This window comes from Lolium perenne, chromosome 3, assembly GCF_019359855.2.
Source record: "Lolium perenne isolate Kyuss_39 chromosome 3, Kyuss_2.0, whole genome shotgun sequence".
In the NCBI taxonomy this organism is placed as follows: Eukaryota; Viridiplantae; Streptophyta; class Magnoliopsida; order Poales; family Poaceae; genus Lolium; species Lolium perenne.
Window position 1 is genome coordinate 275154915 of NC_067246.2, and position 71631 is coordinate 275226545.

General features: G+C 45.0%; 3 protein-coding genes and 1 long non-coding RNA gene across 5 annotated transcripts; all 4 read left to right on the top strand.

Moving 5' to 3' along the window:
• Window positions 1-17985: 17985 nt before the first annotated feature.
• Window positions 17986-20243, top strand: LOC127344476 (mitochondrial import inner membrane translocase subunit PAM16 like 2). Its single transcript, XM_051370768.2, has 4 exons — window positions 17986-18260; window positions 18335-18422; window positions 19220-19350; window positions 19848-20243. The coding sequence occupies exons 1-4, from the start codon at window positions 18258-18260 to the stop codon at window positions 19968-19970; spliced, it is 345 nt and encodes a 114-aa protein (XP_051226728.1). The 5' UTR covers window positions 17986-18257; the 3' UTR covers window positions 19971-20243.
• A 2143-nt stretch (window positions 20244-22386) lies between these two features.
• Window positions 22387-24911, top strand: LOC127344475 (uncharacterized). 2 transcript variants are annotated; one of them, XR_007878034.2, is made up of 3 exons: window positions 22387-23070; window positions 23224-24481; window positions 24547-24911. It is a non-coding gene; the product is annotated as an uncharacterized lncRNA (long non-coding RNA). The 2 variants fall into 2 exon arrangements; XR_011756039.1 differs by having other exon boundaries at window positions 22387-24481.
• A 1796-nt stretch (window positions 24912-26707) lies between these two features.
• On the top strand, window positions 26708-28671 carry LOC127344474 (probable protein phosphatase 2C 9). Its single transcript, XM_051370766.2, has 4 exons — window positions 26708-27372; window positions 27492-27836; window positions 27923-28028; window positions 28117-28671. Exons 1-4 carry the CDS (start codon window positions 26944-26946, stop codon window positions 28452-28454), a joined length of 1218 nt encoding a protein of 405 aa, XP_051226726.1. The 5' UTR covers window positions 26708-26943; the 3' UTR covers window positions 28455-28671.
• A 36112-nt stretch (window positions 28672-64783) lies between these two features.
• Window positions 64784-71120, top strand: LOC127344473 (protein HESO1). Its single transcript, XM_051370765.2, has 9 exons — window positions 64784-65016; window positions 66464-66623; window positions 67359-67520; window positions 67929-68107; window positions 68192-68287; window positions 68380-68449; window positions 68529-68659; window positions 69563-69673; window positions 69775-71120. The coding sequence occupies exons 2-9, from the start codon at window positions 66473-66475 to the stop codon at window positions 70834-70836; spliced, it is 1962 nt and encodes a 653-aa protein (XP_051226725.1). The 5' UTR covers window positions 64784-65016; window positions 66464-66472; the 3' UTR covers window positions 70837-71120.
• Window positions 71121-71631: the final 511 nt, after the last annotated feature.

A 71631-nucleotide genomic window follows, 5' to 3' on the forward strand; every position in this document is an offset into this window, starting at 1 on the left:
CGAGGGTTAGTCTCATGATCTTCTCATTGCTCCCATCTTCTAGATTGCATCTTGGCTTGGTTTTCGTTCTCGCGGTAGGAATTTTTTTGTTTTCTGCGCTACGAATCCCATCATGGTGTACTTCAGAATTGTTGAATTTTTTCTTGGAATAATGAGCAATTTTGGAATAGGTTTAATCTCGACTAATACCATGACAAGTGTGCCGCTAAAATTAATTGCATACGAGATGATAGACTTATAAGTTTGTACAGGTAATAAACTAGCATATGCTATGGTGTCGCAAAAATATGGCGGAGCTACATCGAAACAAAACTATGCCACGACCCAGCCAGCTCGAAAGCATTCCAACATTATATAGTACTAAAACCGGAAATAGCTACTGAAACATGGGTGTATGCGCACCCGTTTATTCAAAAACTTGAATACTGATACGTCTCAAACGTATCTATAATTTTTTATGTTCCATGCTACTTTTATGATGATACTCACATGTTTTATACACACTTCATGTCATATTTATGCATTTTCCGGCACTAACCTATTGACGAGATGCCGAAGAGCCAGTTGCTGTTTTCAGCTGTTTTTGGTTTCAGAAATCCTAGTAAGGAAATATTCTCGGAATTGGACGAAATCAACGCCCAGGGTCTTATTTTTCCACGAAGCTTCCAGAAGACCGAGGGAGATACGAAGTGGGGCCACAAGGCGCCGCCACGCCAGGGCCGCGCGGCCAGGGCTTGGGCCGCGCCGCCCTGTTGTGTGGGGCCCTCGTGACGCCCCCTGACCTGCCCTTCCGCCTACTTAAATCCTTCGTCGCGAAAACCCCAGTACCGAGAGCCATGATACGGAAAACCTTCCAGAGACGCCGCCGCCGCTAATCCCATCTCGGGGGATTCAGGAGATCGCCTCCGGCACCCTACCGGAGAGGGGAATCATCTCCCGGAGGACTCTTCATCGCCATGATCGCCTCCGGATTGATGTGTGAGTAGTTCACCCCTGGACTATGGGTCCATAGCAGTAGCTAGATGGTTGTCTTCTCCTCATTGTGCTATCATGTCAGATCTTGTGAGCTGCCTATCATGATCAAGATCATCTATTTGTAATGCTACATGTTGCGTTTGTTGGGATCCGATGAATATGGAATACTATGTTATGTTGGTTATCAATCTATCATCTATGTGTTGTTTATGATCTTGCATGCTCTCTGTTGCTAGTAGAGGCTCTCGCCAAGTTGATACTTGTAACTTCAAGATGGAGTAATTATGCTCGATAGTGGGTTCATGCCTCCATTAAATCTGGGACAGTGACAGAAAGTTCTAAGGTTGTGGATGTGCTGTTGCCACTAGGGATAAAACATCAATGCTTTGTCTAAGGATATTTGTGTTGATTACATTACGCACCATACTTAATGCAATTGTCTGTTGTTTGCAACTTAATACTGGAAGGGGTGCAGATGCTAACCCGAAGGTGGACTTTTTAGGCATAGATGCATGCTGGATAGCGGTCTATGTACTTTGTCGTAATGCCCAATTGAATTTCACACTACTCATCATGATATGTATGTGCATTGTTATGCCCTCTTTATTTGTCAATTGCCCAACTGTAATTTGTTCACCCAACATGCTATTTCTTATCGGAGAGACACCTCTAGTGAACTGTGGACCCCAGTTCATTCTTTTACATCGAATACAATCTACTGCAATACTTGTTCTTACTGTTCTTTGCAAACTTCATCTTCCACGCTATACATCTAATCCTTTGTTTACAACAAGCCGGTGAGATTGACAACCTCACTGTTACGTTGGGACAAAGTATTTTGATTGTGTTGTGCAGGTTCCACGTTGGCGCCGGAATCCCTGGTGTTGCGCCGCACTACACTCCGTCACCAACAACCTTCAACGTGCTTCTTGACTCCTACTGGTTCGATAACCTCGGTTTCTTACTGAGGGAAAACTTGCTGTTGTACGCATCACACCTTCCTCTTGGGGTTCCCAACGGGCGTGTGCTGTACGCGTATCAAGACTGTTTTCTGGAACCGTTGTCGGGGACCTGAAGAAAAGTTACACCACAGAGATCTCTAACTCCCACGTCAACTACACGACAGCAAGCTGTTTTCTGGCGCCGTTGCCGGGGACCTGAAGAAAAGTTACACCACAGAGATCTCTAACTCCCACGTCAACTACACGCCAGCAAGCTGTTTTCTCGCGCCGTTGCCGGGGAGATCAAGACACGCTGTAAGGGGAGTCTCCCACTTCCAATCTCTTTACTTTGTTTTTGTCTTGCTTTACTTTATTTTATTTACTATCTTGTTTGCTTTCTTATATCAAAATACAAAAAAATTAGTTACTTGCTTTACTCTATTTATTATCTTGTTTGCGTTCTCTATATTGAAAACACAAAAAAAAAATTAGTTACTTCCATTTACTTTATTTACCTTTTGTTTATTTCATCATGCTTTCCTCTAAGTTCACTCTGAAAGACATACCGGTAGGACAAGGGTCTATCATTGGAAGAGATAATATAGAAGATTTTTTCACTCATGTTAGTATGGATGAAGATTTTGAAGATATACCATTATTAAAAGTTGATCCTACTTATGAAAATGCTTCTGCATGTTTAGTACACATGTTGGAAACTAGATTCATTAATCTCAATCCTATAATGCAACATATGTTTCTTACACTTTCTGATATGGAGATCGGAGAAAAGAGAGATTTTGTTTTAAAAGTCCTTGTTAGAGAATTTGAAGATATAGCTAAAGAAGCTAGAAAAGTTTTTATTGATCATAAGAAGCTTGGTTTGTTCACTGATTTTAAAAGAAACTTGAAAAGATGGACATGGATAGATTAAAGTACACTAATGATGTCAATGGTGAGGGGGAGATTAAAGCACCGATACCTTGCAAGCTCTTAGGAATGCATGAGGCTCTAGAAAAGAATTTCGATTGGCTTGTTCCTGAAAATTTGTTTGATGAGAATAGCAAGCCTAAAAGTAATGAAAAAGGAGCCTCTGAAACTTACATAGGTAAGATACAATGCATTGTTGAGAAAACTCCAAACCCCGCAGTTGATGCTTCATATCTTGATAATACTTGATTCACACTTTCTGCACCTAGCTGAAAGGCGTTAAAGAAAAGCGCTTATGGGAGACAACCCATTATTTTTACTACAGCACTTTTGTTTTATATTTAAGTCTTGGAAGTTGTTACTACTGTAGCAACCTCTCTTTATCTTTATTTTATTGCATTGTTGTGCCAAGTAAAGTCTTTGATAGTAGAGTTGATACTAGATTTGGATTGCTGCGCAGAAACAGATTTATTGCTGTCACGAATTTGAGTCGCTCCGTATGTAGGTAACTCCGAAAAATATGCCAATTTACGTGCGTGATTCTCAGATATGTACGCAACTTTCATTCAATTTGAGCATTTTCATCTGAGCAAGTTTAGTACCCCAGAAAAATTCATCATTACGTACTGTTCTGTTTTGACAGATTCTGTCTTTTATTTCGCATTGCCTGTTTTGCTATGTTTGATGGATTTCTTTGCTCCATTAACTTTCAGTAGCTTTGTGCAATGTCCAGAAGTGTTAAGAATGATTGTGTCACCTCTGAATATGTGAATTTTTGATTATGCACTAACCATCTAATGAGTTTGTTTTGAGTTTGGTGTGGAGGAAGTTTTCAAGGATCAAGAGAGGAGGATGATACAATATGATCAAGGAGAGTGAAAACTCTAAGCTTGGGGATGCCCCCGTGGTCCATCCCTGCATATTTCAAGAAGACTCAAGCATCTAAGCTTGGGGATGCCCAAGGCATCCCCTTCTTCATCGACAACTTATCAGGTCACCTCTAGTGAAACTATATTTTTATTCGGCCACATCTTATGTGCTTTACTTGGAGCGTCCGTATATTTTTATTTTTGTTTTGTTTGAATAAAATTGTTCCTAGCATTCATTATATGGGAGAGAGACACGCTCCGCTGTTGCATATGAACACATATGTTCTTAGCTTTATTCTTAATGTTGATGGCGAAGGTTGAAACTGCTTCGTTAATTGTTATATGGTTGAAAACAGAAAATGCTACATGTGGTAATTGGTATAATGTCTTGAATAATTTGATACTTGGCAATTGTTGTGCTCATATAGATCATGTTTAAGCTCTTGCATCATGTACTTTGCACCTATTAGTGAAAAAATACTTTAGAGCTTGTTGACATTTGGTTTGCATGATTGGTCTCTCTAGAGTCTAGATATTTTCTGGTGAGGGTTTGAACAATAAGGAAGACAGTGTAGAGTCTTATAATGCTTGCAATATGTTCTTATGTAAGTTTTGCTGTACCGGTTCATACTTGAGTTTGCTTCAAACAACCTTGCTAGCCTAAGCCTTGTATTGAGAGGGAATACTTCTCGTGTATCCAAAATCCTTGAGCAAAAAACTATGCCATTTGTGTCCACCATACCTACCTACTACATGGTATTTCTCTGCCATTCCAAAGTAAATTGCTTGAGTGCTACCTTTAAAATTTCATTCTTTGTCTTTGCAATATATAGCTCATGGGAAAAATAGCTTAAAAACTATTGTGGTATTGAATATGTACTTATGTATCTTATTTCTTAATAAGTTGCTTGTTGAGCGATAACCATGTTCCTGGGGACGCCATCAACTATTTCACCTTTGTTGAATATCATGTGAGTTGTTATGCATGTTCGTCTTGTCTGAAGTAAGGGTGATTTATCATGATCAAATGGTTTGAGTATGCATATTGTTAGAGAAGAACATTGGGCCGCTAACTAAAGCCATGATCCATGGTGGAAGTTTCAGTTTGGACAACAATCCTCAATCTCATATGAGAATTTTATCTATTGTTGAATGCTTATACATTAAAGAGGAGTCCATTATCAGTTGTCTATGTTGTCCCGGTATGGATGTCTAAGTTGAGAATAATCAAAAGCGAGAAATCCAATGCGAACTTTCTCCTTAGACCTTTGTACAGGCGACATAGAGGTACCCCTTTGTGACACTTGGTTAAAACATATGTTATGGTATGATAATCCATGTAAATCCAAGCTAATTAGGACAAGGTGCGGGCACTATTGGTAATCTATGCATGAGGCTTGCAACTTATAGGATATCTTATACATAACGCATATGCTTTATTACTACCGTTGACAAAATTGTTTCTTGTTTTCAAAATAAAAGCTCTAGCACAAATATAGCAATCCATGCTTCCCTCTGCGAAGGGACCTTTCTTTTACTTTTATGTTGAGTCAGTTTACCTACTTCTTTCTATCTTAGAAGCAAACACTTGTGTCAACCGTGTGCATTGATTCTTACATACTTGCTTATTTGCATTCATCATATTACTTTGTGTTGACAATTATCCATGAGATATACATGTTGAAGTTGAAAGCAACTGCTGAAACTTATATCTTCCTTTGTGTTGCTTCAAACTTTCTACTAAGAATCTATTGCTTTATGAGTTAACTTCTATGCAAGACTTATTGATGCTTGTCTTGAAAGTACTATTTATGAAAAGTCTTTGCTATATGATTCAGTTGTTTAATCATTGTCTTTACCATTGCTTCGAATCACTTCATTCATCTCATATGCTTACAATAGTATTGATCAAGATTATGATAGCATGTCACTTCATAAATTATCTTTGTTATCGTTTACCTACTCGAGGACGAGTAGGAACTAAGCTTGGGGATGCTTGATACGTCTCAAACGTATCTATAATTTCTTATGTTCCATGCTACTTTTATGATGATACTCACATGTTTTATACACACTTTATGTCATATTTATGCATTTTCTGGCACTAACCTATTGACGAGATGCCGAAGAGCCAGTTGATGTTTTCTGCTGTTTTTGGTTTCAGAAATCCTAGTAAGGAAATATTCTCGGAATTAGACGAAATCAATGCCCTGGGTCTTATTTTTCCACGAATCTTCCAGAAGACCGAGGGAGATACGAAGTGGGGCCACGAGGCGCCGCCACGCCAGGGCCGCGCGGCCAGGGCTTGGGCCGCGCCGCCCTGTTGTGTGGGGCCCTCGTGACGCCCCCTAACCTGCCCTTCCGCCTACTTAAATCCTTCGTCGGGAAAACCCCAGTACCGAGAGCCACGATACGGAAAACCTTCCAGAGACGCCGCCGCCGCCAATCCCATCTCGGGGGATTCAGGAGATCGCCTCCGGCACCCTGCCGGAGAGGGGAATCATCTCCCGGAGGACTCTTCATCGCCATGATCGCCTCTGGATTGATGTGTGAGTAGTTCACCCCTGGACTATGGGTCCATAGCAGTAGCTAGATGGTTGTCTTCTCCTCATTGTGCTATCATGTCAGATCTTGTGAGCTGCCTATCATGATCAAGATCATCTATTTGTAATGCTACATGTTGCGTTTGTTGGGATCCGATGAATATGGAATACTATGTTATGTTGATTATCAATCTATCATCTATGTGTTGTTTATGATCTTGCATGCTCTCTGTTGCTAGTAGAGGCTCTGGCCAAGTTGATACTTGTAACTCCAAGAGGGAGTAATTATGCTCGATAGTGGGTTCATGCCTCCATTAAATCTAGGACAGTGACAGAAAGTTCTAAGGTTGTGGATGTGTTGTTGCCACTAGGGATAAAACATCAATGCTTTTGTCTAAGGATATTTGTGTTGATTACATTACGCACCATACTTAATGCAATTGTCTGTTGTTTGCAACTTAATACTGGAAGGGGTGCGGATGCTAACCCGAAGGTGGACTTTTTAGGCATAGATGCATGCTGGATAGCGGTCTATGTACTTTGTCGTAATGCCCAATTGAATTTCACACTACTCATCATGATATGTATGTGCATTTTTAAGCCCTCTTTATTTGTCAATTCCCCAACTGTAATTTATTCACCCAACATGCTATTTATTATCGGAGAGACACCTCTAGTGAACTGTGGACCCCGGTCCATTCTTTTACATCGAATATAATCTACTGCAATACTTGTTCTTACTGTTCTTTGCAAACATCATCTTCCACACTATGCATCTAATCATTTGTTTACAGCAAGCCGATGAGATTGACAACCTCACTGTTACGTTGGGACAAAGTATTTTGATTGTGTTGTGCAGGTTCCACGTTGGCGCCGGAATCTCTGGTGTTGCGCCGCACTACACTCCGTCACCAACAACCTTCAACGTGCTTCTTGACTCCTACTGGTTCGATAACCTCGGTTTCTTACTGAGGAAAAACTTGCTGTTGTACGCATCACACCTTCCTCTTGGGGTTTCCAACGGGCGTGTGCTGTACGCGTATCAAGACTATTTTCGGACGCCGTTGCCGGGGACCTGAAGAAAAGTTACACCACAGAGATCTCTAACTCCCACGTCAACTACACGCCAGCAAATACCATTTGAGGTTTAAAAAATTATTAATAATTTTTTGTATGTACATAATATTTTGATACTTACTTGTGCCAATTCTCAAGGAAAAATACATTGTATGTGACTTACATGAAAATGACAAAATATGCAAACAACACTAATGATAGGATTTGTAATGTTCAAAGAAATAAAAATTTCAAGTTTATCTTTTTTATGTAGGCCACATATAGTCGTATTTTCACTTGAGAATTGGCACGAGTAAGTATCAATATAATATGTACATGCAAAAATTATTTTAGTTTTTTTCAAAACTTTTAAATAGCATTTTTTGTTTTCTTAATAACATGTGCGCCTACATCCTTGTCCACCAATTCCGTGTCGTAAAACACTAAACCACCATTAATTCTAACTCAATGTTTCTTGTTGTTTTCTCACCAAAAAAATTTCGTCCGCTCAATGTTTCATGTCAAGCTATGCTGCTGGCAAAAATATATAGCAATAACGAGACCCAAATATACTTCCTTGCCGCAGGATCTTGCTCATGGAGAAGAAGAGGTGAGGCCCAAGAAGCTATAGTCGCCCTACCTGAAGCTGTCGACCGATAGAGTGGTGTTAGATGAAGCATATAATGAAGAGACATTTCCCAAAACCTCATTGTCCCTCTCTCCTAAGCGGTTGTGCACGTAGATGCCGGGATGGGTTAGGCCTTGAAGCATAGCAACAAGCAAACTTACATGCCTAGATCGGCTTGATCATGGTGAGGCGTGGCGAGCAGTGTGAGAGTTTGCATGTTGTTCATCTCTTTTCTCAAGTTACAAGGAGCAGTAGAAAAGCCCACACGTTTTCTGCATTCCCCACAAAAAATGGACATTGAGATTTTCATGATTCAAATTAAATTGACTTTTGTCCATAGATTCTGACAGAAATCAAGATGATTTTAGTCATGAGTAAAAGTCCACTCTCTACTATAAAATTGATGTAATTTTAGAGTTGGGATCAAGGATATGTCCAAAAAGCAATTCTCTCACGATATTACTACAATGTCTCATTTTCTCTATGAAAGCAAGACACACAAGCACAAGAGTAGTTATTTCCTTGTGAAAACCAAATTGGAATTACAAAAGAATATTCTGAGAAAAATTACTCGAATAGATTGAAACTTAAAAATTAGGATGTCTAGTTTGAAACGAGGGAGTACTGTGTGCTGACTGACGTCTTCGTGCATTCTCTCGAGGGACAACTGACAACAAAGAAAAGTGCATGCCCTGTTTACACCATCTTTGGTGGTTACAATTGCAGGTTAAATGACTGGAAATTTGGAACTCCGACAACAAAGCGGTACGTGACAAATGTCACATGTCGTAAAGGGGCAAAATTTTCATCGGATCCACACTCGGGGAGTCCTCGGTTCCTCGATTTGACCCGACTTTCCGTAGCAAGCTAGGCAATGTGGCGTGGAGGGAAGAGGAAGACTGATGAGAACTCGGGAAGCTGCTGGTGTACATGTGGCCATGGCCATGAGTGCTGAGCCCGACGTGCATTGCATGGCTGATGCCGACGGCGATGGCTCCCGTCGACCGGTCGTACGGACAGACCGGTCACTCACTCAAACCCAGAGTCCGTGTGGGGCCCCTCCCGCCGGGTCGTTGACGCGATTGATAGAGAGTAGCGGCGTGTCTCTTCTAGCTTTGGGCATTCGTACGTAGCTTCGTAGTAGGACAACATTATATACAGTGGAAAACTTTGTGAGTTTGCCGTATCTCTTTTGCCATGCATATGCAAGAAAGTACAGTTAGCTACCCGGTTTGATCCGATGTACGAGACTTCTTTGAAGTAGATGACTCTTTGCCAAACTCTGAACCACTTGTGGTTTCTTGGATTAAAAGTTCAATGGCTCTTTGGAATTAAGCCATCTTGGTTGGCTTAGCTATTTTTTAGTCCAAGGTAGGTCAAAAATACAAAGACACACCCATTTGTTGGCTATTTCAGTTAGATCACGCTTATTCAAAATTTGGAGAGAAAAATCACACCTATTTATTTATTTTAAACTTAAGGCCAAAGACTCAGATTTATAACTTAATAAAGCCACAACGTCTAAGTTACAAGATGCTGAAAAATAGCTTACAAACATCAAGAAACAAGCAAATGAAAAGTTACAAAGAACACAGCTTGACTTCGATCACAACTATTTAAGATGGCTGAACTCAACAATGTCAGATTCTTTGAAATAATTCTAGAGCCCTCAGATAGGTCACGCCATTTTCAGTTGGGGTCAACATGTATGTTCTCCGTGCATAGAACTAACATGGTTATTATTACCAGCTGGATTTTTCAGTTTGGGTGACAGAGAGTATTTTTCTTAGCAGTGAACATACGAAATCTACAAGGCCAACTCTAGTTAGGTTTCCTTATTTTACAATGTTTTAACTATGTATTAGTTTGTGTAAACCATGTTTCAAAGTATGTATTAGTTTGTGTAAAACCATGTTTCCAATTATGTATTAGTTTGTGTAATGTTCCTTCTCTCTATTGAAATGAAAATGCAAAAAACCAAAATAAGTAGTTTAATGTAAAAACAAGTTTGGGGAACGCGGCTGGGAAGCGACGTTCCCCAAACGCAACACGAAGAAAAAGCGTCCTCCAAACACTCGATCTGACGCTGTTTGGGAGACGCTTTGGAGGATACCACTGGAGATGCTCTAACAACACCAAAGAGAGTTCTTGATTAGCCAATGGTGAGGACGAGCCTATACCAGTCAAAGAGATAACCATTGGCTCAGCGTGACTGCGTGAAATCTAGTCACAATGGGGAGTATCATATAGTAGTATCATGCATATGATACTAGTGTACGATACTATCTTCACAATAGATAGTATCATGTAGTAGTATCATATGTTACATGTATTTAATGATTTGTAGAATCTCAATACAAAAGTGTGTACAAGATTTGTTTAGCATTAATTTTTCTAGTTCTACGTGCTATGATGTGATATCTACCTATGATACTACTATCATCTCTTTCATCATTAATTGATGTGACACATAAGCTTTTTTGCATACATGTAGTGCATAATACTAGCTATGATATTTCCATTGTAAGTAGTCTAATGCGTTGGAAGCAGGCATTAAGTCGAGCTCGAAAGATGCTTTATCGAATTACCCAATATACAAAAACTTTGTATGGGTTGAAACAGTCGCCGTAGACAAATGGATATACTTAGGTTAAAGAAGAAGTTGGTGCAAATCGCTCGCGTAATACCGGATGTGAACACTGCCACATTTGACACTTCACAGGCCATCGTACTATTTAAATGGCCCTTCGTGAGGCATGTGCACATTTTGCTATCCTTGCCGCATTTATATATTGCTGTCGACGTGTGCGAACACTCTTGTTTGCCCAGTTTTGTAGTGTGTTCGTCTTACGTATGGCCACTTGTATATTAATCCTTTCTGTGCTAATGCGTCCAAATGAAAAAGGACACGCCGCTCGTTTAATAATCGTGGATGGCCTTGTGGCGATGGTCACTTTATGGTGTACCTAAAATACTTCTGATGTCCTAAAATGTGACACTTATGTTGATTCGCTGGCTTTGGTCCATAATTGCTTTGTTAATGTGTAGATTATTGATACCGGTAAGTCTTTTTAAGCTTATGTTGAGTACATAATCGACCATAGGTAAGTCTTTTTATGAACAGATTGGTTCGTCCATAAGTTCGAATTTTATGGAAAGTTTTATCATCTAGGTCTTTGACAGTGTAATTGAGTGTGCCACATTTATTTTTATTAATAGTATAACTCTTGGCTCTAATATCATATCAAATTGTATTGAATTATAGGTACCGAATTGTCCAACAAAAAGTCCAAACCGCTATCTTGGTTCCAAAATTATTGAAGTTTAGGTTTGTCATAAATCAAATTGTTTGAGATTTAACCGCGTTTGAAGAAAATGTGACAACATCTACAATGTTAATTTTTTTACAGTATACAAATATATGGTATGATGAGTCTAAGAAAAATAAATTGATGTTGTACGTGTTGATTATTTCTATAAACTTGGCCAGATTACCCAGGATAATTATTTTGAAATGGTGGGAGTAATGGAGAAGGGAGGTTGACCTTAGTGCGAGTGACAAGCAAGGCAACTCATTAACAAGTGTGACCACGACTGTGACCACAACAAAAAAAAATCTCTAGATCCACATGATGAACATCTAGTGAGCTACTGTGGGCTAGTGAAGGATCTTATTGTGCTAGTAGTCCGAGGAAGCATGAAGAAGGGCAACAATTAGAGAAATGTGAGGAGGGAGGCAAGACGTAAATGGTGGCCGGTGAGGATGAACGACAAAAGATGGAGACAACATGGGGAAGGGGGTCACTCTCTGAATGGTGTGAGTGATGTTGCATGACTGATATTCATTAGCACTTTGCTACTATAAGTTCATTTATTAACGACACTTCATGAGTTTGATAAACTTGACCTTCATCTCGGTGCAGCGACGTCATCCTACAAAGCATGGAAGATGCAATAGGGATTTACCTTATCTATGTGAGTATGGAGCCAATCTCTTCCCTCTCCGTTTCGTGCTTTGGCAACAACATAGATCGGTTGCAGGTGGTGTCAAGGCCAAATTTCAAGGGACCTTGATGCATTTTTCATTTGTGCGTGGGTCTGTTGCCGTTGTGTTTGGTCGTTCATCCTTGTATTTTGGAACCCAAAAGATTTAACGTGATCACCGACTATAAATGTATTATTCACTTATGATACATACTTTACTATCTCCATTAAAGAAGACAAAGTGTACAAATTTAATCAAAAGTCAAAACCTATTAAGTTTAATCAAATATATATAAGAAAACATCAGCTTTTACATAGTGAATCAACATACTATGAAACAGTTGGAAATATGTCCTAGAGGCAATCATGGATGATGTTTTTCCTAATGTATTCATAAAGTAAGGTTGTGCTTGTATGAACTCTTGCATATATCATCGAATGCGTGATTCGGTTGTGGAACTTTATGCTTATGTTGTTCAAGTGAATTTGTCCTAAGTCATCGAGGTTGTGTTGGACACACGACTTAGACTAATGTGCAAGTCGGCTGATGACTCCGTTCCACTTGTCATGGGCATGGTGATTCTAATTTGACTTACACGGACTCGGCTAAAGTGTTTAGCGAGCTGGATTGACCCACATTGAGACGCAACAAGCAAAGTCGTCATTTGCGTGTCTCAACCAATGTAATCCTTAGACCTAAGGTTATTGCATGGTCCGAGTTGTGGATCGACCGACTTAGGTTCTGTCAAACGTTGTTCTGTAAGAAGGTAGTTATAAAGGCAGAGTTCGGGTCGATTGAGAAACAAGCTGCGTGAGATGGATAACCAAGATGGGATTTTGCTCCTCCACTCGGAGAGATATTCTATGGTCCCTCTCGGATTATATGATTCAAAAAGCATGTCCATGCGTGGCGGTCGACTAAGGGTTAGTCGGGTGAATCACATATCACGGATCGAGAAGAGAGTTGAGCTATTAAAGGGATGACGACAACTCATATCGTGAGGCAAAAAAGACTTAGACATAAATCACATTGAAAGATTAGTCGCCATGACTTTGCGTCACTTGGGAGCTGACACGTTCTGCTAGGAGCTGCTACCAGTTATCGACTTGAGAGCAAGTGTTCATGGAAGCGAGTGATACTCGGAACCATGGCGGGATACTTGGAGGGATAACTCTAGTCGTGTCTAAGTGGCCGTAAACCTGCAGGGTCACACACTTAAGAGCAAGGAACCAGTTGGGTGTGATCCAACTGAAATGGAGTCGGTTCGAGTAGGAGTCGAACCGGACGAGGACAGAATCAGTGAGTTAGACTCACGGTGACCACAATAGGGCCCAAGTGAGTGGGTTGCAAGGTTGTGAAGCCCACACTCACTTACTATATAAAGTGGTGTGGATGCTGCCCAAAAGGCATGGTTAGAGCATTCCATGAGTTGAAAACCCTATCCCCACTCATCCAACCGCCGTACTGGATCTAGCAGTTCACCGTCGGTACTCCTCTCGTACGTGTGGATAACGTCACATGCGTTGCATGTGTGAGCTTCAATGCGAAGGAGTTCGCAGATCTGGGAGCTGTTCGTGGGATCAGTCTGGAACAGATCGAGGACTGCACTGCGCCGGCGCGCTTCATTAAGTTCCGCACATGCGCTGGTGGTAATCCTCGTGACCTTCTTGCTCAGCTAGATCCTGGAAGTACCGCGTAGGAAAAAGTTTTGTTTTCTCCCGTGTAGCCCAACAGAAACAGTATTTATAGAAAATATAATAATAATATTGATCTTGGATTGTGGTTCTTCATCGGCAAAACATGTCCGCGGTAGTCCCTCCGGGCGACGGATTTCCTAAGTTGCCAGGGGTTAATTAGGTGTTGGTCCTAGAAACTTTCTTCTTTTTTCTTCAAAAAAAGCATCACCGTTGATGCCTTGTGTAGTGTCCCAGATCCCATCGTGCGCACGTCCTTTACTATTCCTAATGGTCAAACTTAGAATGCGTTGATTGTTTATTCAAGTTAGGTCTTGTCTCTTGGAAATTAGGGAGTAAGGTTCGCACCACACAGATGTAGTGTCCCAGATGTAATAACATGTCTACTCCATTCGAATTGCTTGCGCACATTTGTCTATACTAATATGTGGGATTTAGATAAATTTGCGACATCTGATTCCGAAACTGTGGAAACATCTGCTACAATCGCCGGAAAAGAAAAAATAAACCCTCGATAGTCTCGTATGAACGTTCAGCCGCAGACCATACCCAGCTTCACCCCGGTAGGGATACGATTCCACAAGTGAAACATGAAGCCGCAGCCACTATCACGATTAGTCGATTAGCGTCCTGCGTCAAATCAACTAATCTGGTCTCAGCGGAGGAGGACAAAATATATAGGTCTATGACGAGAGGGAGAACGTAGTACTTGCAGCATGATGTTAACATTTGCGCGTGTGTACCCGCGTATCGAGCAAGCAGCGAAGACGAACCCGGTTTTCCTTTGCCATCTCCGTTGAAGCAACATAAGAAACTCGCAGGAGCTCGGAGTGCGGTGATTATAGCTGAGTAGTAAACGGCCGGCGTCGCGGTCGATGAGGGGTACGAGTAGGACGGGGTGCATAGTTTCTCGGCATGTACGTGTACCCTACCGGTGACATAGAGGTCTCTTCGTTTGGAGCTTCTGATGATCCGTAGCACACTGGCACCCAGTGCAAGTCAAAGACGAGTCCTAGTTCAGACCGGAAGGTACGCGAGCAGACAGGTACTGCAACGCGCACATCACGGGACGATGTGGCGCGAGGGACTGGACAAAATAAGGAAGCCGCGTGAGTGAGCAGGAGAATCGTGACACGGAGAGACGGCGCGAATACTGGCTACTTTGCTCGTTGTGAAGTTGTCAAGCACCAAAAGGTCCAAAACATGATTCGCACAAGCTCAAACAAGCACTCAAGTTTGCACCAAGCTGGTAGAGACTACGATTGCTGGCGAAATACGTAGGTATATAGTCGGATCTCAGAAAATTTCAAACAAAAAAATTGCATTTAGATGATGCACGTATGTATGTGTGTGCTTTTTTTATACTCAAATTTGAAACTATGTAGTTTAGGCAAGAATAATTTTTTTTAGATAAACAGTATGAAGGAACCTCACCCCTTCCGAAAGTTCTATAACTTAAAGATCACAACAACTATCTAACTTACTACCAGAGTAAGTTTAATCGGTTCCCGCTGAACCCAGATCCTAAAAGTTTCCTTTATATTGTTGGACGCTTGCTCAAATCACAAGGTGAGACCGAGAGGCCTTTCCTCGTGGCGTACCTTCATAGTCTTGGTCAGGTACAAGCAACTCCACTTGAACAGAAGATGTCAAGTTGTCACGGTGGATTTGCCGACCTTTACATATGCTTACAACAATCCGTAATGCAGTCATTTCAGAGAACTTGACAAGAGCTCAATAGATGAAGTGCAGCAGAAAACAAGAACGTATAAAACACTGCAAGGATAAAGTACAACAAAATTAGGAAATTATCAATGCAACTACCTGAAAATAGTTTCTCAAGGTTAATGCTCGGCTATTATTAGGTGTATCACCGACATCAGCAGCATTCTTTACCCTTTTGTTCCAAAGAAATGAATTTAGGAACACGTGCATATTCATTACTATTTTAGATGGCTAGTAATAGTAATATCGAGCGGCCAAGATAAATAAAAAGTTATAAGAAGCGATGGACATAAAAGTATATTAACTTGTGAAATAAAAGGTGTAAAAGTTTCACCCAGGAGTACTCAAAATGACGAGAAGCCCTTACCTTAAAATTCTTGTCAAGAACAATCGATCAACTAATAGTGGTAAATATTATTCAAGTGCAAGTATTTGTCAACAATGATAGTCCATTTTGAACCATCAAAACTGCAAATACAAAAATATTAGTTGCTAGCACATATTCTATTGACCCGTATATGCAAACTGGCAATTGAGGGAAAGTAATTATTATGATGCGTGTAACGACTAGCATGCGAGATACTGAAAGAATTCTAGTACTCCCTCCGATTCATGATAAATCTTGAGGTTTTACTAAGGGGGTAGTGTAAATTTGAACTAAGACACTTATTATGGATCGGCGGGAGTATAGAAAATTTCCATGGCTGCAATTAATTTGTGGTGGCCAGGCTTGATTCATGAGCAACAAGGAGCTCTTGCATTTTTAGAAAATGGCATGGCAATATCTATACAACCAGAATTCAGAATGACAATCTCTTGTTAAGTAATAATCACCAATTTCAAAATGAAGTATATGCAACTACACAGGTTTAAAGAATAGCTGCAATCAAATAACTAAGAGCAATTATCAGGTGATGCAAAGGGCTTTCAAAAAAAACTCTTATATGTATTGAAAACATCTCAACAATCACCTTTAGTTCATCAATTGCTTGTTAATCATAGGAACATATATACATGCGTCTGAGCAGTATTCCAACACAATCTACATGATGGTACCAACTATTCTAGGTAAATCCTTCTCTAGTTAGTGGTAGAACATGATGTTACTATTCTCGCTGTCGGTGGATGTAGGCCTAACTTGTATGCCCAAATTTCCACTAATGAGATGAGAATGTCACCCTCCCCAGCTTCATTACCAACCCTTTTGCAGTACAATGCATCCTAGCCCATCTCTGCATTAGAATAGCAAATCTTTGCTCAAATGCCCCAACATGAGGAATTCTTAGAGGGTTGAGGAACCTTCAAATTACAATCTTGCTCCACAACGAATTCCCCCCTCTCTCTCCATTTCTTCCCCAACAAGGCCCCCATCATTCTTTCCATGGACCTTTCATGGCCGAGCCTCCCCTTGCCGAGGTTCCCCTTGCCCTGAACTCCCTTTGGTCAAGGTCTTCCCTAGACGAGCGCATGTTACCAGCAATAGGGTCGGGTCCACTGACCTCCTCCTTGGAGTTAGACTGGCAGGGTCTCTCGGATGGATTGGACCCCGGATAGTAAGCGACGACGGTTGTGGAGGATCTATGAGAATTCAAAGTCCTCGACGAGGTGACTAAGCTTAACAAGAAAAACTTTGGAGGTGAAGAGGGGCGTGGCCCAAGATGCAGAGAGGAGCTCACAAAGAGCATCATCGGCGGGGTGCCCCCACCGGTGCAAGGAGGGCACCTCGGGGGCATGCATGAAAGCATGTCGTCGTCTACGCAAACGTGATGTTTGGAAGGGGCTACGGACACGAGGTTTTCCCTTTGACTGCGGAGCACGCTCTATGAATCTAAATTGAGTTGCACAACAGATAACAGATCAGATCAGGTTGACGAGAGCTATTAGATTACATTTTTTTGGGCCGCGTACATTGTATGGCGTGCGTTTAGAGAGAAAATGTCTACAAGTAGTAGATGATTGGGGGAAAACAAAAGCAAAACAACAAAACGACGCCCCAGGGCCGCGCCATGTGATGTGCATTGTATGTGGGGCCGGCCCATTAGGCTAGATTTCCCCTTTTTAATTTTTAAATTTTTTCCTTGTCCTTTGTTTCTTTATGATCCGCTCTTTCTTTTCCTTTTTGCATTTTTAAAATATAAAACATTTCCAAAAAAAATTGAAATAATTTTGAAACATAAACATTTTTAAAATTTGACCTCTTTTTTCAAAAGCTAAACATCTTTTACATATAAGCCTTTTAAGTTCTGAAGATTTTTCAAAACATTTTTTTCTAAATCTCAACATTTTCAAATTTGAAATTTTAAATCTAGCCATTTTTTAAAACCTTAACATTTTGCGAAAAAACGAAGAAATGCTGGAAGAAAAGCCACAAAAGAAAATGTCTTGTAGAAAAAAAAACAGCAAACCGGAACAGACAATTAAAACCGGCTTCAAAACTGAGAAAAGCTGGGCCTGGCCCAGGAGCTCCCGTGGTGCGCAGCGCGGTATTTGCCCCGCGGTACGCGGTACGCGGTACATAAGATTTCGCGCTCTGCCCAGCCGCGCAAGCGCGCAGTCCACTTCCACTCTCCCACTCCGAGGCCCACCACGATCGTCTTTCTTGCTTCCCAAGACGAAGACCCAAACCCAATACACAAAGCCGGAAAAGCCCTTTCTCGCTTCCTCTTCCTCCTCACACGACTCGCCAGAGCCAAACCCGATTCTACCACCAGAGATTCGCCGCAGCCGCCGCCATCGCCCCCGGTTCCGCCGGCGTCAAGTTTCAAGGGAGGGCGTCCCTCCTGCGGCCACCATCCCGCGGTCCTCGTCCCGCCCGCAGTGGCCCCGCGCCTGCCTCGAGACAGACCGCCCGCCCGCGCGCGCCTAGGGTTTCCGCCGTCGCCGCGACCGCCGCCGGAGACAGAATCAGAGTGAGATGGTACGTACGCAGTTTTTTTAATCGGTTTATCGATTTGATCCATAACCGAGCCTAATTAACCGCTGGTTCGGCAGGCCGGAAGGCTCCTTGCGAACCTACTCGTCATGGGCGGCACCGTCCTGGGCAGAGCGGTGGTGCAGGCCTATCGCCAAGCCATCGTCAGTGAGTGCTCTCTCCCCCCTCCTCCTCCGCTGTTGCTTTCTGTTAAGGTTGCCCCTGACAATGTGAATCCATGGCCGTGTTTGATTGCTCCTTATTGGTGGGGATGATAAAATAATTACAGGACTTTGCACCGCTTTCTATAGATGACTAGATATCTAGGTTGAACATCTAGTGCCCCTCGCCGTCCAAAGTTGAGTGCTCGTTTAATGATTGTAATAGGCATTGTATTGCTTTACTGTAGGCTTAATGCGCATATATATTCTGGAATGCTACGCTGTTGAAATGTAAATAAAAGATGCTACAAAGTTTGTTATTTGATAATCATGTCTTGATATCCATTAGTATATATATTTTTCTGTCAACTATGGTATTAAGCACTTGGGATCGTCGGATGTACATAGAGGTTTCATTTAGCAGTGTTAATGATCATTTGATTAAATTGTTCATTAATCAACACTTGATTCGGATTTGTTTCATCAGACCCTTTTTGGGACTGTTTCTGGTGAAATTTATGCATTCCATACCAGACAAAGCTTAATCATTTAGATAAAGGTCCTTGTTTGCCTACATATGTCAATCAGTAGTTTAGGATCTCCTTGGTATTTTGGGTGATCACTCGTGTGTACTGAATCGACCATATCCTACCATGATTCAGTTCTGACACAATTTTAAACACTAGCTTGGATATTGGTTCTTCTTTCGCTTGCTTAGATACAGGGAAACATCCGGCTGACCAGTTGCCCGTGCATCATGCACTTTTCTCAATGTGTCTAATCGTTCATGATTTTTTCTTATAGATGCAAATAGTTCTGGAGCTGCCCAGGAGGTTGTTAATGGTATTCGAAAGGCTAGCAAGGCCATCACTGAGCAAGAAGCCCGGCAAATATTAGGTGTCAGTGAAAAGACGAGTTGGGAGGAGATCCTGAAGGTGTGTGCGTGTGTGACAATAGAAGCTGATTTTTTTTTATCTTCTATCAACTTTTATTTATTCTATATGATATCTGCATGAATTAAGGCTTTTCTCCATGGGCTTGAAGAAATTAAGATTTTTATTATAGCACATATACAGCAATCTGCTTCATCTTAAAACTGATGTTAAATAGCAGAAGTGTTAAACAATGTTAACCTCATATGTGTTGCCTTTTAATTTGCTCTGTATCAACATCGCAGTTAAGATTGTTAGAACCACATGTATAACCATTTGCTTTACACGCAAATTGATGGTAGCGCATGCACAGGCTTCTGCCTAAAATGTGATGTTGAATCCTGGGGGTATTAAATAATCCCAGCATCATGTAGGCTCATTTTATTTGCTCTGTATGAACATTGCATAGTTAAGATTGTTAGAACTACAGGTATACTGGTATAGTTATTTTCTATACACACAAACTGATGCTAGATTTCTCCCTATTGAATATTCTGCAGAAGTACGATACTATGTTCGAGAAGAACGCCAAGAGTGGAAGCTTTTATCTCCAGTCCAAGGTTCACCGAGCGAAAGAATGTCTGGAATCCATTTATCATGAAAAGCCTGACATCACAAACTGAGACATGGCCTAGGTTCCACTTGATCTAATCGACCGATTTGTGGGTGTTGCCAGAGATGGCCGTTCTATCTCAGTTTTGTTGGGTGCATCAGGTTAAATGGCTGTAACAGGAAGCTGTTCTCTTTGACTTGAATAATATATTCAGAAAAAAGAAACACAATTTAATTCTATTTTTAGCTGCAGCATCTTGTTTGCTTGCAAACTCAGATGTCAAATTCTTGGTATCATTGTGATCACTTATTCTTGTACCAGCTTGTGTTTTGGATTTGATTTACCAGTTTGTTCATTCGCTCGTAATTCTGAAGCAGGATTACGAGTTAGTAATTGTCCCAAAAACTACAACTTGCGCTGAATTGGGGGAAAATGTGCACATGAAGTTTGAGCTGTAACGGAGACAAAATAAGAAGATAGAAGCTCTGTTGTTAATATCATTCCAAAGATATGATCTGAAGAATTTGTACTTTTTTTGCAATTGAATTTTTTTCCTTATCAACACTATGCATTGTTCCCAGAAGATTAGTCGATCAATATACATGAAGTAACAGTAATCAGGAAGAAACAACACTCTGCTGACTTGCAAGTGCAGAATGGGCATATTTCAGGTAGAGATTGCTACTGCTCTGGCCTTTGCCTGTTACTCTAACCACAAGGGCATCAGTGCCCGCTTCACGGTTCAGGGTTCTGTCATCTTATTCTACGGAGTACATCACTTGTTCGCACTCCCAACTATATAATCGGTGTTGAAGATTACCATGGCCTTCAAAACATAAAACGAAACACTAAAGGGAATATAAGTTAAAAAATGAAAGGCTTCAAAATTGTGGTGATTCCTTGACTGAGATGGACTAACCACAGCGGTATATCATGATTTTGCTGGCCAGATTCTTCTCTACATATGCCGCATCACCCAAGTGGTTGGTCTGCACAATATACACATGGCTTGCTAAAATATTAGGGATTACTTCCTTCTGAGAAATCGATGTAGGAGCTCGAGAAATGCGAGAACCTGGGCCCATTCATTCGACATCTACCTACAATTTATACAAGACAGTACAAACTACCTGACCAATCTGGAATTATTTTACACATGTGATGGGGGAATCACGGCAATCTTCCTTGCAACCTCCAACTTCCTCCTGGCTCGAGGACTGTTGGCTTTCAAACCTGGGAAGAGGAACCTAGTATGCCATGTTCGAGAAGAATGCCAATGTCGTACTTCTATACCTGGGTGTACGTAGAAGCGCCAAAGAATGCCAACGCATGGTGACGAGTGCTTCTAGCGATTACCATACTATGATACCATTTCTAAAAATTCAAATTATGAATTTTTCTATGTGGCTTGCTAATTAAAATAGGATTTGAACGGCCGACTGCTTGGCGAAGGGTGGGTGGTCAAATTGCGGTTTATGCCCTTTTTGTAAGCAACATGCGGAATCCTTTGACTACCTTTTTGTTCATTGCCGCTACACTACTCTCCGTCATGGAATGGTTGGAAATAACCGATAGCAACCGACTTCACCGAGTGGTAGGAGATCATGGCGGGGGGGGGGGGGGGGGCTTCGTCCAAAACCGCAAGGGCATGGCATCCGTCATCCTCAATATTGCTTGGGAGGGTGGAGCGAGCGTAATGATAGGATCTTTTGTAATAAGAGAGATCTGTTGTTTGTTGTCCACTTGTCCTAGATAGGATTAAGAGAGAGGCACTCCTTTGGGTTCTTGCGGGTGCCAAAAGTTTGTATCACCTCATTCAGGGAGAGTAATCCCTTGTATTGTATTATATATATTGTATACATGTACTTCATGTAAACCTTCTCTTAATCAATAAATTGGGCAAACCTTTTGCCCCCGTTTCAAAAAAAGATACAAGTGTCAAAAATCTATTGTACAATAAATTTGTAAATGCTCACAAGATATCCGTTTGCAAAACCTAGAATTTGTTGAACTAAATTCTGAATACACGCTGACCAAAAGAGCTGTGAAGGTTCTGGACACTCGGAGCCAGATTTGCTAGCTGAACTAAATTACAATCACTTCCTCAGCGCAGGGAAATCTATACATAATAATAAAGGAGCTAAGGTTTCTGCCAAAATTTTCGTCCAACTTTTTTTAGGATGATTTTACCCTCCCACCAAATCCCTTAATACTGCATATGCCATTGCCATTGTAGGTTGGGTTATTCTTCTGACGCAACCAGACTTCTATCGACAGAATTTCTTTCCCCAACCAGCCGCCACCCCTCGATCTCCGGCGAGCAGCGGAAGCTACCTCTCCTCTGGCCGGATCCGTTCGCTCCCACCGTCCCACGTCTGAGTCCCCATCTTCAACGCCTCAGATTTGGCTGCCCGGCCTGATCTGCTCTGCCTCTGACCGGATTTTATAATTTGCCACACTTTTTTCTTTACGCTTCTATCATTTGCCATTTTATGTGTCACTGACAGGTGGTGGTCATGTGGCAAGTAATAGACACTTTCAAGAAAAGTGTGGCAAATCATAAAATATCCCCTCTGCCTCTTCGACGACGGACAAATAGCGAGTATGCCAGCGCCGGCGGACAGTTCTATCCCGGAGAGCGACTAGGGGGTGCCAAGCTCTGAGGCTCGGGGACATGTTGTATCGATCTGCAGCAGCCCCCTGGTCGATCTGCACCCTGCACGCCGCTCGGGTGCCCCGACCTGTGCCAGGCGTCTGCACGCCCAGAGATACCTTGCGGATGCCTTGGCCGGCACCAGCATGAGAGGAGGCGAGGACATGCTAAACTCTGCCCGACTGCCCGCCGCTTCTATAGCTGAGCACGCAGCACATCAGCAGAAGGTCTGCACCCGGCGCCAGATCTCATGCACGACTGGCCCGCCCCGTTTTGCATGTCGATTCTCAACTCTAGACCTGATCGGATTCTGGTCTCTAACTCTGGATTGGTCTTAACCTGAGTGTATTAGTAATGTGCTACTACTGGTTTAGGATTTGGATGACTCGGATGGTTCTTTGTATTGCAGCTCCATTGCCATGTTCAACAGTTTGGAGGGGTTCAATCGCTGATTGATGCGCTTTAGCTTCCAGGTCATTAAATTTATAAGAAGCTGTCAGCCATCATAACACAAGAGGTTCAACTTTTTACCCTTTGATTGTTGATTCATGTGCTTCAGCCTGAAGTTCCTTGTGACTTGGACACTTCATTTATGATCAGCTGTGGTCTGTAGAAGTGCGGTTGAATTTTTTTTTATTTGGAGCTTTACTGAACATGTGTTCGTCATCAGAACGTCTTGTGCGCCATGAGCAGAAGTGCATCCCTCAAGCCTCAAGAAAGGATTGTGTTTGGTATTTCTATGTTTTATCTACGTGTGGTTTACCTCTCCACCCATGATATTGTTGCCCATTCAGGTGCTATACCAACCTATATCTTGTTTTAATGGATGTATTCCATTACGATTTACTATTTTTTACCTTTAATTGGATACCACCAGTGCACTGTGATGGTGAAAGCATGCAAAGCCCTGTGATGGAAGAGATCATGCAGTCTGTGGTTTCTTTGACTTAACATCAGTATGGGAACTATGTTATCCAGGTGGATGCTTATTCATTTGCCTGGTAAATGTTTTCTGAAACAACGATTTCACTTATGCCTGTTAGATTAATGGGAGGCATAGGCTTTGTTCTTGGATTTATCTTTCACAAAGTTGGCAATTGCTCATCATGTAAATGTGTGTTCAGTTCTTTTATATTTCACTGGAATAAATTTTAATTATCTTAGATGATGTACTGTTTTGTTCGTACTTCCCGTGCAATTACCACCAAATAGTTAAGGTTATTTGTTGTAGTTTTATTTTATAATTCCCATGTGCAATATTAAATATGGACAATTTTCTGTTTATCATTACCTTCTACTTCAAATAATCCCACTTACACAAAGAGCTTTATATTTCTTATTTTGTAGCATATCTTATTTTGTAGCATATCTTGCAACATGGAAAACTAGAATAGTGTGCTTCTGCAATCAGATGACGCGCTGGACAGACCGTGAAGATGATCCAGCAGAAATTCGCTTCCAACGTTGTCGAGAAGTGCCTTTCTTTTGATTTTCTTGACGGGCGCCAAATTTTAATTGATGAGATGGTTGGCGCTACCGATGAGAATGAGCCATTTTCTTCTGCCTCTACCACGGAAGTGCATAAATTTTCCTCCTGATCGGTGCCGTCATGGTCAACACCTCAACAAGTTTTCTTCAAAATTACTGCTGAGACCTGGGATGTTGTTGGACGCAATTTGTTACGGCAGCTGGGACACAGACAACGGGGACATGATTAGCTCGTCGCTGGACCACCTCTTGTTCTGTTGGCTATCTGTAGTCTGAAGTTTGTATGTATAACGCTGTGTGAGTGAGTTTGGTACCCATGCTTGGAGTGGCCATGTCCGCCTCACGCAGCCCCATCACTGCCTTTTTTTTCTTCAAGGCCGGAACCTGTAGTTTGCAATCAAATATGCAGAAGCTATTGGGATTCCACGCTAGGTGCTCTGGTATGGCCGACACAATCTGCTCTCTCCTATCACATCCAAACAGTTAACTGACCTGCCTCTTGCAGAGACGGACTGCAACCCCAAGCACGACCTAGCCGAGTTCCTCGCCAACTCCATCATCTACCGCTACCTCTGCAGCAGCGAGGACCTGCTCCAGGACGTCCTTGGCGGCATGGACGCACTCGCCGCGTTCGGAAATCGGATGAGAAGGGATACCTTAACTCAAGTTGTTTCTGTCCGTCGCTGATATGTTCATACTATGCTGAACTATGAGGATAATTAAATTAGCGGAACTGAATCGTGTTTGTACGAACTGGAGTATTGAAGTTCAGCATTTTAGAGGCAAAAATATGTGCTTCCGAGCACCAATACATTGGATATTTTTAGCATAAGTACTGGTCGTGATACAAAATATATTTGATGGCTCAAATAGCATTTAGATTTATAATAGACATTTTATGCAGGAAAAAAAGGATATGTAGACTAAGTTGCTGATGCTATTTTTTGTAGGGGGATTTCGCTGATGTTACATATCTACTTGCATGTGTAAGAAAATTGATCTTGACTAATCTTGATTTCTTAGCGATGTTATCTTATTGCAAGTCCAATACAGTACTGTCTAAACTGCAAGCGAATAGCCAGATAGGGCAACTTCTCCCTACTCCTACAATCGTCCAGGTACTTATTGATTTCTCTCTCTTCTAGGCCTAATTTGACTTTTTAATAATTTCTCTATTTCAATTAGTTGCATTGAGACAGTTGTTTGTTTGGTACAAGGTTGGAGTGAGATCTTCATGCCATAGATCAATAATATTGATATATTTGTCTGTTTGGTAGAAGGTTGGAGTGAGCTCTTCCTGCCATAGATCAATATTTGAAGCTCGGAGAAAATGTTTTGTCTGAGTTCTAATAATATGGTTTGATGCTATTAAATGTTGCATTGACCCAAGTGGCATGTGTTAATTTGGATTTTTTTTTTGTTTCACATTACCAAGAAAAGATTACTAATCGTAAATGTTGGAGCCATTATTTAGATGATCAATGGCCACTAATGCACATTGATTGGCTATGACAGCAGAAAAAACCAGTTAGAGTTGAGATGTTAGAAATTTGAGGAAACCTGCAGTAATGTTAGTTCGGTACTTGTATAAGGGGTTTTGGCTTCTTGAAATTCTCATGGCTTAAAAATAATTGTTAAAAATAGATCCGTAGCAACGCACGGGCATTTGTGCTAGTATAAATAATTTCAACAGTAGGAGCCTAAAATTAATTGTGGATCTGGGTATTTCTCGGCACTTCCTCGCACGTGTGGGTCTGGATATGCATATTTTAAGTCTCTAAATTCAACAAATTTTTTTGTGTAACCGAAAATATAAATAATTTCATACTACGTATTAAAATTTTACACATTTGTGGGTTACATCATTTACTTTTGTGGTCACTCACCGGTCACTTCACTGCCCCCGTTGTGGTTCTTAGTCGACAAGTGCCACTCCAGTGCTCAACACGTAGCGAGTGCATGCACTGTTCACCTCCGTCCCGCGACCGTCACTATATGCGTGCCAGAGGTTTCACACGCCGAGCGACGTCGCCGAGATCGGTGGTCACGCAGCGGCAGGCGGCGGATCTCGGCGCGGGCACGCATGCTTTTCCCCAGGTTCACCTCCCCTCCCGCCCACACCAACGTGGCCACGCCAGCGCCCAACTACCGCCCGCCTTCCTCCACGCAAAAGGCCCCCTCGCTGCTCCTCAGTCCACGCGTCCCCTCCTCCCACGACCGACCAACCTCCCACTGATTGCGACCGCCCCGCACCACGTGTCCCTCCCCCTCCACTCCCCACCTCGATGACTGCTACTCTCCCCCCACTGACATGCGGGCCACGGAGCATCCGGGTCCCCACCATCCATAGACACGTCGCCGCACCAGACGTCCAGCTCTTATTGCCCGGAGTAGTAATTTAATGGCGTGATATTTCCTTCCTTCCGGGCGGCCCAGGAGACAGCGGCCATGTGGTGCGGGGCATCAATAAATAACCTGTCGAAGCGGACAGGCCTCGCGGCGTGGCGCCACGTGTGCGCTGCCCGTCCTCGCCGTTAACGTCAACCGCCTGCCGGGCCCCGCCACGGGAGACGCGTGTCGAGATCTCCTCGCCGGCCGCACCCCACGCGTCCTCATCTGCCGGACTCGGACGGTGGGCGACGTCTGGTAGTAGCTATCGCGCCGCGCGCTGGCTGGCCGCCATGACGGCGACGCGCACCCGCCTCCTCCCCTTCTTCTACCTCCTCTCCCTTCGTTTCCGGGGTTCGTTTCGGCCCCGCGCTTGCTTCTCCTGCTGCTGCCTAGCTCGTCGAATGCGTTGCTGCTATCTCGCCTGTGAATCGTGCTTCGTCTAGGCTAGCCCGGCCGAGCTCTCGCGAATTCCGTGGCGCAGAGGCTGCTACTTGAGCTAGAAGAAGCTTCCATGGCCGAGATCTGCTGCCAGGAAGCCAAGTCCCCGCCGGCCACCGTGGCCACGGCCTCGGCCTCGGCCGCCGCCGCCGCGGCTGCCGTAGCGTCGTCCGTGATGGACAGGCGCCGACGCAGGCTGGAGATGAAGCGCTTCCGCCTCGCCACCGACCTCGAGGAGTCCGCCGCGGAGTACGCGCGCGCGGGCAAGCGCCAGCGGCTCCAGCGCACGGCGTCCGGCTCGCCCCCCTGTCCCGGCGCCGCCGCGCCGGCCGAGGCCGAGACCGTGGACCCCGACCGCTGCCCGAGGTACGGGGTCTCCTCCGTCTGCGGCCGCCGGCGCGAGATGGAGGACGCCGTCTCCGTCAGGCCGGACTTCCTGACTGGCTCGTCCAGCAGCAGGTCCCACTTCTTCGGGGTCTTCGACGGCCACGGCTGCTCACACGTACGTCCGCCATGCTTTCGCAGCCTAGCTACTCCGCAGTTTCAAATTCTGTAGTACTACGAATAGCAAAGCCTCTGTGTGCGCGCGCTGATTCTCGAGGTTCCGTGCTACTATCTCAGGTGGCCACGACGTGCCAGGACCTGATGCACGAGGCGGTGGCGGAGGAGCACGAGAAGGCGGCGGCGGCGGCGGGGTCCGGCGACGAGGAGATCCCCTGGAAGGAGGTGATGGAGAGGAGCTTCGCGCGTCTGGACGAGCGCGCCGCGAGCTGGGCCACCAGCCGCAGCAGCGAGGAGCCCGCCTGCCGCTGCGAGCAGAAGATGCCCTCGCGGTGCGACCACGTGGGGTCCACCGCCGTCGTCGCCGTCGTCAGCCCCACCCACCTCGTCGTCGGCAACGCAGGCGACTCACGCGCCGTGCTCTCCCGGGCCGGTGCGCCCGTCGCGCTCTCCGTCGACCACAAGGTACGCGTCAACCACGGCGTCCTCTGTGTTTGGACTTGAATTATAGCCCGTGACCTTACCGTTGTATGAACTGTGGATCTTGTCAGCCTGACCGGCCGGACGAGCTGGAGCGCATCCAGGCGGCGGGCGGCCGCGTGATCTACTGGGACGGCGCGCGGGTGCTCGGCGTCCTCGCCATGTCTCGCGCCATAGGTGAGTTCAAGTTCGCTCTCCTCGTAGACAGGGAATTGGTTCTACCTCTTGTGGATCCGATCTAGCTGAACAACTTGCACGCGCGCAGGCGACGGTTACCTGAAGCCGTTCGTGACGGCGGAGCCGGAGGTGACGGTGACGGAGCGCAGCGACGCCGACGAGTGCCTGATCCTGGCCAGCGACGGGCTGTGGGACGTGGTGACCAACGAGATGGCGTGCGACGTCGTCCGGGCCTGCTTCCGGAGCAACGGCCCGCCGGAACCTGCGAGCGGCGAGGGAACCTCGTCGTCGGGGAAGGCGGTGAGCAGGGCGGAGTCCGACAAGGCGTGCTCCGACGCGGCCATGCTGCTGGCGAAGCTGGCGCTGGCGCGGCGGAGCGCCGACAACGTGAGCGTGGTCGTGGTGGATCTGCGCCGGGGCCTGTGATGATTCATTCCTGGAGCGAAATTCACGCTCCATGATTGCTTTTCGTTCTCCTTTCCTAAATTGATCCATGCTAATTTCTTTCTTCATTTTTGAATTTGCTCCGTTTGTCTTGATCTACTCCAGTAGTATTAGCTCCAGTATTAATTTGTAGTTCTGCTAAGTTCATTATGGTATAGCCTCCGTTGTCATTCAAATACAAATACAGTATAGAAGAAAACCCCAGCTGGTCAGCTACGATCTTGTGATCGTACTCGTAAGATAGAGAATCCGATACGCAGATCTGTAGCCTTCGTTATAAAATTGATCTTATTAGCTGACTACGACTATCAGACTAAATTAACACGATAAGTTGGAATTTCGTCCATCGTCAACGATGGAATCACCTATAGCTGGCCACTCATGTCTACTGCTCCTGACGACGCGCTTATCGGGAAGTTATTCGGTTACCACCGTGGTATGATCAAAACAGAAAAGATCTGCCGCGGGCGGGCACACCGCAGGCATTTTTTCAGTGGAGAACTCTACAACAAAAGCGTGCTGATAAAGCCGCCGATGGAATGATCGATGCCGGGCGCTCTACGTGTAGAAAGCGAGCTCTCCCTTTCGTCCTCCTCCGTATGCGTTTCTGTTGGGGGAAGCCAGGTGGACGGAGGAGAGGAGCGTGGCGAGAAAAGCGGAAAAGTCTCCACCGAGCCCACGTACAGTACGTCGGAGCAGCTGAATTATTGGGCTGCGCCCACCGGTGCGGTGCGCCTATGGCTGCTCTGCACGCGTCGACGGGTAACGTGGCGTGGATGACTGTTTGCTGACTCGATACACGCTAGTTTATTGTTCAGATTCCTCCTCGCATGCTACCGGTCGATGATCCTCGTCGCCCGCCCGCGGCCGCCCCATGCGCGCGAAGGGCGGGCTACACAAACAAATATCGGCGTTGGCGTGACCGTGATCTGCACTGGACACGAACGAAACGTGACCGCTCACCGCAGGATTTTTTTCAGTGGAGAGAACTCTACAACAAAAGCGTGATGATAAAGCCGCGGATGGAATGATCGATGCCGGGCGCTGTACGTGTAGAAAGCGAGCTCTCCCTTTCGTCCTCCTCCGTATGCGTTTCTGTTGGGGGGACGCCAGGTGGACGGAGGAGAGGAGCGTGGCGAGGAAAGCGGAAAAGTCTCCACCGAGCCCACGTACAGTACGTCGGAACAGCTGAATTATTGGGCTGCGCCCACCGGTGCGGTGCGCCTATGGCTGCGCTGCACGCGTCGACGCAGCTTGCTGCGACGGGTAACGTGGCGTGGCTGACTGTTTGCTGACTCGTTGTTGTGGGTATACTTTATGGGTATATCAACGGCATGGCCTAGATCCGGCAAGCCCGGGTGGCCCATAGTTGGTGATGAGGCATGTGGCTCATCGGGCGGTCCAGTTGCTGTAGATCATGAAGGATGAAGTCCAGCCCAGGAACGAGGAGCCGGATCCTAACCGACCTACGGAGGAAGCCGGATCCGTGGAGGCCCATGAAGTATCCGGATCCAGCACGGCCTAGAAGGAAGGCGGATCCTTGACGTACACGGCAAGACATTGTACCGTAGTTAGGCTACTTGTATTCCGGCTAGGACTCTCCATGTAAACCCTAGATCCGTGCGCCTATATAAGCCGGATCCCGGGAGCCCTAGAGGCAGGACAACAACTCATTGTAACAACGCGAAAGCGCCCAGATAATTCCAGACAAGCAGCAGTAGGCCCTGTCATCGTGCAGGTGTTCCGAAGCTGGGTAACTCGCGTACCACCGTCCGTGTGCACTCCGCCCTATGGCCCCTACTTCTTCTCCCCTCGTGAGGATCCTCCTCCGAGGTACCGTCGATTAGGCAACGACGGTTGGCGCCACCGTGGGGCTCGTGGCGTGCGGAGGCCGGAGCAGGAGGGTTCCGCCATGGGAAGCTACGACGACACCATCGCCGTGGGGCGCGTCCTCTACGCCGAAATCTGCCGATCGTCCTTCGGATGAGTGTTGGATTCGGCTAGGGCAAACCCCGTCAAGCTCTCCATCGTCCCAATTGGCGGCATACACATCTTCATCGGGAAACCGTCGATTCCGACGGAAACCCACCGGTAAGTAACGCAGACGCAACCGCCGCAGAGCCGGACGCCGTCGCGAAGATCCGATCCGAGATGCGGGAGCTTCCCAAGGAAGATTCCGCCTCGGATCTGGAAATTTCAAGGCCCACCCAATCCGCCTGAGCAGAAACAACGGTGGAAGACCAATGCAGATCCGCACTGGGTCTCCTGTGTGTTAGAAAGCAGAGGTGCCACTTCGTACACTTCTTGGCCCATACCGCCGGAACCGCCTCAAGAAGACGGAGCTGGTCTGAGCGGTAGAGGCACCGGAAAATGACGCGGATCCGGATCGGTGAGCTGTCGGAGAAAGCGGAACTCCGGTTGAAGAGCCGATTTTGGGCAATCGAGCCCAATTTCCGGAGATACCCCCTCCATGGACACTGACGAGTTTAACCGCAATCTAGGGGAGTACGGTTTCGGTGATCAGCCTGAAGTCGACTCCGCCCAGCCTAAGCAGGTTCTCGCAACGGTAGCAGCGCAGGGACAAACTGGATCAGAAGAGGCAACCAACCAATCTGACCCTCAGCCATCCCACCAAGGATCTCCAATGTCTCAGGAGCGATCCCGCAGAGATTCTTCCTCGGAGGAGCTCCTGACAGTTGAAGAGATGGTCGCGCGAGCAGTTCTTAACAAACCTATAACCCCGGGCGACGCCGCAGATCTGGAGGCTCTAGAGACCACTAGAAAGGAAATGCTGGCCACAGCCAAGAAGCTCGCTGATACCGAAGCCGCGTTAAGGGAAGAAAGGGCAGAAGCTGCAGGTTTGGCGGACCACTTCGACAGACAGGACCGCGAAATTACTGCCACACTCGAGCAGGTCAAGAGCATGGCAAAAGAGTGGGAAGTAAAGATGACCTATGCGCAGGCGGAGGCTGATCGAATTGTTAGAGAAGCAATTCCGCCTCGTAGAATCAACTTCGCCACGCCGGCAGAGCAGCGGCCGCTCGAAACCCCAAAGGACAACATGCTAAAAGCTGCGGAGCTGTTGAAGAAGAAGGACGAAGAGGTTGATATCAACTACCTTCGCACACTTGTCGCTTCAGCAATGCAGCAGCAAAGCAAGGCGGATACTTCGCGCAGGTTGGAATCCAATCCGGATAACTGTGTATCTACCGCGCAGAAGGACGCCCGCGCTGATCGGTGTCCCGATGATGAATCACACACCGGATCCTCGGAGCGCAGAAGAAGAACCAGGGAACACCCAAATCCGATCCCTGTTCCGTCAAAGACGCCTTCGTCAGATCCAAGAAAGGGAAAGGATCCAATGTACTCTGGACGAGACAAATATCGCAACCCCTCTCCCCCGCCTAACGGTTACCCGCGACCCCCTCGCCGCCGTAGTCCAGCCGGAAACACCAGGCCCCCAGGGCATGGTGAGATTGTTATCCGCGACAACGTGCTGCCAAGAAACAGAAACAGGGAGCGCTCGCCGGAACCACGCCGGAACCAGAACAATGTTCGTGAGCCCGAGCCCAGGAGGAGTCGGAATGAGGAGCGCAACCCAGAGCCTCGCCGGAGCCGCGACCCAGAGCCTCGCCGGAGCCGCGACCCGGAGCCTCGCCGGAACGACCAGGCAGCCGGCGCCATGGCGAAGGCAGCCACGGAGCCGGAGCCAGCACCGGGAAGGCCGAGGAGAATCAGATGGCGGAAGCAAGAAATCGGACCGACCACCTCGCAGGTCTCCCTCACCACCACCTAGCGGTGGCGGCGGAGGTGGAGGCGGAGGCGACGGCCGGAGATCTCGCTCTCGCTCACAATCTCCTCGCCACGGCCCGCGCGACGCGCGGGGTCGCCTTAACGAATACAGAACCGACTACATTGGTCCGAAGTGCTTTGGCAGGATGATTCGAGAGGAACCAAAGCCAAGGATGAACCTCAAGCTACCCGGAAATCTGAAGCATTATGATGGCACCGAAAGGCCGGATACCTGGATTGAGGATTACTATAATGCAGTAACCTTTGCCGGAGGAACCCCTAACATCGCCTGCCGCATGCTCCGATTGTACCTTGTAGGTCCAGCCGGATCTGGCTCGGTGACCTCGAGAAGAATTCCATCTTTCTTTGGTTCGACACGAAGACCGCTTTCGAGAAACACTTCAGAGGCACCTACAAAAGACCTGCCACGGCAAGCGACCTGCAAGCCTGCATCCAGAAGAAGGGGGAAACCTCAAGAAACTACCTCACACGATGGTTGGCATGCAGGAACGAGTGCGAAAACGTCGACCACACCACCGCCATGTACGCTTTCATTGGTGGACTGCAGAGGGGAGGATTGCTGCGGCATACGCTCACTCGTTTGGCTAACTCAAGCAAGCTGACTTTGGATGAAATGATCTCCATTGCCAGTGATCATACTACCGCCGATGATGACGCAGGCGGTGATCTCGCAGCTACAGCAATCCCCCTACATCAACAGAAGAAGAACCGTGATAACGACAACAGCAGCAGCCATAAGCGCAAGAACCCTGATGACCAGAAGAGTGGCGGATCCGAGATGGTCGCCATGGCGTTTCAACGCGGAGGTTCAGGAGGCGGAAGAGGGCGCGGTCGTGGAGGCGGAGCCGGCAGGGGTCAGCAGCATGCCACTGAGGTCACGGCTGGCGGATCCTGCGCCCCGCAAACCTACGAGGAGTACAGAGACATGCCCTGCCTGGCCCACCTGGATCCGGTTACAAGGAAGTCAACTCACACCAACCGCAACTGCAAGTGGGTCAATGATCTAAAAAACGACCCGGAGGCAGGATACAAGCGAGCCTGGAAGCACCGCCCACGCGGCAAGGGAGGCAAGGGCAAGAACAAGGACAAAGAGGAAGATAGTTCCGAGGCGATGGATGAGGATGATAACTCGCCGGATCCCAAGGCAGGATCCGCAGGTAAATCCAACCCATTCGATAAAAAGAGCGTGGGGGCTTACCACACTTTCCTCGGAACCCCAACAGTCCGCGCTACCAAGTCAGCTACCCGGATCCTGAACGCCACAGTTCCGGCTGTGCCGCAGTACGTCAGGTGGTCGGAAATCCTGTGCACATTTGATAGGAAGGATCACCCTGCCATTGTGCCAAAAGAATGCTACGCCTTGGTTGTAAGTCCCCGCATAGACGGGTATGACTTCTCCAAGTGCCTCATGGATGGTGGAGCCGGCTTGAACATCATGTACCTGGAGACTCTTGAGTGGATGAACCTCACCAAGGAACAGCTCAAACACAGCAACACTGAGTTTCATGGCGTGGTTCCGGGTAAGAAGGCGAATTCCCTCGGCAGCATCACACTTCCCGTGGCTTTCGGCGATGTTCATAATTTCCGCGAAGAAAAGATCACGTTTGAAGTTGTACCCTTCAAGAGCTCCTACCACGTCATCTTCGGCAGGCCCACCTACCACAAGTTCCACGCAAGAGCGTGCTACATCTACAACAAGCTAAAGATTCCGGGTCCTAAAGGTATGATTACCGTATCCGAAGACTACAAAAAGGCTCATGAGTGCGAGTTAGGCGAAGCCGCCTTCGCAGAGTCTGTGATATCTGGAGAAGAGCTGAAAGGCTACAGAGCCGCGGTGGATCCGACTGAGATGCAGACCACCAAGAAGCAGATCTCCGAACAGAAAACCTCCTTCAAGGCCGCGATAGAAACCAAGAAGCACGACCTCATCAAAGGCGACTCTTCCAAGCAGGTTTCAGTCGGAGCCAACATGGACCCCAAATAGGAAGACGCGCTCGTCGAGTTCCTCCGCGCTAACATGGATATCTTCGCATGGCAACCTTCTGACATGTCCGGAGTACCTAGGGAACTCGCCGAGCACTACCTCAATATAAATCCGGGGGCTAAACCGGTGAAGCAAGCTATGCGACGCTTTGGAGATAAGAAGCGCTGCGCCATAGGAATGGAACTAGCTAAGTTACTAGAGGCAGGTTTTGTAATAAAAGTTATCCACACCGATTGGGTCGCGAATCCCGTCCTTGTACCCAAAAAGAACACTGAAATACTAAGAATGTGCATCGATTACTCCGGCTTGAACAAGCATTGCCCGAAGGATCCGTTCCCCTTGCCGCGCATTGACCAAGTCATTGATTCGACGGCGGGGGCGGAACTTCTGTGTTTTCTTGATGCGTATTCCGGGTATCATCAGATCCGGATGAAGGAATCCGACCAAAAGGCGACTTCATTCATTACCCCGTTTGGTACTTACTGCTATGTTACCATGCCTTTTGGTTTGAAAAATGCAGGTGCCACCTACCAACGTACGATGCAGCGGTGCCTGAAGGACCAAATTGGCCGGAACGTGCACGCTTACGTCGACGACATCGCGGTCATGACCCGGAAAGGATCCGACTTGATCAGCGACCTCACAGAAACCTTCGACAACCTCCGCAGGTACAAGATGATGTTGAATCCGCTGAAGTGCGTCTTTGGCGTGCCAGCTGGAAAACTCCTTGGCTTCATAGTCTCTCACAGAGGCATTGAGGTTAACCCGGAAAAAATCAAGGCAATCCTGTGCATCAAACGGCCAACTTGTCTCAAAGATGTGCAACGACTAACTGGTTGCATCGCAGCAATCAGTCGGTTTGTTAGCCGTCTTGGCGAGAAGGCACTACCTTTGTACAAGCTGCTGAAGAAAACAGACAAATTCGTCTGGGACGACGCAGCCGACGCAGCTCTTCGGGGGTTGAAGGAAATACTCACCTCCCCACCTATCTTGGCAGCCCAGAGAGTCGAGCCAATGCTCCTTTATCCGGCAGCTACCAACAAAGTCATCGACCTCATCATCGTGGTGGAGCGAAAGGAAGAAGGTCACGAATATGACGTCCAAAGACCTGTCTATTACATTAGCGAGGCATGCGACGGAGTCAAAGCAAAGATACCCTCACTTTCGAAGCTAGCTTATGGAGTGTTCCTAGGCAGCCGGAAGCCGAGACACTACTTCCAAGAGCACCCAAGATGTTGTGAGCAAGGCTCCGCTGTCAACAATTCTCAACAACGCTGACGCAACAGGACGTACGGCTAAATGGGGCATCGAATTATCCGCCTTCGACATCGCTTACAAGCCTAGGACCGCGGTTAAATCCCAAGTCTTGGCAGATTTCGTCGCAGATTGGACAGAAGCTCCGGATGCAAGTGCGGAGCCGGAACCGAAACATGGGTCATGCACTTCGATGGATCCAAGCAACATCAAGGCTCAGGAGCCGGAGTCACCCTGAAGTCCCCTACCGGAGAAGAACTGCAGTACGTTCTGCAGATCCACTTCGAAGCTACAAACAACATGGCGGAATATGAGGCTCTACTACACGGTCTGCGCATCGCTAAGGAAATTGGGATCAAGCACATCATATGCCGTGGAGATTCCGACCTGGTGGCACAACAAGTAGCCGGAACCCGGAACGCCGAAACTCCGTCATGGCGGCCTCTGACGCAGAAGTTGATGAGATCGCCAAGTGCTTCCTCGGATACGAAGTCAAGTACGTCAAGAGAGACGATAACACGGCGGCGGACATGCTATCCAAGCTCGGATCCGGCAGGAAGCAAATTCCGCTGGCATTTTCCTGGAGCATCTCAGGATACCCTCGGTGAAGGGCGCTAACCGGAAAACCCGAAGTGGCGGTGTCTCCGGCTAGGGAAGTGATGGCTATCATTCCGGCTTGGACACAGCCTTTCTGGACTACCTCATCGATCGAAGTTGCCGAGGACGAGGTCCTTGCGCGACAGATCGTCGACGAGCGAGATCCTACACAATTGTTGATGGACAGCTCTACAAACGAAGTGCGGCAGGGGTATTTCTCAAATGCGTCTCCAATCAAGATGGCATTGAAATCCTCGGAGAGATCCACGCAGGGATTGCGGGCATCACGCCGCTCCCGGTCCTCGTTGCCAAAGCTTTCCGACTAGGATTTTACCGGCTCTGACTAAAGAAGATCTTGATAAGTTGGTAAAAACCTGCCGAGGTTGTCAGTACTATGCTACTCAACCAAATGCTCCAGCCCAAGAGCTGAAGACCATACCTATCACCTGGCCGTTTGCGGTCTGGGGGCTCGATATGGTTGGTAAGTTAAAAAGATCATCTCCTGGCGGTTTTGAATACCTACTGGTCGCTGTTGACAAGTTCAGCAAATGGATCGAGGCTAAGCCAGTGAGAAAAGCCGATGGTGCTACGGCACTAAAATTCGTCTGCAGCCTCGTGATGAGATTCGGCATCCCACACAGCATAATCACGGATAATGGCACAAACTTCGCTCAAGGAGAGTTGAGGGATTATTGTGAGACAGTAGGGATACGGCTGGACCTGGCATCTGTGGCTCACCCACAATCCAACGGTCAAGTCGAAAGGGCTAATGGCCTAATATTATCAGGAATTAAGCCGCGCCTTGAAGAACCGCTGCGACGAGCAGCTGGAGCTTGGGCTGACGAGTTGGAAGCTGTTTTGTGGAGTTTACGAACTACCCCTAACAGATCAACAGGGTTTACCCCATTTTTCCTGGTATACGGATCCGAAGCCGTGCTCCCCTCCGACATCATCCACGATTCACCGCGAGTTTCCGCCTACAATGAAGAAACAGTGACGAGGCTGCAGCCTATCTGTGGACCTGATCGAGGAAGCCCGGAACTTAGCTGACCAGCGCTCCGCCATCTACCAGCAGAAGCTCCGACGTTATCACAGTCGTCGAGTTCGGAATCGCTCCTTCATGGCAGGAGACCTGGTCCTCCGCCTTCGACAGGTGAAAGACCATAAGCTGCAATCTCCATGGGAAGGACCCTTCGTCGTTAGCAAAGTGCTTCATAACGGATCATACTACCTTGTTGATTTCCGTGAGCTGAAGGATAGACCTGCTAATTGGCACCGGAAACGCAAGCGTGAGGATCCGGATGACATCTACGATGAGACAGATCGCCCTTGGAACATCGCACAGCTACGTCCTTTCTACACTTAGCATATTTTTTCCGAGTTACAAACTCTGTAATAGTTATACATGATCAATGAAATAAAGCTTATGGTTCACTCTTTGAGTCTTTTACCTCCTTTACTTGTTCATTTTAGATCGTGTATGTTTTTTACCGACTAAAACCGCAGAGCTGGATGTTTCCGCCTAGGCGTGTGATACGTCCAATTTGCATCACTATTTTATATCATAATTTGCTGTTATTCATTGATATATTTCATATTGGGACACAATACTTATGTTATTTCATCTATTTTGCATGTTTCATCATTATTGGAGGATCGAACACCGGAGCCAGGATTCTGCTGGAAAAAGCACCGTCAGAACGCAATATTTCGGAAGATCAACTCTGGAAGGAAATTATACCAAAAATCCTATTTTTCAAGATGACGAAGGAAGCCAGAAGGAGGAGCCAGGAGGAGCCAGGGTGGGCCCACACCCTAGGGCGGCGCGGCCCAGGCCCTGGCCGCGCCGGCCTATGGTCTGGGGGGCCCACGACCCTTTTCGCCTCCTTTTCTTCGCCAAACCCTTCGTCCCGAAGACCTAAGCCACAGAGGGTACCTCACGAAGAGTTACAGCCGCCTCTGCGGGGCGGAGAACACCAGAGAGAAAAGAGCTCTCCGGCGGGCAGGAACTGGCCGGGAAATTCCCCTCCGGGAGGGGGAAATCGACGCCATCGTCACCGTCATCGAGCTGGACATCATCGCCATCACCATCATCATCATCTCCACCATCATCACCGCCGTCATCACCGCTGGACACCGTCACCGCCGTAGCAATTTGGGTTTGATCTTGATTGTTTGATAGGGGAAACTCTCCCGGTATCGATTCCTACTTGTTGTTGATGCTATTGAGTGAAACCATTGAACCAAGTTTATGTTCAGATTGTTATTCATCATCATATCACCTCTGATCATGTTCCGTATGATGTCTTGTGAGTAGTTCGTTTAGTTCTTGAGGACATGGGTGAAGTCTAAATGTTAGTAGTGAACTATGGTTGAGTAATATTCAATGGTGTGATATTTAAGTTGTGGTGTTATTCTTCTAGTGGTGTCATGTGAACGTCGACTACATGACACTTCACCATTTATGGGCCTAGGGGAATGCATCTTGTATTCGTTTGCCAATTGCGGGGTTGCCGGAGTGACAGAAACCTAAACCCCCGTTGGTATATCGATGCGGGAGGGATCGCGAGGATCTCGAGTTTAAGGCTGTGGTTAGATTTAATTCTTAATTACTTTCTTGTAGTTGCGGATGCTTGCAAGGGGTATAATCACAAGTATGTATTAGTCCTAGGAAGGGCGGTACATTAGCATAGGTTCACCCACACAACACTTATCACAACAATGAAGATTATTTAGCCGTATGTAGCGAAAGCACTAGACTAAAATCCCGTGTGTCCTCGAGAACGTTTGGTCATTATAAGTAAACAAACCGGCTTGTCCTTTGTGCTAAAAAGGATTGGGCCACTCGCTGCAATTATTACTCTCGCACTTTACATACTCGTACTTTATTCAACTGTTACATCAAAACCCGAATACTTGTCTGTGAGCATTTACAGTGAATCCTTCATCGAAACCGCTTGTCAACACCTTCGCTCCTCGTTGGGATCGACATTCTTACTTATCGAAGATACTACGATACACCCCCTATACTTGTGGGTCATCAAGACTATTTTCTCGGCGCCGTTGCCGGGGAGTGAAGCGCTATTGGTAAGTGGAATTGGTAAGGAAAACCTTCTTGTTGTGCTGATTTTATTTCCGCTGCTATAAGTCATTATGGAGAGATCTTCTCTTCAATTTCTATTTGGGAAATCTACTACTACTGCAACGGTAGTGGATGAGGCGCCAGGTGAGGAAGTAATACCATATAAAATACCTATGAAAATTATTGAACGTGTTATGGATAACCGCTATGAAGGGGATGGAACTGTCCATCCTGGTGATCATTCTAATGTTTTTGCATGAATTATGCGGGTTATTCAAATGTGCAGGTATTGCTATGGATGAAGTGAGGAAGAAACTATTCTCTTTGTCGCTGTCCGGTAAGGCGGCGCATTGGTATAAATTCTTGGATAATGGGGATTCTCTTGAATGGAATGATATTGTGCCCCGGTTTTATTCTAAGTTCTATCCTCCAAGTGAAATTCACAAGGATCGGAATCGCATATATAATTTTTGGCCTCATGATGGAGAGAGTATTGCCCAAGCTTGGGGGAGATTGAAGTCTTTAATGCTCAAATGCCCCATTCATGAGCTTCCTGGTAATGTTATTATTGATAATTTCTATGCAAGACTTTCTTTTCAAGACAAGACCTTGCTGGATACTTCTTGTTCTGGATCATTTACACGCAACAAAGAAGAGTTTAAAAGGGACCTTCTTGATCGGATCCAAGAAAATACTGAAGGTTGGGAGAACGATAAGGATAGAGAATCAGGTATAATTTATGATTATAAATGCATTGAAGCTTTTATGGATACTGATAAATTTCGTAATATGAGTGCTATATATGGTCTTGATTCTCAAGTTGCTGTAAATCTTTATAAAGCTTTTGCCTCTCATTATGAATTGCCAAAGAAGAATTTTGATAAGTATCATGAACCGTATAAAGATAAAATTGATTCATCTATTAATAAATGCGTTGTAGTTGAAACTGCTGATAGTGTTATTCCTGAAGCTTATATTGAAAAAACTCCTTTCCCTGCTAAAATGAAAGAGTACTCTGTTATAAATAGTGCGGTTCATAAAAGTGAAAAGAAACCTGTAGAACCTGAAGACAAATAAAAGTTGAACCTGTTGTTGCAATAGTTAAAGATCTTGTGACTGAAAATGTGGAGGATGGTCATATTATTTTCTGTGAAGATGCTTCTAATATTGTCTCACATCCTAATAAACCCAAACAAGCTAGTGTTCCTATGATATCTGTTAAAATTGGTGATCATTGTTATTATGGATTATGTGATATTGGTGCAAGTGTTAGTGCTATTCCGTATGAGCTTTACACGGAGATTATGCACGAAATTGATTCTTGTGAACTTGAAGATATTGATGTGGTTATTCAGCTGGCTAATAGAGAAACTATTTCTCCAACTGGTATTGTTCGAGATGTGGAAGTTTTATGCGGTAAGATTAAATATCCTGCTGACTTTTTGGTACTTGGTTCTGCTGCTAGTGATTATTGTCCTATTATTTTTGGTAGACCTTCTCTAAATACTTGTGGAGCTATTATAGATTGCAAGAAAGAGAAAATTTTGACTAAATTCGCTGGTGAATCTTATGAGTTTAACTTCTCTAAATTTACTAAAACTCCTTATAAAGCTGATTTGCCTAGTAATGATTTTAAAATGGAGCAATGTGCATCTATTGTTCTTGTTCCTAATAATCCTTTGCAGCAACATTTGGAGGATAGCGAGAGCGAAATTTTTAGGAAAGAAAGAGATGAGCTTGAGGAAATTTTTCTTCGCCAACCTATTCTCAAGCATGATTTACCGGTGGAAGATTTGGGTACAACACCGCCACCAAAGGAAGATCCTGTTTTTGATTTAAAGCCTTTACCTGATAATCTTAAATATGCTCATATTGATGATAAGAAAATATATCCTGTTATTATTAGTTCTAAGCTTTCAGAGATTGAGGAAGAAAGGTTATTGGAAATATTGAAGAAGCATCGAGGCGCTATTGGCTACACTCTTGATGATTTGAAGGGGATTTCTCCGTCTATATGCCAACATGCTATTAATATGGAAGATGATGCAAAGCCTGTTGTTGAACCTCAGCGTCGTCTAATTCCGAAGATGAAGGAAGTGGTAAGGAATGAGGTATTACGACTTCTTGAAGCTGGTATTATATATCCTATTGCCGATAGTAGATGGGTTAGTCCTGTGCATTGCGTTCCCAAGAAAGGAGGAATGGCTGTTGTGCCTAATGATAATGATGAGCTCATTCCTCAAAGAGTAGTTGTAGGGTATAGAATGTGCATTGATTTTCGAAAAGTTAATAAAGTTACTAAGAAAGATCATTACCCTTTACCATTTATTGATCAAATGCTAGAAAGATTGTCTAAAAATACTCATTTTTGCTTTCTTGATGGTTATTACGGTTTTCACAAATTGCAGTTAAAGCTAAAGATCAAGAGAAAACCACCTTTACTTGTCCTTATGGAACTTATGCTTATAGACGCATGCCTTTTGGTTTATGTAATGCTCCTGCTACTTTTCAAAGATGCATGTCTGCTATTTTTCATGGTTTTTGTGAAAGTATTGTAGAGGTATTCATGGATGATTTTTCCGTCTATGGGAATTCTTTTGATAGTTGCTTGCGAAACCTTGATAAAGTTTTGCAGAGATGTGAAGAAACTAACCTTGTTCTTAATTGGGAGAAATGCCACTTTATGGTTAATGAAGGAATTGTATTGGGACATAAAATTTCTGAGAGAGGTATTGAAGTTGATAGAGCTAAAGTTGAAGCAATTGAGAAGATGCCCTATCCGAGGGATGTTAAAGGTATTCGTAGTGTTCTTGGTCATGCTGGGTTTTATAGGAGATTTATTAAAGATTTCTCCAAGATTTCAAAGCCTCTTACTAATCTTCTTCAAAAAGATGTACCATTTGTTTTTGATGATGATTGTAAGGAAGCTTTTGAAACTCTTAAGAAAGCCTTAACAACTGCTCCTATAGTTGAACCCCCGATTGGAACTTACCCTTTGAAATTATGTGTGATGCTAGTGATTTCTTTGTAGGCGCTGTTCTTGGACAGCGAGTAGATAAAAAACTGAATGTTATTCATTATGCTAGTAAAACTCTTGATGCTGCTCAAAGAAATTATGCTACAACTGAAAAGGAATTATTAGCTGTAGTCTTTGCTTGTGATAAATTTAGATCTTATATTGTTGATTCAAAAGTTACTATTCATACTGATCATGCTGCAATTAGATACCTAATGACAAAGAAAGATGCTAAGCCGAGGCTTATTAGATGGGTACTTCTTTTGCAAGAATTTGATTTACATATTGTAGATAGGAAAGGTCTTGATAATCCATTCTTTGATAATTTGTCTAGATTGGAAAATATTGCTTATGATCCTGTTCTCGTTAATGATAGTTTTCCAAATGAATAATTGGCTGTAATAAAGGTGAGCTCGCGAGACAGGTCCTTGGTATCTTGATTATGCTAACTTTATTGTTTCCAAGTACTTGCCTCCAACCTTTTCAGCTCAAAGAAGGAGGAAATTCTTTTATGACTTGAGGCATTATTTCTGGGATGACCCACACTTATATAAAGAAGGAGTGGATGGTATTATGCGAAGATGTGTTCCTGAGTATGAACAACAAGAAATATTGAGTAAATGTCATGGTAGTGCTTATGGAGGACATCCTTATTTGGAGAAAGAACCGCGCAAAAGGTTTTACAATCAGGTTTTTATTGGCCAACTCTCTTCAAGGATGCGAGAAAGTTTATTTTATCTTGTGATGAATGCCAAAGGGTTGGTAATATCTCCAGACGCAATGAAATGCCTATGAATTATACTCTTGTTATTGAACCGTTTGATTGTTGGGGATTTGACTTCATGGGACCTTTTCCGTCTTCGGAAGGTAACACTCATATACTTGTTGCTGTTGATTATGTTACTAAATGGGTGGAAGCTATACCTACAAAAAGTGCTGATGGTGAGACCTCTTTAAGAATGCTCTTAGATATTATTTTTCCTAGATTTGGAGTACCTAGATATATTATGACTGATGGAGGTTCTCATTTTATTCATGGAGGTTTTAGAAAAACTCTTGCTAAGTATGGTATTAATCATAGAATTGCTTCGCTTATCATCCTCAAACTAGTGGTCAAGTAGAATTATCAAATAGAGAGATTAAATCTATTTTGGGAAAGACCGTTAATAAAACTAGGAAGAATTGGGCTAGTAAATTGAAGGATGCACTTTGGGCTTATAGAACTGCTTATAAAAATCCCATGGGAATGTCACCTTATAAAATGGTTTATGGGAAAGCTTGTCATTTACCTCTAGAACTAGAGCACAAAGCTTATTGGGCTGTTAGAGAATTAAATAAAGATCCTAAACTTGCCGGTGATAAGAGGTTGTTGCAATTGAGTTCTCTAGATGAATGGAGAAGTGAAGCATATGAAAATGCTAAACTCTTTAAAGAGAAAGTTAAAAAATGGCATGATAGGAGGATTATCAAAAGAGAATTTAATATTGGGGATAAAGTCCTATTGTATCGGTCTCGTCTCAGATTCTTTGCGGGAAATTACTCTCGAAATGGGAAGGACCATATGTTGTCGAGGAGGTGTATCGTTCAGGAGCAATCAAAATTAGCTCTCTCCAAGGCAATGCTACGCAAGTGGTGAATGGACAAAGACTCAAGCATTATATCTCGGGTGATTCTTATAATATTGATGTTGATATAATTCAAGTGGAAACACCGGAGGCCTACATCAAAGGGCAAATTGACAAATCCGAGAACTCGACTTCGAATAGGTAACAAGATCGGTAATGAAAAGTACGCAATTTACTTTCCGAACTATATTTTTGCTGTTTTTGGAAAATATGAGAAATTACGAGTTCGAAACGGAGTGGAAAGGACGCACGAGGGGTGCCACCATAGGGCGGCGCGGCCTGACTGGGCCCGCGCCGGCCTATGGTTTGGCCGCCTCGTCGCCCCTTTCCGACTCGTTCGATCTGGTGCTTTCCGTTTGTCGTGAAATTTTTTGCTATATAATCCCCCGGACCCCTGGAGGTCCGTATATCGTTTTCTCGACGTGTTTTGTTTCGAGCTGTTTCTGCCAGGATCTGTTTTTGGTTTAGAAGCACCATGGTCTCCAAGAATAAGGGCAAGGAGTTTCCGGATGAAGATGATCGAGATCTCGGGTGGAAAGAGGAAGACAAGGACGTCAAGGAAGAAGATGAAGAAGAGGTGGAGGAAGACTCGCGCGCACGCCCGCGTGCTACCATCGCAAGCATCAAGGTGGTGGACAACCCTTTTTGTGCAAACAAGAGCGCAAGAATTCGCACTGGAGGAGCAGTCCCACGTCATTACCTAGCTCCGAAAACATCTCCATCAGGCACTCATCACCCCTTCCACAATCTAATTTTCAATAATCAAATTGAAGGGACTCCCAAGGCAGCATTGCCTAGCCAATGGGATATAGATCGCTCTAACACTGCAGAGAGAAGGAGCACGAGGCTGAAGAGTGGGGAAATAACTCCAAGAGCTGGGACTCGCCATCAGACAGAGACTCTTTAACCGCGTCGAGCACAATTCGAGAGATGATTCGCAATCTCATATACGGGATTGACGAGCTTCGGGAGCTTATTGAGAAGCTTGTCAGAATTCATCACCACCATCACCGAAGGAGTAATTCATCATCGGTATTGGCATCCCCTTGGTTTGTTCCAAGCTTGGGGAGTGCCGGTATCACATTATCACTACCTTTTACTTTTATTGTCAAGTAGTATCATATCATGAGTAGGGAAGTTATCATATAAGATGGGTTGCGTTTGGAAGTATCTCTCCTTTAGTTGGTTATCTATGTATCCCTTGGTGTGAGTTATCGTTATGGAATATTAATGAGAAGTCTTATCATTTACATATTGCACATCTTATTTTAGTTTGCAATCTCTATTATATGATTCACCTTGTTGTTAGTATTGGTATCACTTTGGGAGCATTGAATAAATCTATTTGGTTTTGGCAAACTTAGCATTGGTCAATAGCAACAACACTTTGAGGTTTAAATAGAAAAGAGAAATACATGTAGGTGTTTCATTGTCTTTCTTGTTAGCTCATAGCTTATTATTCTGAAGTTAAAATTGTTTGTACTTACAAGGAAGATGCATGATTGTTTCTATCACATGTATATTTGTTTGTTTCCCTCGACTCTTATGCTTGCTAATTAACCTTGCTAGCCAAAGACACATCTTGAGAGGGAATACTTCTCGTGCATCCAAACCTTAACCCAAACCTATGCCATTTGTGTCCACCATACCTACCTACCACATGGTATTTTCTGCCATTCCAAGTAAATACTTCATGTGCTACCTTTAAACAATTCAAAACTTAGTATCTCTTATTTGTGTCAATGTTTCATAGCTCATGAGGAAGTATGTGGTGTTTTATCTTTCAATCTTGTTGGGCAACTTCCACCAATGGACTAGTGGCTTCACCCGCTTATCCAATAATTTTGCAAAAAGAGCTGGCAATGGGATTCCCAGTCCCAAATTGATTAAACTAAATAGACACTCCTCCATGGTATGTGATTGATGGACGGCACCCGAAGGATTCGGTTAGCCATGGCTTGTGTAAGCAAAGGTTGGGGGAGTGTCATCATCATAATAAAGCTAAAATAAAAAGGCACTCCTTCATGGTATGAGATTGTTGGCAGGCACCCGAGGATTCGGTTAGCCATGGTTTGTGAAAGAAAGGTTGGAAGGAGTGCCACACAAAATGAAAATAATATGGGAGCCGCTCTTAGGAGGTTGTCTGGCAAGGGGGTTAGAGTACCCGCTACCGGTCGTTGACAACAACAAACACCTCTCAAAATGTTACTTTTATTCTCTTTATATGATTGCAAAAATTGAAAAAGCTCTAGCACATGATTTAATCCTGCTTCCCTCTGCGAAGGGCCTGTCTTTTACTTTATGTTGAGTCGGTAAACCTATTTCCCTCCATCTCAAGCAAGCATTTGAGTAGTTGTGATCAAACCATTATATTGTGATTTGCTACATCATGTCTTTTATTCTTCTTTGTTTAGTACAAGTTTTATCTGAATGAATATAGCTTTGCAAGTTATCAATGATCATGAGAAAACCATTATGATTGAGTATGCAAGTTGTGCCTTATAAACTTTAACATGGGAGCGCTGCTCAATGAGACATAATCTGTTAATTGTTCTCGACCAAGAACGAAGTTTGCCATCACCAATTATGATTTCTTATGCACCTTTACTTGTGATTACCTTATACTTGTTTCAATATGAGTTATAAGAGATTGTTTACTATAATGTCCTGTGTGAATGAATATGATGCTTCTTGTCCGTATTTTATTCATCGACTCTTCACTCCATAAACATGTGGTCATGTCTATCGAGCTCAGTTTCGCTTGGGGACAAGCGAAGTCTAAGCTTGGGGGGAGTTGATACGTCCAATTTGCATCACTATTTTATATCATAATTTGCTGTTATTCATTGATATATTTCATATTTGGACACAATACTTATATTATTTCATCTATTTTGCATGTTTCATCATTATTGGAGGATCGAACACGGAGCCGGGATTCTGCTGGAAAAAAGCACCGTCGAACGCAATATTTCGGAAGATCAACTCACGGAAGGAAATTATACCAAAAATCCTATTTTTCAAGATGACGAAGGAAGCCGAAGGAGGAGCCGGGAGGAGCCGGGGTGGGCCCACACCCTAGGGCGGCGCGGCCCAGGCCCTGGCCGCGCCGGCCTATGGTGCAGGGGCCCACGACCCTTTTCGCCTCCTTTTCTTCGCCAAACCCTTCGTCCCGAAGACCTAAGCCACAGAGGGTACCTCGCGAAGAGTTCTGACCGCCTCTGCGGGGCGGAGAACACCAGAGAGAAAAGAGCTCTCCGGCGGGCAGGAATCCGCTGGGAAATTCCTCCGGGAGGGGGAAATCGACGCCATCGTCACCGTCATCGAGCTGGACATCATCGCCATCACCATCATCATCATCTCCACCATCATCACCGCCGTCATCACCGCTGGACACCGTCACCGCCGTAGCAATTTGGGTTTGATCTTGATTGTTTGATAGGGGAAACTCTCCCGGTATCGATTCCTACTTGTTGTTGATGCTATTGAGTGAAACCATTGAACCAAGTTTATGTTCAGATTGTTATTCATCATCATATCACCTCTGATCATGTTCCGTATGATGTCTTGTGAGTAGTTCGTTTAGTTCTTGAGGACATGGGTGAAGTCTAAATGTTAGTAGTGAACTATGGTTGAGTAATATTCAATGGTGTGATATTTAAGTTGTGGTGTTATTCTTCTAGTGGTGTCATGTGAACGTCGACTACATGACACTTCACCATTTATGGGCCTAGGGGAATGCATCTTGTATTCGTTTGCCAATTGCGGGGTTGCCGGGGTGACAGAAACCTAAACCCCGTTGGTATATCGATGCAGGAGGGATCGCAGGATCTCAGAGTTTAAGGCTGTGGTTAGATTTAATTCTTAATTACTTTCTTGTAGTTGCGGATGCTTGCAAGGGGTATAATCACAAGTATGTATTAGTCCTAGGAAGGGCGGTACATTAGCATAGGTTCACCCACACAACACTTATCACAACAATGAAGATTATTTAGCCGTATGTAGCGAAAGCACTAGACTAAAATCCCGTGTGTCCTCGAGAACGTTTGGTCATTATAAGTAAACAAACCGGCTTGTCCTTTGTGCTAAAAAGGATTGGGCCACTCGCTGCAATTATTACTCTCGCACTTTACATACTCGTACTTTATTCAACTGTTACATCAAATCCCCCTGAATACTTGTCTGTGAGCATTTACAGTGAATCCTTCATCGAAACTGCTTGTCAACACCTTCTGCTCCTCGTTGGGATCGACATTCTTACTTATCGAAGATACTACGATACACCCCCTATACTTGTGGGTCATCAGCGTGTATGAAAGTTGTAATTTTCAAAATCGTCCTTTAGGACGTAAGCTTAAGTTTTCTGGTGGAAAAATCTTTCGTTGCGAACTCGTGGATTCCTGGTAGCGATTTCCGGCACCTAGGCTGGGGGCTTGTTTCCGCGGTTATGGACGGACGCCATTGGGCTTCGTCGCCGCAGGCGAGCGTTTCCGGCCAAAGGTTTTCCGGCTCGTGGAAGGTCAAATGAGTAAGCCGGAAAATTAACAAACCAGCACTTGCTTTTAACAAACGAAACATGCAAATAATTCAAACGGATAGCAGGATAAGTTTTCCGCCCACGCATAATTGTTTCGTCCCTAGATACTTAGGAATCTAAAGTTATATTACAAACCCTCGCTGGGGCCAAAATGATGCATTGTTTCTCCCGCAGGAATAAAAGTTGTCACTCCCCCTTGGCCGGAGAAGTCTTGCCCTCTGGATCTTTTTTCTCGGCATCTTCGGCCGGAGATGACACGTCTTCATCACTTTCTTCTTCTTCTTCCGCAGCTGCAGCGCTGGTCTTGGGTTCCTCTTGGGGAGCGTCCTTGGAGCTGGTCCAGGTAAATTGGGTTCCGGATTCCGCAGGTCGCGCCTCCGCGTCGCGCTCCTTTTGAAGATCGGCTTCTAAGGGCTTGTCTGCAGGAAGAACGACCTTGTCGTAGAATTCGTTATGCCGGATCCTGCGCGCGATACGGGTGTCGTAGCCGCTCACTGCATCCAGGAGCGCGTTAACATCCGCATCCGGAGGAACGCCCGTGGTTACCTGATCAAGATCAAGCTCCGGATTATGTGCTAGGCACATAGTTAAGGTCATCGCAGCTGCGCCTCGGGCTGATGATGCTTGTAGATCCGTCACCAGCTCCGGAAGAACGTCCATCTTTCCAACAAGCTTGCGAACGTTGCAAGTGCGACTCCTCTTGATGGATAAGTTGTAGCATATCTTGCGGGAGGCGGAGATGAGATCTTTGCAATCATCGCCTGCAAGTTGAAGAAGGTTGTCCCGTGGGAACAAATTCCGACGCTGTTCCGGATACCCAAGCGGCTCTGCATAAGATAATCAGGATATAAACATGCAATTTGAGCACAAAAGTAAAAAGTCGGAGCAAACATCTGGACAAGGTTTCAGTATAGTACCCAAGATGTTCTCGTTGAGCAAGTCCCAGTGCTGTTCCGCGGTCTCCATATACTTCCGGAGTCCATTGAGCTCTTTCTGCTGCCTCTTGATGGTCTCGCTGTCAGCATTTCTTTTCAGTATAAATTCGCCCGTTTCCCTGATGTGCTCGGAGTTTTTCTCCGCCAGCTGCTTCTCGGCCTGCTCCCTCTTTAGTTCCGCCTCCTTTAGTTTCGTTTCCAAATCTTGGTACGAGGAGCGCAGGTTCTCAAGTTCAGACGAGGCTGTAGCAAGGGAAGAGGATGCGCCTATAATAACATAAGTTAAAAGCAAGTTCAAAGTCGGAATATGACTAATGACGAAAAAGACGGAAACCAACCTTGGGCGTCCGCCAGTTGTTTGGTCAGTTCCGCATTCTCATCCTTCAGAGTCCGGATATTTTCCGCCTGATTCAGAGTAACGCGGTGATGCGTGTGGTTGGCACGTCCGTTGGGAACCCCAAGAGGAAGGTGTGATGCGCACAGCGGCAAGTTTCCCTCAGTAAGAAACCAAGGTTTAATCGGACCAGTAGGAGTCAAGAAGCACGTTGAAGGTTGATGGCGGCGAGATGTAGTGCGGCGCAACACCGATGATTCGGCGCCAACGTGGAACCTGCACAACACAACCAAAGTACTTTGCCCCAACGAAACAGTGAGGTTGTCAATCTCACCGGCTTGCTGTAACAAAGAGTTAACCGTATTGTGTGGAAGATGATTGTTTGCGAAAACAAGAGAACAAGTATTGCAGTAGATTGTATTTCAGTAAAGAGAATTGGACCGGGGTCCACAGTTCACTAGAGGTGTCTCTCCCATAAGACGAACAGCATGTTGGGTGAACAAATTACAGTTGGGCAATTGACAAATAAAGAGAGCATGACCATGCACATACATATCATGATGAGTATAGTGAGATTTAATTGGGCATTACGACAAAGTACATAGACCGTCATCCAACTGCATCTATGCCTAAAAAGTCCACCTTCAGGTTATCATCCGAACCCCTTCCAGTATTAAGTTGCTAACAACAGACAATTGCATTAAGTATGGTGCGTAATGTAACTAGTGACTACATCCTTGAACATAGCACTAATGTTTTATCCCTAGTGGCAACAGCACAACACAACCTTAGAACTTTCTGTCACTGTCCCAGGTGTCAATCCAGGCATGAACCCACTATCGAGCATAAGTACTCCCTCTTGGAGTTAATAGCAAAAACTTGGCCAGAGTATCTACTAGTAACGGAGAGCATGCAAGATCATAAACAACACATAGCATAACTTTGATAATCAACATAACAAGTATTCTCTATTCATCGGATCCCAACAAACGCAACATATAGAATTACAGATAGATGATCTTGATCATGTTAGGCAGCTCACAAGATCCGACAATGATAGCACAATGGGGAGAAGACAACCATCTAGCTACTGCTATGGACCCATAGTCCAGGGGTAGACTACTCACACATCACACCGGAGGCGACCATGGTGGCGTAGAGTCCTCCGGGAGATGATTCCCCTCTCCGGCAGGGTGCCGGAGGCGATCTCTGGATCCCCGAGATGGGATCGGCGTTGGCGGCGTCTCTGGAAGGTTTTCCGTATCGTGGCTCTCGGTACTGGGGGTTTCATCACGGAGACTTTTTATAGGCGGAAGGGCAGGTCAAGAGGCGGCATGGGGGCCCCACACCACAGGGCCGCGCGGCCAAGGGGGGGCCGCGCCGCCCTAGGGTGTGGCCCCTCCGTGGCCCCTCTTCGTCTCTCCTTCGGACTTCTGGAAGCTTCGTGAGAAAATAGGCCCCTGGGCTTTGATTTCGTCCAATTCCGAGAATATTTCCTTACTAGGATTTCTGAAACCAAAAACAGCAGAAAACAAAGAATCGGCACTTCGGCATCTTGTTAATAGGTTAGTTCCAAAATGCACGAATATGACATAAAGTGTGCATAAAACATGTAGATAACATCAATAATGTGGCATGGAACATAAGAAATTATCGATACGGCGGCGCCGTATCAGCATCCCCAAGCGTAGGTCTGCTCGTCCGGAGCAGGTAAAACGATAACTGAGATAATTTACCGGAGTGACATGCCATCATAATCTTGATCATACTATTTGTAAAGCATATGTAGTGAATGCAGCGATCAAAACAATGTATATGACATGAGTAAACAAGTGAATCATAAAGCAAAGACTTTTCATGAATAGCACTTCAAGACAAGCATCAATAAGTCTCGCATAAGAGTTAACTCATAAAGCAATAATTCAAAGTAAAGGCATTGAAGCAACACAAAAGAAGATTAAGTTTCAGCGGTTGCTTTCAACTTGTAACATGTATATCTCATGGATATTGTCAACATAGAGTAATATAATAAGTGCAATAAGCAAGTATGTAGGAATCAATGCACAGTTCACACAAGTGTTTGCTTCTTGAGGTGGAGAGAAATAGGTGAACTGACTCAATCATTGAAAGTAAAAGAATGGTCCTCCATAGAGGAAAAGCATCGATTGCTATATTTGTGCTAGAGCTTTGATTTTGAAAACATGAAACAATTTTGTCAACGGTAGTAATAAAGCATATGCATCATGTAAATTATATCTTATAAGTTGCAAGCCTCATGCATAGTGTACTAATAGTGCCCGCACCTTGTCCTAATTAGCTTGGACTACCGGATCATCACAATGCATTGTTTTTACCAAGTGTCACAAAGGGGTACCTCTATGCCGCTTTGTACAAAGGTCTAAGGAGAAAGCTCGCATTGGATTTCTCGCTATTGATTATTCTTCAACTTAGACATCCATACCGGGACAACATAGACAACAGATAATGGACTCCTCTTTTATGCATAAGCATATACCAACAATTAATAATTTTCTCATTTGAGATTTGAGGATTGTTGTCCAAAACTGAAACTTCCACCATGGAGCATGGCTTTAGTTAGCGGCCCAATGTTCTTCTCTAACATATGCATGCTTAACCATATGGTGGTAGATCTCTCTTACTTCAGACAAGACGGACATGCATAGCAACTCACATGAAATTCAACAATGAATAGTTGATGGCGTCCCCAGTGAACATGGTTATCGCACAACAAGCAACTTAATAAGAGATAAAGTGCATAATTACATATTCAATACCACAATAGTTTTTAAGCTATTTGTCCCATGAGCTATATATTGCAAAGGTGAATGATGGAATTTTAAAGGTAGCACTCAAGCAATTTACTTTGGAATGGCGGAAAATACCATGTAGTAGGTAGGTATGGTGGACACAAATGGCATAGTGGTTGGCTCAAGTATTTGGATGCATTAGAAGTATTCCCTCTCGATACAAGGTTTAGGCTAGCAAGGCTTATTTGAAATAAACACAAGGATGAACCGGTGCAGCAAAACTCACATAAAAGACATATTGAAAACATTATAAGACTCTACACCGTCTTCCTTGTTGTTCAAACTCAATACTAGAAATTATCTAGACCTTAGAGAAACCAAATATGCAAACCAAATTTTAGCATGCTCTATGTATTTCTTCATTAATGGGTGCAAAGCATATGATGCAAGAGCTTAATCATGAGCACAACAATTGCCAAGTATCACATTACCCAAGACATTTATAGCAATTACTACATGTATCATTTTCCAATTCCAACCATATAACAATTTAACGAAGGAGAAACTTCGCCATGAATACTATGAGTAGAAACCAAGGACATACTTGTCCATATGCTACAGCGGAGCGTGTCTCTCTCCCATACAATGTGAATGCTAGGATCCATTTTATTCAAACAAAACAAAAACAAAAACAAACCGACGCTCCAAGAAAAAGCACATAAGATGTGATGGAATAAAAATATAGTTTCAGGGGAGGAACCTGATAATGTTGTCGATGAAGAAGGGGATGCCTTGGGCATCCCCAAGCTTAGACGCTTGAATCTTCTTGATATATGCAGGGGTGAACCACCGGGTGCATCCCCAAGCTTAGAGCTTTCACTCTCCTTGATCATGTTGCATCATACTCCTCTCTTGATCCTTGAAAACTTCCTCCACACCAAACTCGAAACAACTCATTAGAGGGTTAGTGCACAATATAAATTGACATATTCAGAGGTGACACAATCATTCTTAACACTTCTGGACATTGCATAATGCTACTGGACATTAATGGATCAAAGAAATTCATCCAACATAGCGAAAGAGGCAATGCGAAATAAAAGGCAGAATCTGTCAAAACAGAACAGTTCGTATTGACGAATTTTAAAATGGCACCAGACTTGCTCAAATGAAAATGCTCAAATTGAATGAAAGTTGCGTACATATCTGAGGATCATGCACGTAAATTGGCTTAATTTTCTGAGCTACCTACAGGGAGGTGGAGCCAGATTCGTGACAGCAAAGAAATCTGGAACTGTGCAGTAATCCAAATCTAGTACTTACTTTTCTATCAACGGCTTAACTTGGCACAACAAAACATAAAACTAAGATAAGGAGAGGTTGCTACAGTAGTAAACAACTTCCAAGACACAAAATAAAAACAAAGTACTGTAGGTAAAAACATGGGTTGTCTCCCATAAGCGCTTTTCTTTAACGCCTTTCAGCTAGGCGCAGAAAGTGTATATCAATTATTATCAAGAGACGAAGTGTCAACATTACCTTGGGCTTTACCCTTACCTTTCTTATTGTTTTTCTTTCCCTTTGGTTTAGGAAATGTATGAGTTTCCCCCAGTATAGAGGTGAATTTCAGAGTGCCTTCTCCAACATCAATGACTGCTCCCAATAGTTTCAGCAGGGATCTTCCGAGTGTGAGTTTTCCTGTTTCAACAACAAGATAATCAATGGATATTGTTCTTCCAAGAATGGTTGTATGCACACCTGCGGCTATTCCTTTAGGAATTATAGTAGAGTTATCAATGAGAGTTATTTCTTCTCCTCCTTCCTCGACTCCCCAAAGTTTCAAATATTTATAAATACTTTCAGGCATAAGGCAAAATTCATACATAATATCACAGTAGGCATGGAGAGTTCGATCACCGATGACATTTTAACAGCAGGATCCCACATTGAGAGTTTAGAGTTCACTAAAACTTGTTCAAGACGATTACGAACGTGGCAATAATTATCATTCAAGCGAGATGTACTTATCTCAAGATTATTTAATCTATTATAAATGCTAGTGAGGACTGAATCAAAGTTATTAGCTGAATCATGTGATGCAACCAACTTCTTTATGGCATTAAAAGCTTGATCCCCATTGCAATGAAGGAAATCTCCTCCCACTAAAGTATCCAAAGCATATCTATAGCGAACCATAAGACCAAAATAAAAATTACTGAGGAGCAAACTTAGAGTCATTTGAGGTTCAGTTTTACGATAAGAAGTAAAAATTCTAGACCAAGCATCCTTAAAACTCTCCTCATCCCCTTGTTTAAAAGTGAAGACTAATTCTTCAGGCGAAGAAGTAACAGGTTCAGAGCTAGACATGGTAACAAAAGTAACTAATTTTTTTGTATTTTAATATAGAGTGCAAGACAATAAAGCAAACTGGATAATGTAAATGCAAGTAAACTAATTTTTTTGTGTTTTTGATATAGTAAACAAGATAGCAAGTAAAGTAAAACTAGCAACTAATTTTTTTGTATTTTGATTTAGTGCAGCAAACAAAGTAATAAATAAAACTAAGCAAGACAAAAACAAAGTAAAGAGATTGAGAAGTGGAGACTCCCCTTGCAGCGTGTCTTGATCTCCCCGGCAACGGCGCCAGAAATTTGCTTGATGCGTGTGGTTGGCACGTCCGTTGGGAACCCCAAGAGGAAGGTGTGATGCGCACAGCGGCAAGTTTCCCTCAGTAAGAAACCAAGGTTTAATCGGACCAGTAGGAGTCAAGAAGCACGTTGAAGGTTGATGGCGGCGAGATGTAGTGCGGCGCAACACCAGTGATTCCGGCGCCAACGTGGAACCTGCACAACACAACCAAAGTACTTTGCCCCAACGAAACAGTGAGGTTGTCAATCTCACCGGCTTGCTGTAACAAAGAGTTAACCGTATTGTGTGGAAGATGATTGTTTGCAGAAAACAGTAGAACAAGTATTGCAGTAGATTGTATTTCAGTAAAGAGAATTGGACCGGGGTCCACGGTTCACTAGAGGTGTCTCTCCCATAAGACGAACAAAGCATGTTGGGTGAACAAATTACAGTTGGGCAATTGACAAATAAAGAGAGCATGACCATGCACATACATATCATGATGAGTATAGTGAGATTTAATTGGGCATTACGACAAAGTACATAGACCGTCATCCAACTGCATCTATGCCTAAAAAGTCCACCTTCAGGTTATCATCCGAACCCCTTCCAGTATTAAGTTGCTAACAACAGACAATTGCATTAAGTATGGTGCGTAATGTAACTAGTGACTACATCCTTGAACATAGCACTAATGTTTTATCCCTAGTGGCAACAGCACAACACAACCTTAGAACTTTCATCACTTTGTCCCGGTGTCAATCCAGGCATGAACCCACTATCGAGCATAAGTACTCCCTCTTGGAGTTAATAGCAAAAACTTGGCCAGAGTATCTACTAGTAACGGAGAGCATGCAAGATCATAAACAACACATAGCATAACTTTGATAATCAACATAACAAGTATTCTCTATTCATCGGATCCCAACAAACGCAACATATAGAATTACAGATAGATGATCTTGATCATGTTAGGCAGCTCACAAGATCCGACAATGATAGCACAATGGGGAGAAGACAACAATCTAGCTACTGCTATGGACCCATAGTCCAGGGGTAGACTACTCACACATCACACCGGAGGCGACCATGGTGGCGTAGAGTCCTCCGGGAGATGATTCCCCTCTCCGGCAGGGTGCCGGAGGTGATCTCTGGATCCCAGAGATGGGATCGGCGTTGGCGGCGTCTGCGGAAGGTTTTCCGTATCGTGGCTCTCGGTGCGGGGGTTTCGTCACGGAGACTTTTATAGGCGGAAGGGCAGGTCAAGAGGCGGCACGGGGCCCCACACCACAGGGCCGCGCGGCCAAGGGGGGGGCCGCGCCGCCCTAGGGTGTGGCCCCTCCGTGGCCCCTCTTCGTCTCTCCTTCGGACTTGGAAGCTTCGTGAGAAAATAGGCCCCCGGGCTTTGATTTCGTCCAATTCCGAGAATATATCCTTACTAGTATTTCTGAAAAAAAAAACAGAAGAAACAAAGAATCGGCACTTCGGCATCTTGTTAATAGGTTAGTTCCAGAAAATGCACGAATATGACATAAAGTGTGCATAAAACATGTAGATAACATCAATAATGTGGCATGGAACATAAGAAATTATCGATACGTCAGAGACGTATCACGCTGCGCTGAAGGGCGATGTTCTTGTGCATCTCATAATGCAGCGCCTGTTGTTCCTGTAGGACATAGACAGAGCAGGAGTAAAAATTCCGCCTGTAACAGTGGTTTTCTCCAAAGCGTTATTGCCGGAACCTTTCCGCCATAATGCTTGGGGGCTACTGATCCAATTTAAAAACTTTCCTGGAAGTAATCTTTCTCTAAGCATCTAAGCGCTAACTATTTTTTGAGTTTCCGCCTACATGCTTGGGGGCTACTGGGGAGTACCTTTTGCTTGCAGATGAGCTTGTCGAAGAACTGGCCGACATTCTTCTTGAAGTCCTGGATTTCCGATGTCCCGGAGTAAGGCTTCCCCCAGGCATTGTTCAGCATGGCGTTGAGCAAGTCTTGTTCAAGCTCCCATTTCTCCGCCTCGGTTAACTTGTTGAAAAACTTGGTAGCATATGCCTTGGGGGTGGAAGTGGTGTCAGCCGGATCTCCAAAGTTCTTCGGAAAAACGACGATGTCGCCAGCACCGTCTCCGGCTTTCTCAGAAGAAGTAACTTCAGCCTCTCCTTGGCCTTGTTCTTCTGCGTCTTCTTGGGCAGGGCCTTTGGCCTTAGGATCTTCTCCGCCCACCTTCTCGCTGCTAACCGGAATTATTTCCGGTGGAGTGTTTGTGGCAGGAGGGGGAGATGGATCAGCCTGAGGGGGAGACGGCCGAGGAGTAGGGTGGGAGGTACTTGGCGGAGCTGGAGTAGTGGGACCAACTGCCGGAGACTTTTTCATATATTTGGTGATGGGCTCTTGGCCGATGGTCCGCGTGGCAGTGGTACTCGGATTCCTGCAAACAAGTGAAAGAAATCAAATAAGAAATAATTTCGCCAAGATAGAGGTGCACCATATTCGGAAACTTACGGGGCGCCGGGGATGATGGGGCGCGAGCGCTGGCCAGCTGTTGAAAGCATCCTCAGGCGTGCACGCTCCGCTTTCCTCGAGTCTAGCGGAGGTGGCTTTACGGTCTTGGGCTTCTTGGCGGAGGCCTCGCCGCTAGCTCCGGCTTCAGAGCCGGAAGCTTTGGCGCGGGGACGCTTCGAAGGTCGAGGGGCCGCCTTACGGGGTGCCTGATCCTCTTCCTCCTCGTCGTCTTTCGGAACCTCCTCCGCCGCGTCGCCGCTGACAGGGACACGAAGAATGGTGCGGAAGTTTTCCTCCGCTAAAGTGTTGAGCTGGAAGGAATATGAATAAAAGTTAGAGTTAAACATCCAAAACTTGTGAAGTTTGAAGCAACGAAAAGAACAGAGCTTACCGGAGGACACTGGTCGTTTGTGTAAATGTCCTTGATCAGTTCCGGGACCTGTTGGCCCCTAGGAATCTTCACCAAAGTCTTGAACCTTCTCTTCAGGGAGTCGGCCGGAAGATCGTGGCGGGTAACCCGGAGGAGATCGTCCGCCCCGGTATAAGCGCACATCAAGCGTGCGTTGTAGCGTAGGGGCTGGATTCTCCGGGAAAACCAGCTAAGGGTGAGCTGGGCTCCGGTCAGTCCGTCATGGACTAGCCAGGAGATTCTCCGCGCTGCCTTCTCCAGGATAGGGGTTTGGGCGAGCGAAGGAACGAAGCTCCAGCTTGCGAGCTCTTCCGGAGGCTCGTTGATGAACTGGGGTAAGCCTTCATGGATGTCCGGAACTGAAGCGTTCTTCTCATAGAACCATCCGGCGTTCCAGTACCGGACGGATTCATGCGAGTCGTGGGGAGGATACATACGGCTAGGGCGGAGCATGAACGTCATACTCCCGCAGTTCACCATTGCTTTGTCCTTGGTTTCTTTCTTCACCCGGAAAAAGAACTGCCATAACTTGACATCTGGTCGGATCCCAAGGTGCCCTTCGCAAAGAGTTACGAAGTTGGAGAGAAGGAGGTATGAGTTTGGGCAGATGTTGTGGGGCTGAAGCCCGTATGTGTTGAGGACGGAGAGAAAGAACTCCGAGCAAGGGAGTGACAGTCCGCGCTCCACCCAAGCCTTGGTCATAACGATTTCCCCGGCTTCGGGCTTGGGGACGTCGGAATCACGTGTGAAGCTCCACTGGGTGGAGATCATACCCTCGTTCTGGAGCTCTCTAAGCTCCACATCAGTGGTTGCGCAGGGCCACCACTGACCCCGCTCTCCTTCCCGGATCCGGGCCTTGGACGCCCTCTTATTTTCCGCTTCCTGAACTTTGGCAGCCATCCTAGCTTGTCCCTCGAGTTCTTCTTCGAGTTCTTTGAGGGAGGGGATCCGGCCTGGAGCGGTGCTGGAAGATGCGGAAAACGGTTGAGCTAGTCTAATGTCGGAAACATATGGTGGCAGGAATGATATGGGATCCGGGCATATTGGTTCTAATGGATTGGGATCCGGGCTACTCGGAGAGCTACCAGTACAGTGTGATGAATCAAGTGGCATGCTTCCAGCTGCGCCCATACAAATTATGTAAGTACCCGGATCTACACTAAGTCTATCTTCTACGAGGCCGGCGCACTTACCGCTAATGGCGCGGTGGCTCGACGGAGCTCCGGTGAAGACGAGGTCGCCGGACTTGAAGGAAACCACCTCGCGTGACCACGAATCGGCGGCGGGGAAGATTTCCCGTTCAACCGAAGGATTCTTGGCGCGAGGGGAGGCTTGGACTGGCGGCGCGCGGAGTTCACCGTGGCGAAGTTCGCCGGAGTCGAGATCTGTCGGGCGGCGCGGCGCGAGGAGGAAGACGAGGTGGTGAGAAGAGGTGAAAGAATGAAAAATTACCGAGCCGCGGGGTATTTATAGGCCGCGCGCGGAGATTCGGGAATCGGATCCGACGGTGGAAACGGAACGGTCGCACCGTTGGATGGACGACACGTGTTTTAGGTCAAGTGCGGTAAAACGACGTGGAGGTGACTTAACCATGCATTCCCGAAAGTTCCGGCTAAAGATTTGCATCTGCGAAAATTTAGCGCGGGAAATAAGGAGGTTGTGCGCTGGAAAAGCGGAATCTCCGTTGCCATACCTAAACCGAAGATGAAGGATTTCCGAATGAATGAATCCGGAATTAAGTAAGAAGTTTTGAAGCTCTTCAAGATTCTCTTCGTTTCCGAGCTGAATAAAGTCGGAGGAATGATGAATCTCGGAGAACTTCGGGGGCTACTGTTGTGGGTATACTTTATGGGTATATCAACGGCATGGCCTAGATCCGGCAAGCCCGGGTGGGCCATAGTTGGTGATGAGGCATGTGGCCCATCGGGCGGCCCAGTTGCTGTAGATCATGAAGGATAAAGTCCAGCCCAGGAACGAGGAGCCGGATCCTAACCGACCTACGGAGGAAGCCGGATCCGTGGAGGCCCATGAAGTATCCGGATCCAGCACGGCCTAGAAGGAAGGCGGATCCTTGACGTACACGGCAAGACATTGTACCGTAGTTAGGCTACTTGTATTCCGGCTAGGACTCTCCATGTAAACCCTAGATCCGTGCGCCTATATAAGCCGGATCCCGGGAGCCCTAGAGACAGGACAACAACTCATTGTAATAACGCGAAAGCGCCCAGATAATTCCAGACAAGCAGCAGTAGGCCCTGTCATCGTGCAGGTGTTCCGAAGCTGGGTAACTCGCGTACCACCGTCCCGTGTGCACTCCGCCCTATGATCCCTACTTCTTCTCCCCCTCGTGAGGATCCCTCCTCCGAGGTACCGTCGATTAGGCAACGACACTCGTTTTTGGGCGATTTGTTTTTTTAGTAAGATCTGTTGATCCAGGCACCAGATCGTACTCTCTCTTTTGGGGTTGACTTCGAGTTTATTAACAATTTCCAGTCCCAGAGTCGGAGATTGTACTCGTCAACGTTAGAGGGAAGAAGCAACAGCCAAAAAACACATCGGATAATCTTTCTTCTGTGTCGCTCTGTCTTGGAAAGATAAGAGTTCACCTAGTCCACCATCTTAATTTGCTTCAACAAGAATCTTGCTGCTTTTGTGGGTGCTGCTCACTCTCTTTTCCTTTGCGCCGGTGGGTGCTAGCTGGCAGCTCGGCGTCGGATGAAGCTGACAACATCGACATCGGGATCTGGTGACCATAGAGAATATCCTCGACCAACGTGCCATGAAGACCATGTTGTATTGCTTGCGACGGTACGGCTCATAGGCTTGAAAAGCTTCCTAGTATGCGAAGTTGCTCTCCTAAATCTAGGTAAGACAGATGTTACGGAGGGCGTGGGTGGACAAGATTTCAGCGAGGCAAAGTTTTTCAAACGGTGGAATTGTAATTTTTCTTCTTGCAGGTTCTATGTGCAAACTTGGTTGACGCGAGTAATAGAGGAGCTTAGTTGAAACAAAACAAAACAAGGTCAAGGCACAACTTTCTCCATGATATATATCAGTTCAAGGTTGTTGTTTGTTCCGTCCATGAACTGTGCCCAAGCTCCGCCCTTGAATGGGATGCATATGCTTCAAGTTGGCATCCTCAAAAAATAGGATCAACAACGGCATCGTGATTGTGACATAGTTTAATATGGTATATAAGTTCACTTTTAGCACAACTATTATGAAATGCTCCGTTCGTAGTATACGAATCTTTGAAATTCTTGCGGTGTGTTATTTGTTTCTAGCAACATCATCGAACCATTTGTTCAGTTTCTTTTTTATTTGGATTATATATGTTTATCATAAACCATAATAACGTGGAATTTGATTCACCCATCTGCGCATGTCCTCGAATTCTACTTCTCAAGTCCCTCTAAGCTATGCCGCTACTTAAACTTTGTCTTTTACCCTATAAATTTCAGTTTTAACTAGATTTATATCTAGTTTAATAGTTCGTCAGGTTATTATCCGTGAATTTACCCTTTCGTTGATGCTATGCCCGATGGCATCAATACTTGGCATGCCAACAATGTGGGAAACTTGCTCTAGTCTGATGGGCCACTAGTGCATGCTGCTACAATTTAGACTTCAAAGCACATACAATCTTAGATTCCTCACACTGAAAATGCTACCCCCTCCGATCCATAGTAAGTCTTTAAGTGTCGTGATTTTGTTCAAATAATTGAAACCATGACATTTATTCTTGATTCAGAGGAAGTATCTTACACCACCCTCTCTTCAAATCAGGTGAAGAAAATTAATTGTTGCAGAAGATTTGTAGCCCGATGAAAAGCATGAACACAACTGAGCCAGGAGAATGACATTTTTGTCGACTTTTGCGACTCCTACCAGAGCCTCACGCAACCCGATAGGCTCATTGTCCAGATTTTTCTTTTTGCTATATTTTCTTTTGTTTCCTTTAATTTTCTCTATGTGGCTTTAGTTTTTCGAGTTGTTTTTCGCGTGGTTTCCGATGGTTTCTTTGCTTAGGTAGGCACTTATTTTTTTCCGATTTTTCTTTTGTAGGTTTTCTCTTTACCTTTTCTCTTTCATGTTATTTTCCTTGTACTTCTCTATGTGGTTTTCCTGGTCTCTTTACTACCTTTTATGTTTCATGGTTTCTTTTTTTCATTATACATATTTAAATTGAGGAGCCACAACTTCCAAATTCATTTATATAAACAAAACCAATAACTAAGAATGAAGATGCAATGCCACACAACCTCTACCAAAAAAAACTAGCTAACAGAGACATCCAAGTTATTCAAAGTCTTTTTGTCGACACCTGCAGAAGCATCAACCTCAAGTTTTTCTCCAGCTTCACTTTCATTGCCTCACTTCACACCCATTGCAAACTATCCAACTTCAACACTTCTTCTCGTTGGTAGTCAACCCTAATGTGCCTTGAAGAGCTCAAACACCACCATGGATATCAGTTATGATGCGCTAACTCGAGGCTGTCACACGTTTGTCAGTTGCAAGCAAGACCAATGAGCAATAACCTAGTGCATAATCTTACATGAAACACCGGAAGGATCATTTAGATACATTATATTACAAAAAACTGCATCCATATGCTTCCATATTTTACACACCAAGGCAGCCACTCCTACAACTAGTAGGAAATTTTCAGATCCATCATGTTTTCCTAGAAATTTTCTAACAGAACTTGATAAAAAAACACATTTGACAACATCTCACAACTATTTAGCTACATTTAATTGAAACAAAAGGTGATCCACCGTCTCATCACAATCACCAAATTTAGCTTTATTGAAATCCTCACAAGCCATAATCTTGTGTGTAGCACTTGACTTGGAGGCCAAGTACATCGACTTAATAGCGAAAACACCAAACTTAGTTAGTGTTCAGGTAAGGCTATCCTCTACTTTTGCCAGTCTAACACCAACACATAAAGCCTTCAATTTCCCCCCACATATGAGCAATTTTACAACCTAGAAAACTTCTCTTTGAGAGGCCCATCTGCTATCCAAAAACCCTCTCAAAATCTACTCCACTCACCATATTACCTGTTTTCTTTCCTTTTCAAAAGTGAAAAAGACATCTTTAACCTTCATCGGAATCTTGCTAAAAAGTGAGATTGACCGGGCCTCAGTTTACACATAGAAATTAAGTAACAATTCTTTTTGACTTTCCTTTCTATTTTCTATAAATTGTTTCTAATTCTTCCAAAAAGGGCCAAAATAGCTCGAATTTAGGCCCCTGGGCCAGGCTCGAGCCTGACCATTCTTTTTTTTCACTTCAAGACACATGGGCCAGCCTGGCACGGCATAACATGTTGTGGGCGTCATTGGGCCATACCAAACACTGTGCGTGCCCGTGCCGGGCCGGCCCTATGGCCAGCATTGAGAATTGAAAGAAGTCTAGATCACCCCCCTATCTTTCACGTTTGGGACGTTTAACCCCCCTAGGTTTAAAGTGGAGCACATAACCCCCTCAAGTATAGATTACCGGTTAAATCACCCCCTCAGGCTCTAGATGGCTGTTTTAGCTGACTTGGACGGTGGTTTTGCCCACGTAGATTATCCTTAAGAGATGGGAAAAAGAGAAAAGTCAACCGCACGGAGATGCCAATCGTCCATGTCGCTCCCGGCGGAGTAGGGCTCCTTGCAGCCCGGGCAGTTGGCGCTGCCGGCGACGCAGTCCGCGTAGCACTCGTGGCAGATCAGGAAGCCGCACTCGCAGGGCGGGCGGAGGGACGCCGGCATGTCGCAGCCGCGCATCTTGCACGACAGGTTCGCGGACGCGGCGGCGCCGCCGGCGGCGGCGGCGGCGAGCACGTGGCCGCGCGTGGCGTAGTTGAGCCCGCCGGTGAAGATGGTGGCGGAGACGTGGCGGAGCTCTGCGCGTCCTCCGTGGACGCGGCGGCGGACGCCGTGGTGGTCGCCCTGTCCGGCGTGGGCGGGATGTGCACGGTGTAGTGCACGAACTCGGCGCTCCCGTCGCCGCGCGGCGTCCCTCGGACGCGCACGGCTCCGCCGCGCGCACCGGTGAGACCTGCAGCGTGGCGGTGGAGGAGCCGATCGAGTGCCTGGACATGGGGCTGGTGATCCTGGATGACCTCCGCACCACCCCATCCCCGGGGCTGGCGCCACCAGCAGCAGCGGCAGCCTTCCCTCCCCGCGGCGACACGGTGACCGTCACCGGCGAGCCCGCCGGCAACGACAGCCGCCGCGACATCCCTCCTACTCCAAATCAGCTGAGAACTCCAACCGAACAGTCAGCAGAGAGGAGGAGCAGCGCGGCGCTGGGAGATAGGAGGAGCAGCGCGGTGCTGGGAGAGAGCAGCGCTTCGACGGGAGAGGAGGAGCAGCGCGGCGCTGGGAGATAGGAGGAGCAGCGCGGACCAGGTGCCAATGCGCTCGACCGGACAGACCAGGTCCAACGGGCTCGACCACCTCGCCAACGCACCACCTCCACGTGGACCGACCAATACCGCCTCCCAAAACAACCATAAGCCTCAGAAACCGCCTGGAGGGTGTAATTTAACCGGTAATCCATACTTGAGGGGGTTATGTGCTCCACTTTAAACCTAGGGGGGTTAAACATCCCAAACGTGAAAGATAGGGGGGTGATTTAGACTTCTCTCTTGAGAATTTAAGATCCCTAAAAAAAGTGCTCTTGTTCTCAAAAAAAAAAAAAGTGCTCTTTTGCAGGAGAGTACGTTTACCAACTGGAAAGGACTCGCCATCGAGTCAGCAAGGCACTACCATAACTACTGCAGGCCCACCACGATCCAACCATAGCTTCGTTTCCGGGGTCGTTCTGCCTCTGTTGCCTCGGCTTCTCCGAAGCAGACCAGGTCACCGCTTCCGTTCCAACTCGGCGCGGCCGCTTGCCAAATAGTCTCCTCCTCCTCCTCCTCCACCCCGGCCCACGCCGACGACCTGCTCCCCTCGGCTCCTCCCGACGACGCGACTTCGCCGCACGCACAAGCCACCGCCGCCGACTTGGCCCTCCCGGAGAAACCCAGATCCGACTGCTGTTTTCTCCAGGTAATTAAATTGAATCCCCTTCGCCACTTCGCGTCGGCTAGCCCCCGTACCGTACGAACTCAGGCCTGGATTTTGGGATACTGGATGTGCTGAATGTTGGGTTTTCCTTCACCATGGCTAAGGGCCCTGCGTATTTTCCGATTAAAAAGATGCATGGTGCTCCAGGTTTGATACATTGAGGCATTGGGTGCTTTACTTGCTGCTCTAAAGCCCATGCGCGGTAGGAGTACTCATTGCGGCGGAATCGAGCTACTTCAACACTCCTCGGGAGTCTAATCCCACATACAGCATCTAAAATTGCCATGCGAGAATAAATCCCACCACACAACTCCGCTTAGGCCACACGCGCCTCCAGAAGCAGGCCGAGATAGTAGTCGCACATACTGAAAATCCCTGTTATGCTAAACTCTATAGAGCTGCCATTGCATCTACCGCTTTCTCACTATGGAAATTCTATGTTTTTGTTTCTAGTCTCCATAAAGTTTTGTGCTTTTATGACAGGAAAAAATATGTTTGGTTTTCTCACAGCATGTAGGGGTAGCACACTAAAGAAACTGGTTATTATACTTCAAAGAAAACATGGTTGATACTTTCTCTTCTGAGAAATTTCGTACTAAAACCCGGGCAATCATTTTACGAGCATCTTTCACATAGAAACTTAGAATGCTCTCTGGTTACGTTTGGTTTGATACGTTGGTACTTTGCTTGTTACTCTAATTCCCGCGGTAGGAGTAGCAAATTGATGATGTTTGTGAATTGCCGAAGTTGTACTTGAGTTCCACCTTTCCGTTGGATGGTCATGGGCTCATGGCAGATGCATATGCCGCATCGTTGAGAAAATACGCCTCCTAGGCGGCAACCACTCGTGGCATCGGAAGGAGGCCTACTTTTTCTGTGGGTTACATTATGTCATTCATTACTCAGTTATGTTACTCCGTAGGTTTTTTTTCAGAGTAGCACCCCGAGTTGAATTTGAGGGTATTTCACCCCACGTGTCTCACCTGCATCTGGATCCTAGACCCACATGTCAGTGGCATAGGTTCCCAAGTCGACTGAGGAGGGTGTCAACCCCATTATGCTAAATTCTTTAGAGCTGTTGTTGAATTTACCGTTTTCTCACTATGTGAACTCCATGTTATTGTTAGTAGTCTCCATAAAGTTTTCTACTTTTAGGACAGTAAAGATATGTTTGGTTCTGTCCGAGCATCTAGGGTACCCCGCTCAAAAGCTGGTTATACTTCAAATAAAACATAACATTGCTACTACATTCCGTTCCAAGAATTTTTTACCAAAAGAAAAATCACTGTACTTGTATCTTTTACATACAAATTTTGGATGCTCACTGGTTACATTCAATTTCTTGTGTTTAGCAACGCTAGTCGATACCCATATGATATAACTTATTTTCTTTGTTCTAGCTTGATGACATATTTCTTCTTGGCTTCAGTGTTTCAGGATGATTGAACAAGCCCCTGACAACGATGTGCTGGAGAAGTGTACTAAAGACATTCTCTCTCTAATTAAACCAGAGGAGGATGATCGAAACAAACGGCAATCTGCAATTCAGGAGCTGGAAGTTTCCATCCAATCAGCTCCAGCGTTGAGTGGTAACGTTCTCCTCTAGCTATCATGGGAGCCTTTTCCATTGTTTGTAAAAAAAAATCTGATAATATTGACAGTGAAATTTGCATACATGATCTGCACTCTGCTAATTTGTGCATGCTGTAACATGGACTTTTGATATATAGATTTCTGAAAAACAGTGTAATGGACATTTCATATATAGATTTCTGAAACACAGAGTTTGTTACCCCATACAATATTTACGCAAGTTAAATATATCCCCAATAATTGGCCATAAAGTGTACTGTATTCATAAAGAGTCTCAGAGTAGTTTGTGTTTCAGAATTGCGAAGACTAAGAGAGAAGCTATGATCAAACTGCGAGTGCACTTCATTTGGATAGTAGTTATATGAAAACATGAGTAAATAAGAAGTCATAAGAATTTGAAATTTTACTCACTGTATACCATTTGGTCTTGTTGGGTTAGCGACGGTCTTGGCAATGGCAATTCATTGACAAGTCTGTGAGGCTGCCACTGTTTAATTAGTGATCTATCTGTATTATAGTTTTTTATCTCTTAATCACACTGCACAGCAGCTACCTAGCACTGGAAAAAATTGTGATGACAATATGTGATTTATCTTCCTAGAATATAAGTGATCTTTACTTCAGGAGAAATTTATGTCTTGTCTTGTATGATGACAACCGGAAGGCCAGAGAAGTTTTTCATGGTGCAGTTTCAATGTTGCTTTACCTGCTTTTCTGAATTTCCTTAACAGGTGCTGCCGTCAAACCTTTTGGATCATTTCTATCAAATCTATACTCAAAATCAGGAGATTTGGATTTATCAGTTCAGCTCATGAATGGCTCAAACCTTCCTAGAACCAAGAAACAGAAGCAAACTATCTTGAGACAACTAAGGAAAGCTTTGCAAAAAGGAGGTACCTTTTTTATCTGTTCCACAATTAGATGAGCATACGCCATTCGTCACCTGGTATTATATCCAGGAAATTGCATTAACCTGAAATGATTATAGTTTATAGCATCGGTGTGCCATACTCATAGCTTGTGTAGTAAAATAGTCATGATATGTTTCTGTGCACCAAGGAATGCAATATCATGTGAGAGGGAGCATCACTGTAACTATATTTTGCTTGACTATTTAGTGCTATGCATGGTTCCTTGGTAACCTCTAGTTTGATCAGGGATTGTTCAAGAATTTATTCTTGTCTCACAGTTACTTAATCCACCGCAATACCTTTTGTCTTTTGTCCATATATAATCGTTTTAGCACTCTGTACCCATTAAATACGTCATTAATTTTATTGTGTTGCTTTTATTCTAATCAGATGTTGCTAGAACTATGGAATTCATTCCTCAGGCAAGAGTCCCAGTTCTTCAGTATGTGAGCAACCGCTTTGGTATTTCCTGCGACTTATCCGTTGATAACTACCCTGGTCGAATTAAATCCAGAATCTTCTACTGGGTCAGTACTTTAGATGAGCGCTTTGGTGATATGGTTTTATTGGTAAACCCTTAACTAAGTTATTATCGTTTTTTGCTGCCATGTTTCTATGATAAGCCCAAGGCTCATCTTCTTGTTTACTTGCAGATCAAGGAGTGGGCAAAAGCTCAAAACATCAATGATCCAAAATCTGGAACCCTGAACTCTTATTCGCTTTGCTTACTTGTTCTCTTCCATTTTCAGGTATCGCTTCTTACTTTGGAAGTTATTCCCTGTTATTTTCATCTATGGTTTCACTTTTATTAATCTTCGTATCTCCCACGCGTAATTTCAAGACGTGTCAGCCGGCAATTCTACCACCTTTGAAGGACATTTACGAAGGAAATATCACAGAGGATTTTGCAGGTTTAGTTAACTTAGATTTTCTCTGATGGCTGTCTAGCGTATCAGTGCCTGGCAATTTATTCATTTCGGTCACATGTAGACATGACGCTTTACGACGAGGAACATCTTGATGAGGTTTGTGCTGCAAATATAGCAAAATTTCAAAGCCAGAACAAGGAACAAAGAAACGAAAGCTCTCTTTGCCATCTCCTTGCGACCTTTTTTAACAAGGTAACTGGGATTTTGCCCCCACTATCTTCACTAAGTGAACGTTCTCTCTTACAATCATTACTGTTTATCATTGGTACTAGTTCACATCTTGGTAAAAGCTTCTACTTTGTCCGTAGGAATTTTTCGCTTTACCTGCGTAGTGACAATTTGGTTTTCTGATACTTTTAGGCCATGCTTCACCTTTCTTAAACTCTCAATTGCTATAAACTCAATATAGGGGGTGAACACCTTGTTTATGTTTGAGCTGGGCTCATGAGTTCAAGAATGAGAGACAAGCGAGAAAACATGCGACAAAGAAGGGTTGATGTGGCTCATGTTTTTCAAAATTTAACCAATCGAGTTTGGCACTGCACCTTTCGTTTTGCTGTATTGAATACTGTGACTACTCCTTTCGTTCCATAGTATAAGATGTTATTATAACCATGTTTTTCAAAATTTAACCAATCGAGTTTGGCGCTTCACCTTTCGTTTTGCTGTATTGAATACCGTGACTACTCCTTTCGTTCCGTAGTATAAGATGTTATTATAACTAATAGAGGAGTATATTGGTTGTAATAAAATCTTATGTTATGGGACTGAGGGAGTAATTGATAGGATCTTTCAGTGGTGGTACTTTTCCAATAAAGCGAATTATTTTCTTTGCAGTTTGCCAGATATGCTCATTTCATGGTCTCATAGATCAGTTCATGTTGTTATATTAAGTTTTTTCATTGAAAGTACGTTTAAATTCTATATCTGCAATTGACCCTCTGTTGGACATGTATATGCACTGGAATTCGGCATGGATGACCTGATACCAGAAGGGCACGGCCATTCTAGTCTAGTACCAAAAGGCATTTCAGCAATTCACCTCATTCTTAACTGAAGGAACAAGCTTAATTGGTGATCTTATGTTGTTTGCAGTTTTGTTTTATTGATGCCCTTTCAAGTGATGTGATATCTACTTACACGGGTAAGATTGAGAAAATCCAGGACAGTCCAAATCGGCGGATGAAGAAATCCCACAGCTTGTTTGTAAGACCCATTTTTCGTGCATTTTGCGGCTATTGTGGCTGATATAATTGAAATTGTTAGCCTGCGTACTGACATGCCATCTGCTTGTTATTCTTGTTTAGGTCGAAGATCCAGTTGAGAGGCCTGACAATGCCGCTAGAGCGGTTGGTATACAAGGCCTCCTCCTAATTGCTAGTGCCTTGAAGGAAGCTAATCTGAAGTTTGCTTCCCTCGAGCATTCTGACCGAGACGGCTTATTAGCAATGTTGTGCACACCTGCTGTTTGCTCAAAACTTGGGGGAACAGTCATAGCTAAGCCTTTTACAAGCACCCCACGAAGGACTCCGGGACCTAAGAGGCAGGTGGGAGCTAAGATATCTGGTAAAAAAAATCACCAGGGAGCCAGAGGATTTACAGGAAGCGGACCAGTCCATAATCCTACTCAGGTGTCCACTGATACTACAGGGCGCCAAATGCCAGGACAGTACCGAAACCATGATCCTCCTCAAGTGAGCACTGATAATACTACAGGGCGCCAAACGCCAGGACAGTACCGAAACCATGATTCTCAGTTTCGTACTAATACTGCAGGGCACTATTCCCAGTCACCAAGACAGCCTGGGCAATACCAAAATCATTACCGCCCATCGGCCTATACTCCGGGGCACCAAACAAGAGGACTACACCAGAATCAGAGCTATCCACAAGCGCACAATGCATATGCCCATTCAGGGGTACCTTACCAGAATCATAATAACTATCAACAGGGGTATATGTATACCCCAGGGCACCAAGCAGCAGGGTCATACTGGTATCCGAGTGGATCACAGGCTCATACAAACAGGGCCCAAACACCAGGACAGTACCAGTATTATCAACCGCAGGGTTATATGAACGGGCCTCAAACACCGGGACCATACCCTAATGGATATCAGAGTCATCCGCTGGTTCATACACCGGAACCATACCAGAATGGATATCACAATCAGCCAATCTATACTGAAGGTACAGGAGTATACACAGCTGACCGTCACACTAACTGGAACAATAGGAATGGTCTGACTACAAGTTCGAGGCACGAGCCTGTTGCTGGAGGGCTTCAAAAGGGACCGGCAAGGGACTTGCGATCTCAAGCCTCCTCAAGCCGTACAGAATGGCAAGGAGGCAGCAAGCGCCATTCCTGACCGAAATTATTTGTCCTATGGTAGCAATTTGTTGTATCCATTGGCCTGACAAAGTGTATCGGTTTCAAGTCACTTATGCATGTCATGCTATTTAAGATGGTTTTGCCGGACAGCATTTCTTTCTTTCAGCTTCCGTTCAGTCCCTTGACGATTGTCATTAGAATGATGCCACATGCACTAGAATATCATGTGTAAATGTCTACCCAAAGAATGTTTCGTTGGTGGAATGGCAAACCATTCTTTCCCCACTTCCACTAACGACGATTAGAATGTTGTTGCCTTCATTTGCTGAGCCTTGATGTGGTCACCAAGATCATGTGTAGTCTCCTCGTACTTCCTCCATACCAATTTATTAGGGTATTATATGTATTTTGAGAAAAAAATACTAATTTTATCAACAACATATGAGATATATGCCATAAAAATAATATTATTGGAAATTTCTTTTAAATATGAATCCAATGATATAAATTTTATGGCATGTATTGTATATTTCATTGGTTAAATTAGCGGTCAATTTTTTTTCTCGAAACATTCTCTCCCTTACCGGCTTAGAGCATCTCTAGCAGACCCCATCCGCATAATAATCGTTGTTTTCCGGTTCGGAGGAAGGGACGGTTCACACACCGCATCGACCCCCATACCAAAATAATTTTCCGGGCTATCTCGTTTCGTGCCGTGGAAACCCCAAGTTCCTGGGTTGGGGAGGTTGTGCGAGCGCGAACCCCATCTTCTATTGAAGATATGCCCAAAAGGTAATAATAAAAGTGTTTATTTTTATATCTTAGTGTTCAT

What these genes read in the sequence shown, in the direction of transcription:
- LOC127344476 (XM_051370768.2), top strand. An exon ending in CTATCGCCAAGCCATCGTCA is followed by an intron (nt 18,423 to 19,219) that starts GTGAGTGCTCTC and finishes TTTTTCTTATAG; the next exon opens with ATGCAAATAGTTCTGGAGCT. An exon ending in GTTGGGAGGAGATCCTGAAG is followed by an intron (nt 19,351 to 19,847) that starts GTGTGTGCGTGT and finishes AATATTCTGCAG; the next exon opens with AAGTACGATACTATGTTCGA.
- LOC127344474 (XM_051370766.2), top strand. Translation starts at nt 26,944, where the DNA reads ATGGCCGAGATCTGCTGCCAGGAAGCCAAGTCCCCGCCGGCCACCGTG. An exon ending in ACGGCCACGGCTGCTCACAC is followed by an intron (nt 27,373 to 27,491) that starts GTACGTCCGCCA and finishes CTACTATCTCAG; the next exon opens with GTGGCCACGACGTGCCAGGA. An exon ending in CGCTCTCCGTCGACCACAAG is followed by an intron (nt 27,837 to 27,922) that starts GTACGCGTCAAC and finishes GGATCTTGTCAG; the next exon opens with CCTGACCGGCCGGACGAGCT.
- LOC127344473 (XM_051370765.2), top strand. Translation starts at nt 66,473, where the DNA reads ATGATTGAACAAGCCCCTGACAACGATGTGCTGGAGAAGTGTACTAAA. An exon ending in GAAAGCTTTGCAAAAAGGAG is followed by an intron (nt 67,521 to 67,928) that starts GTACCTTTTTTA and finishes TATTCTAATCAG; the next exon opens with ATGTTGCTAGAACTATGGAA. An exon ending in AGAAATCCCACAGCTTGTTT is followed by an intron (nt 69,674 to 69,774) that starts GTAAGACCCATT and finishes ATTCTTGTTTAG; the next exon opens with GTCGAAGATCCAGTTGAGAG.